A 68,812-nucleotide genomic window follows, 5' to 3' on the forward strand; every position below is an offset into this window, starting at 1 on the left:
ATACCACAGAGTTAACCCAAATGCTGTTTCATGATGAGTGTTTGATTTCATTCTAATTGGCAACGCTCTGCAGCTGAACATTATTGTTGTTGTCATGGAGATAGTATTGTAATATTGTTGTTTATTTGTCATCTCATGCTCCACTCACAAGATAACATAACTTGACTGCTGTAAAAAATCTATATATCACCTGTCATATTCTGTGAATAACTAGTAAGATACTAGGGTAACCACACTCAGGTGTTCTCCTGCCCCCTAGTTGTAGGCCTATGGGGAATATTTTCACATTGCAATTTGTTACTCATTTCCAACTATTCGGTGACACTTTGAATTATGTATTTTCTGTGAAGAAGAACAATATTTTCAGCATTACAAAACCACATCTATAACTATAACCACATTTAGAGTTATGCGCACGCACTTGCTCAACATTCTCATGTGTGGAGTCATATAGAAATGACACACAGCTATCTTTGGCTTTGAAATGACAGAGATTTAAGGAACCAACCAACACACACTGCCTGATGTTTAGTGCAGGCAGAGCTTTCTATTTTATGACCGATTCATATTCAACATCAGTTGAGCTTGAATTCACAGGTTCTAACAGGACAAGGGGAAATATGTGTGAAAACCCATTAGAAAACAGTTTTATTGAAAATATAATTGAAAACATACACAAGGACAAACACATCTTAGGAGGAATTTCCAATTGTCAAACAACACCTGACAAGTTCATTTGAGGACAACTTCGATGCTAGTTGTAGCCTATACACTCTTAGAAAAAATATTGCTATCTGGAACCTAAAAGGGTTCTTCGGCTGTCCACATAGGAGAACCCTTTGAATAACCCTTTTTGGTTCCAGGTAGAACCCTTTTGGTTTCAGGTAGAACCCTTTTGGGTTCCATGTAGAACCCTTTCTACATACAGTGGGGAGAACAAGTATTTGATACACTGCCGATTTTGCAGGTTTGCCTACTTACAAAGCATGTAGAGGTCGGTAATTTTTATCATAGGTACACATCAACTGTGAGAGACGGAATCTAAAACAAAAATCCAGAAAATCACATTATATGATTTTTAAGTAATTAATTTGCATTTTATTGCATGACATAAGTATTTGATACATCAGAAAAGCAGAATTTAATGTTTGGTACAGAAACTTTTGTTTGCAATTACAGAGATCATACATTTCCTGTAGGTCTTGACCAGGTTTGCACACACTGCAGCAGGGATTTTGGCCCACTCCTCCATACCTTCTCCAGATCCTTCAGGTTTCGGGGCTGTCGCTGGGCAATACAGACTTTCAGCTCCCTCCAAAGATTTTCTATTGGGTTCAGGTCTGGAGACTGGCTAGGCCACTCCAGGACCTTGAGATGCTTCTTACGGAGCCACTCCTTAGTTGCCCTGGCTGTGTGTTTCGGGTCGTTGTCATGCTGGAAGACCCAGCCACGACCCATCTTCAATGCTCTTACTGAGGGAAGGAGGTTGTTGGCCAAGATCTCGCGAAACATGGCCCCATCCATCCTCCCCTCAATACGGCGCAGTCGTCCTGTCCCCTTTGCAGAAAAGCATCCCCAAAGAATGATGTTTCCACCTCCATGCTTCACGGTTGGGATGGTGTTCTTGGGGTTGTACTCATCCTTCTTTTTCCTCCAAACACGGCGAGTGGAGTTTAGACCAAAAAGCTCTATTTTTGTCTCATCAGACCACATGACCTTCTTCCATTCCTCCTCTGGATCATCCAGATGGTCATTGGCAAACTTCAGACGGGCCTGGACATGCGCTGGCTTGAGCAGGGGGACCTTGCGTGAGCTGCAGGATTTCAATCCATGACGGCGTAGTGTGTTACTAATGGTTTTCTTTGAGACTGTGGTCCCAGCTCTCTTCAGGTCATTGACCAGGTCCTGCCGTGTAGTTCTGGCCTGATCCCTCACCTTCCTCATGACCATTGATGCCCCATGAGGTGAGATCTTGCATGGAGCCCCAGACCGAGGGTGATTGACCGTCAACTTGAACTTCTTCCATTTTCTAATAATTGCGCCAACAGTTGTTGCCTTCTCACCAAGCTGCTTGCCTATTGTCCTGTAGCCCATCCCAGCCTTGTGCAGGTCTACAATTTTATCCCTGATGTCCTTACACAGCTCTCTGGTCTTGGCCATTGTGGAGAGGTTGGAGTCTGTTTGATTGAGTGTGTGGACAGGTGTCTTTTATACAGGTAACGAGTTCAAACAGGTGCAGTTAATACAGGTAATGAGTGGAGAACAGGAGGGCTTCTTAAAGAAAAACTAACAGGTCTGTGAGAGCCGGAATTCTTACTGGTTGGTAGGTGATCAAATACTTATGTCATGCAATAAAATGCAAAATAATTACTTAAAAATCATACAATGTGATTTTCTGGATTTTTGTTTTAGATTCCGTCTCTCACAGTTGAAGTGTACCTATGATAAAAATTACAGACCTCTACATGCTTTGTAAGTAGGAAAACCTGCAAAATCGGCAGTGTATCAAATACTTGTTCTCCCCACTGTAGGGTGCTACATGGAACCAAAAAGGGTTCAATCTGGAACCAAAAAGGGTTCTACCTGGAACACAAAAGTGTTCTCCTATGGGTACAGCTGAAGAAACCCTTTTTTCTAAGAGTGTACAATGTGTCAATAAGTTACTTGCATTATAACTGGGAAGCATACAGTTTTCATTATAATGTTGTAAATGACTGATGCATTTATGGTTAGAACCTAACAAATGAGTCTCGCTATTACTCATGCATCAGTAAGGTAGTTGCAGCCAGATATGATTATATGCAGGCATGACTTGTCTATGTTATTATCTGTGACTCCCAGTGACTCTGTCTATGTTATTACTTTAGTTGCCCTTGAGGGGGACAACAAGATCGTAGGAGGGTATGAGTGCAGGAAGAACTCTGTTCCCTACCAGGTGTCTCTGAACACAGGGTACAACTTCTGTGGAGGGATCCTCCTCTCTAGTGAATGGGTGCTCTCTGCTGCCCACTGCTACAAATCATAAGCACAGACTGCAGAGTTACTATGTGCTAGAGAATTTCAAAAATAGTTTAAATGTTGTTGTTTTTTACACTTTATTTTATTTCATGAACATTCTGGTGGTGTAGGCCTTAAAATCCCCATTTAATCTAGAAACGTACTCTTCTTTCCTTAGCTGTTAGTTGGACTTAAAGAGAAACAAGTAAAGAAGGCAGTGTATTGATCACAGGAGGTTGGTGGCACCTTAATTGGGGAGAACGGGCTCGTGGTAATGGCTGGAGCAGAATCAGTGGAATGGTATCAAATACATCAAACACATGGTTTCCAGGTGTTTGATGCCATTCCATTTGCTCTGTTCCGGCCATTATTATGAACTGTTTCCCCCTCAGCAGCCTCCACTGGTATTGATGGACATGACATAGTATGCTTTGCTCTTTGTAATATCATGTTTAATGGTTGAGTCCATTCGGATTTAAGACCACAACTGTTGTAGAACTGTTTGGATGAAATGGGTAAACCTTAACATACAGCAAATCTAACAAGTTTCCCAGTGTAGGACCCTCCTTCCCCTCTAACAACCACAGTATCATCTCCATTCTGGTTATAACCCTGCTGGTCGCCATTGGAGGTCCGTCTGGGGGAGCACAACATCAAGGAGCCTGAGGACATGGAGCAACACATCATGTCTGCCCAGTTCATCCGCCACCCAGACTACAACTCTGGTACCCAGGACAGTGACATCGCGCTGATCAAGCTAAACCAGCCTGACACCCTCAACAGCTATGTGAGCCCTGTGGCCCTCCCCACTAAGTGTAGCACTGCTGGAACCATGTGCCAGGTCTCTGGCTGGGGGAGCCTCCACGCCAGCAACGAAGGCTGTGAGTGGAATGTGTGTTTTATTAGTGTTTTATTAGTCGTATGTACTGGATACACATGGTATACGCCATCCAACAAAATGCTTACTTTCAGGTTCCTTCTCGACAATGCAACAACAATAAGAAATAAGAAAAGATATGAATACAAACATTTGTGTGTACATTTGTGCGTGCGTGTGTGTGCTTGTGTTTGTGTGTATGTGTGTGTGGGTGTTTGTGTGGTTGTGTAAAACAGCTGCGTATTTTATCCCAGGTGAACTACTTGCCCAGTGTGTTCAGTACCTGATTAGATATGATGCTGTCTTGGCTATAAATGGTTAACAGCTGAGGACAACAGTTATTTGAGAGTGATTGGTACTTTTACAGTCTTAAGAAATCTCAAGTTTTCCACTTCTGATTTGTTTTAATGGAAAGTCTTAATGACTTGTTACATGTCTATCTGGAAGACTCTGTCTAACTCTATCTTTCTTTGATGTTCTGTTCCAGCGAGGTACCCTGACACACTGCAGTGTGTGGAGGTCCCCTCCTGACTGATAACACCTGTCTGGAAGCCTATTTCTTCCAGATAACTGAGAACATGAACTGTGCTGGCTTCGTGGAGGGAGGCAGAATAGACCTGTACGATACTTCTTCATATTTCACTTTCTTGCTTTCACAGTTTGCACCATGATGCATTTTTTTTTGTCTCTCTTCTTCTTGCTCTGTCACATACTCTCTCTATCTTGTTTATCTTGTTCATGTCACTCTGGCTTGTTGCTCTCTCTTTCTTTATCTCTCTCACCATCTTACCCCCCCTCTCTCTGTCACTTTCTTTCTTTCTTTCTTTCTTTCTTTCTTTCTTTCTTTCTTTCTTTCTTTCTTTCTTTCTTTCTTTCTTTCTTTCTTTCTTTCTTTCTTTCTTTCTTTCTTTCTTTCTTTCTTTCTCTCTCTCTGTCTCTATCTCTGTCTCTGTCTCTGTCTCTGTCTCTGTCTCTGTCTCTCTCTCTCTCTCTCTCTCTCTCCACCCCACCAGGGTGACTCTGGTGGCCCTCTGGTGTGTGATGGGGAGCTGCAGGGGGTTGTTTCCAGGGGTCATGGCTGTGCTCTCAGGAAGAAGCCTGGCGTCTACACCAAAGTCTGCAACTACGTGTCATGGATCCAAAACACCATGGCATCCGGCTAAGTAGCAAAGGCTGGTCCTGATGTCATGGAACTAACAATTTGAACTGATGATATCAAATAAAGCATGTCTGTTTATTGAATGTGGTCTTTGTTGAGTGACATCATAGGGTTGACTTCTTATGAGAGGATTTGAACAAGTCAGATCAGAATTTGGGCTATTGTGAAGGCGCTAGATGGTATAAGAGGTAAAAACTGAACACTTGGCTCCCTCTGCTGGATATACAGTGATCTTCCATCTTAAGCGATAATAAATAAACATGAGAGGGTGGGTGACCCAAAGACCAAATTGAGTCTAGCAAAGCATACATATTCCATTTAGACTATGGAATATTCTCACAACACGGTAGAATACCCAGATTTTCCAAGTCTGCCCACCATCCAAAATACCACAAGTACCACACCCTTCACCATGACATCATAGTGACCAGGCCAAGGGCTCTGTTGGCCCTGTGGCCTGAGGCATTCTATTTGGGTCTGACCTGAGGCATGTAGATTTGTTCATAACAGTGCCAGTGGCTATGGGTGTGGGCCTTCAACGATCTCATCAACAGATTTCCATGTCCCTAGAGATGTAGTCAGGGTAAAATGGGAACAGGTTACAACTCAATAAAGTAGAATGGACAGCTAGGCAGTGGTGTAAAATACTTAAGTAAAAATACTTTGAAGTATTACTTAAGTCGTTTTTTTGGATATTTGTATTTTACTTTACTATTGATATTTTTCAACTATTCAACTTTCTATTTTACTCCACTACATTCCTAAAGAAAATAATGTACTTTTTATCCATACATTTTCCCTGACACCCAAAAGTACTTGTTACATTTTGAATGCTTTGCAGGACAGGAAAATTGTCAATTTCACTCACTTACAGTATCAAGAGAACATCCCTGGTCATCGCTACTGCCTCTGATCTGGCAGACTGACTAAACACAAATGCTTCATTTGTAAATTATGTTGGAGTGTTGGAGTGTGCCCCTGGCTATCCGTAAAAAAAATAAAAAGAAAAGAAAGAAAATCATGCCATCTGGTTTGCTTAATATAAGGAATTTGAAATGATTTATACTTTTACTTTTGATACTTAAGTATATTTTAGCAATTACATTTACTTTTGATACTTAAGTACATTTAAAACCAAATACTTGTAGACTTTTACACAAGTAGTATTTTACTGGGTGACTTTCACTTTTACTTGAGTCATTATTTTCTATTAAGGTACAGTATCTTAACTTTTACTCAAGTATGACAATTGGGTACTTTATCCACCACTGCAGCTAGGTCTTTCGAGGTCATCAATATTGAACCAACCAAAATACATATGGCAGTGGTTCCCAAATTATTTGCTCTCTGAGGCTGTTGGGAGTTTTCTTGTGACCCATGCAAAACCACAAATAAAACCAATATTTTTGGTGTCTGCAACCCATGCGGAGTTAGCGGTGATTGACCATTGGGTCCCGAGTTCCGACCCACTGTTTGGGAAACATTGAGTCAAGGCAATGTCAAATACTCTCAGGGTTTTACTGAAGTATGTTCAGCCTTTACCAAGGAATATGTATGACTGACGCAGTATTATAATGTGTCATGTTTCCCTGTCACTGAACCAAAACAAAGACCCTCAGGTTGATCCATGAGATAAGATTTGGTCATAAACACTGCTTGATGTGCCCTTCTCTATGCACCATTCATGTGTGGTGGTGGTTATACATTTGTTAGCCTTGTGGCTAGCATTGCCTAACAATATTCAGTACAAGAGAAAGGATGCAGGGTTATTATTGTGCCACCAGAGGGCATCATTCAACTTCTTGACAGATCATGGCAGTGACTGGTCAGGGACAAGGTAGGTGTGATCCAATAATTTTCAATGGAAATGTATGGTGGTGATGAGGGTAATGATATTTCCCACACTTTTGGTTTATCTTGTATTAGGGGTTTGTGCTATATGTGAATTGTGCTGTTATGTATTTATTGTCTAATCCAAATGCCACAAGTTCCCTATGGGAAAAATTAAGTAGGATATTCTATTTTATTATACTCTATTCTATTCGATTGTCAAGTGAATAATATCTAAATGACTGTATTCTAAAATGTGAAAAAAATGAATTACAGAACTGTAAATAAGTAGCCTACAATTGATCAAGATCAATGTTGTTTTGTCGACAATACAATCAGATAGTGTAAAACAAAAGAAGAGGAGGTTAATTTTCAGGATTATTGTGGTCATTATGGAGGTTTACCCTGATCAATTTACAAAAGGCAGATAGATAGTTGACACAGTGCGACATCTGTGAGTCAAAATTGTAATGATTAGAAATTTACTAAATTGTGCATTCCTGAATTAAATCCAACATACGGATTTTAATATAAAATTGACGCACATAACTACTCTTACTGAAGTAAAACTAATCCCTGTGGATTTATATTTGACGAATTCACAATGGACCTCCTTTCTACTTTGACGCAGCACGTGCTGACTCACAAACCCAGTATTAAGGGCGTAATACCTATGATGGTTTGCTATGGGCCACTGTATGTGCGCTCACATCTGGCAGCATTTGGAGTAAGCTTGTTTCTCAAGTTTATAAAGTAATCCAACTTCACGCAAAGAGTAGAGAGAGAGTAGGAGACGGAGAGGAAGGGGCATTTCAAGAGTGGAGTAACTTGGCACCAAAGTCAGGTAAGGCTATACATTTTTTATCCAAATATGTTTGTTTTTTATTGACCATTAGAAATAAAAGTTATTTTTGCGCTACATTGTTTACGTCATAAAGAAACAAGGCAACTTCTTGATGATATCTTTTGAAGATTGATGGGTCAAATAAAAACGTTTTTTATTTTTTATTTTTTATTCATGATAACGTTTGTGTGGTAGGATGTCTTTGGTATTTATAGTGATCTGCAGCTTACTTGACAGAATGATGCCCAACAATTTTTTTCAATCTTGTAATAAGTTACCGTAATGTTTAAAATCGAATACATTTTGTAGACGCAGTATTGTTGATATGATAATACTTGAAAGCATGATTAGCCTTTTTACAGCCTTTATTACATGAAGTGCTGAACCTTTCTGTTGTATTTTCAGTAGGCTGATTCAATTAATCAATTCACTTAATTCAATAAATGAAATATAATCTTTAATTTTGCCTATTTGTTCCTGTTCCAATGTATTTATCTTCAATGTTCATCTTCCTTGATTGACAACAGGTATCTAAAGGGGTGGAAAATGGAACTGAAACCATTGCTAAGGCGTATGGGCTCGATAGTCCGTGCCATCCTGACATTCCTCTTTGCCTTGGTGGTGCTGGGGGTGATGGTGTGGGCCTACGTCCAGGGCTTCCAGCTGGCCACCTCCCCGTACGGCATCATCTCCTTCGGCTTCTACGGCCTCCTGCTGGGGCTCCACGTCCTGGTCCAGAGCCTGTTCGCCTTCGTGGAGCACCGCCGCATGAGGGCCCGAAGCAAGGCCTGCACCTTCACCAAGACCATCGGCTTCACTATCTCAGCCTACCAGGAGGACCCAGAGTACCTGCGCGAGTGCCTCAACTCCATTCGGGCCCTCAAGTACCCTCCAGAGCTGCTGCGGGTCATCATGGTGGTGGATGGGAACTCGGAGGACGACCTCTACATGCTGGAGATGTTCAGGGAGGTGTTTGCAGACCAGGACCCTGGCTGTTACGTGTGGAGGAATAACTACCACACGTGGGACCCCACCCAGACCCAGGAGTGGGGCATCCCCGGGGTGATAGGCCCCGCCGGGGACGCTAGTTATGGGTTGGGAGAGGACCCCCAGAGGAGGGAGGTGGAGGATCTGATCAACAGCAGGAGGTGTGTGTGCATCATGCAGAAGTGGGGTGGAAAGAGGGAGGTGATGTACACAGCATTCAAGGCACTGGGACTGTCGGTGGACTACCTACAGGTGAGGAGTTGATTTATATCTCTTTGTATGGCTCTTGAGATTAGGGAAATACTGTATTTCATTAAGAAAACACACCTTGGATCAGAGCACACAGTATCTTCATTCTGTTTCTTGTCCTATAATGTTAATAATTGTTAATAACTAATGTTAATAATCATCTCTCTCTCTCTCTCTCTCTCTCTCTCTCTCTCTCTCTCTCTCTCTCTCTCTCTCTCTCTCTCTCTCTCTCTCGCTCTCTCGCTCTCTCTCTCTCTCTCTCTCTCTCTCTCTCTCTCTCTCTCTCTCTCTCTCTCCAGGTGTGTGACTCTGACACCAAGCTAGACCCCCTGGCTACGGTGGAGCTGTGTAAGGTTCTGGAGAGCAACCAGAAGTACGGGGCGGTGGGAGGAGACGTGATGATCCTCAACCTCAAGGAGTCCTACATCAGCTTCATGAGCAGCCTGCGCTATTGGATGGCGTTCAACATCGAGAGGTCCTGCCAGTCCTTCTTCAACTGTGTCTCCTGCATCAGCGGCCCCCTGGGTAAGGAAAATACACTTTCCTGTGACCGCGATAAACATGAGACATAACCTTGCTTCTCTTGTTTATGCTATTTGTTTAGTAACATAACAAGTGATACAATTGGAATATACTTGCATGTGAACTGCAGTACTATAACATAGGTTTGGTTTCATCCTCAGGTCTGTACAGGAATGACCTCCTCCAGCAGTTCTTAGAGTCCTGGTACAACCAGAAGTTCCTGGGGACTCACTGCACATTTGGGGATGACAGACATCTCACCAACCGCATGCTCAGCATGGGCTATGCCACCAAGTGAGTATATGTCTTCACACATACTCGTCATACTGCATGCCATCTAAAAACCTGTCCTAGAAGACACAAATAAACTCTACCACAACACTTTACTAGAGATGATAAGATGATAATAGACTCATCATCATCCATCCTCTGCTCTCAGATACACGGCCCGCTCCAAGTGCTACACAGAGACGCCAGGCCAGTTCCTCCGGTGGCTCAACCAGCAGACGCGCTGGACCAAGTCTTACTTCCGTGAGTGGCTCTACAACGCCATGTGGTGGCACAAGCACCACCTGTGGATGACCTACGAGTCCATCGTCTCTGGTGTCTTCCCCTTCTTCGTCACGGCCACCATCATCCAGCTGTTCTGGACAGGCACCCTGTGGGACATCCTCTGGGTCCTCTGCTGCATCCAGCTCATCGGCCTGATCAAGGCGGCCTATGCCTGCATCCTGCGCCACGACCTGGTCATGTTGTTCATGTCCCTCTACTCTGCCCTCTACATGACCAGCCTGCTGCCCGCCAAGTACTTTGCCATCATCACCATGAACAAGAGCAGCTGGGGCACGTCGGGCCGCCGCAAGATGGTTGGGAACTACATCCCCCTGCTGCCTCTGTCGGTGTGGGCGGCCATCTTGCTGGGAGGGTTCTGCTACACCATCTACAAGGAGAGCCAGAAGGGCTGGTTCACGCCGTCTAAGGTACTAGAGACCAGGTTTCTGATCTACGGCTGTGTGGCGTACGTCTGCTACTGGTTCCTCATGATCTTCCTCTACTGGGTGTGGTTCCGCAGGCTGTGTAGGAAACGCTCCCAAAGTTATGACGTGAGCGTATAGGGAAAAAATACAGGATATTATGTATTTATTTTGTATTGTGTACATTAAAGTTTCATTTATTTATTTCATCTTGTGGTACAGTAGCTGTTTGTGAACAGATAACCTTTATACAGCTGCTAAACCAACTGAACCATATAATATATACATTTATATAATGTACTGTATATGAGAACAATTACCTAGACTCTGGGAAGCTTCATCCAGAAAAGTGTCAAAGATGAGAATATATTGTTGATAACTACAGTTTGCCGTGCTACTGAAGATGGAGAAATTAGTTGTTAAGTGAGTGAATATTTGACATTCAGATGTCTTTACACATACTTTATAACAGAAACTGTATATGGAAGCAATATAGTACAGTATACTTCTCAGGAGTCCTCGCAGCAGTTTATGATATAAGACTTATAATTTATTCTAGATGGCCCTTGATTTGCTGTTGCTTATTTCTACTGAATGCCTTATGAACAAAGTGTTATATTTATTTAATATAACGATTTGTAATCTCTCTTGAGCACAACATGATTGAACTGTTATTAGATCACGCTGTATATGACTTGATACGTGCCTTACACCAAAAAATACCATATCAGACATATAGTAGCTTTTCTTTGTTTTTAAATATACCTCTCAATAATGCACTGGAAATTGGACTGGATTTTAATCACAAGTTGTTGTTTTTTACATTACCTTGGAAGCAAACTAGCAAAATGTTTAAGTGTAGAATACATGCAGTTGTACTTCTTGGGAAAACAAAATATGGGGTATAGGACGATGCAAAAGAAAAGCATAAGGTAACATGATGGTCAAAAGGTGTTGTTTTGTGCTTCTAGGTGAAAATATTTATTTCAGTGTAAATAATAGTGACAGACTCCGTAGTAAGACGATTAGACAATCATACATGTGATGTCCACTCCCAGGGTTTCTTTGTGAAGCCCTGTGAGATAGACGGGCAATGGTTCTGCTGTCATGTTGAGTATAAACATGAGAGATGCACTTGGCTCGGTTTGAACTGAACTGACTGAGCACACTTTTATAAACACCTGTATAGATTGTTGATGCACATTTTTCATTGTATGTGATGATTTCCTTTGTCATATTATTTAGCAAATGTGAATTAATGTATGTATGTATGTTTTGGGAATTTGATAAAAAATAGAAAATAAAAAAGAAGTATTTTCTGAGGAAAATGAAGTACAGTAGCTTACTGTTGATCTGTTGAGGAGGGATTGTTTTGGCCACCACACCCATCTCTCAATGATCCTATCAATCTAGGATGTTGAAATCAGTGAATCTCTGTATTCATTTTAGTGGTTGCTTCATCTGACTCCACTATCAATGCTAACTATACCCCTGATTTCCCTGACAGTTGATAGGTAAGGTAACCATTACGGTCAGGAGGGAAGAAAAATACAGTAATTCCAATAATTTTCATAACCAATAATCTATCATTTATTCCTTTGCTGTAACGCCTAATACTGGCCCCTAGCTTGCTATGGAACGTCCGCATTATGTACTCTCCACTAATGGTTCTGTTGACTGTAGGAGAGATGTGACATTTCCATTGAGCAACACATGATAATCTGAGAAATGAGAGGTTCTGTTGGAGACATTACATTTTACATTTTAGTCATTTAGCAGACACTCTTATCCAGAGCGACTTACAGTTAGTGAATACCTTTTTTAAATTATATATATCTTTTTTTTATACTTGCCCCCCGTGGGAATCGAACCCACAACCCTGGCGTTGCAAACGCCATGCTCTATCAACTGAGCTACATCCCTGCCGGCCATTCCCTCCCCTACCCTGGACGACGCTGGGCCAATTGTGCGCCGCCCATGAGTCTCCCAGTCGCAGCCGGCTGCGACAGAGCCTGGATTCGAACCAGGATCTCTAGTGGCACAGTTAGCACTGCGATGCAGTGCCTTAGACCACTGCGCCACTCAGGAGTTAGAGACATCTATCATCAGGAGTGTCATCGTTAGTCATCAAGAGGTATAATTACTGATGTAAAGTCAACATTTCTGACCTCTCAGGGCAGTTAGAGGGCCAGTTGCTTTGCATTGGTTTGATTTGACTGGTGGAGGGAGGAGAGTGTTTGTTGCTGTTTTTGTTTCATATAAACATTTTATGACAGGTCTGGGTGGGTGGAAGTTCTAAAAGAAGCTGAAAACTACAATATACAGTTAATTACCCCATATATGAATTGTGTAAGTGACACCCATTTGTTTTTAAACGCTGTTATGTAACACTAACAGACGTCGATTAAGGCAGTCCCCCGCACCTCTCTGATTCAGAGGGGTTGGGTTAAATGCGGAAAACAAATTTTGGTTGCACTTGTCAGTGCTAACTTTAAAGATTATAAGCAATTCTATAAGCAAATACCTTGTGACGTTATCAAAACATTAATAACGTTAATAAAGCAATAACATATATATTGCAATGATGAATGTTCTTGACTGATTAGAGGTCTTTCATTTATAGATGTGCAATGGACCGAAATGAACACTACACCAGCATTATCAACTGGTTAAATGAGCACTACAACAGCGTTATTAACTGGTTAAATGAAAACGACAACAGCATTATCAACTGTTTAAATGAACACGACAACAGCATTATCAACTGGTTAAATGAACACGGCAACAGCATTATCAACTGTTTAAATAAACACAACAGCATTATCAACTGGTTAAATGAACACTACAAAAGCATTATCAACTGGTTAAATGAACACTACAAAAGCATTATCAACTGGTTAAATGAAAACGACAACAGCATTATCAACTGGTTAAATGAAAACGACAACAGCATTATCAACTGGTTAAATGAAAACGACAACAGCATTATCAACTGGTTAAATGAAAATGACAACAGCATTATCAACTGGTTAAATGAAAACGACAACAGCATTATCAACTGGTTAAATGAAAACGACAACAGCATTATCAACTGTTTAAATGAACATGACAACAGCATTATCAACTGGTTAAATGAAAACGACAACAGCATTATAAACTGGTTAAATGAAAACGACAACAACATTATCAACTGGTTGAACCACTGGGCCAAATCTGTCATATAACATTTACTGAGATTGCCCTTGCTGTAGCGCAAAAGTGTGTAAATGAATAAATGCAATCCTTTAGAGAAAATAACATAAATTCTAAGGCAGGGGTTCCCAAACATTTTTGCGTTGGGGACACCTTTTTGATAGCAAATTCATCAGAGACCCCCTCATAATATCAGAACACAACTCCTACTAGATAGTCAGTCAGTCAGTGTTGCATGATACAGGGCTGCACCTGAGTGAGTCTCTGTAACAGCAAGTTCTGACAGTTTTTTTCTGTAGTAGTCAGAACACTACACCAACCATCTATAGTCCACAACAACAGGTCTTTAAACCCAATCAGATGTTTTTCAAGCCTGGTCCTTTTTGTTTTGTATTTATTTATTTACTTATTTATTTTTTAGGGCAAATCATACTCAAATGAACTTTTTGTTAACATTGATGTCGTTGACGTTATTGTTGTTATTGACGTTTTTATTCTGACACCCGTTATTTTTGTACTATACTTTTATTCTATTGAATGAAAGGTTGTTGTAGTTTTACAATGATGTCACGCCCTGACTCTGGGGACTCTTGTTTGTTGAGTCAGGGTGTGATTTTCTATGTTGTGATGTTCTATGTTGTATTTTCTAGGTTTAGATCTAGTACGTCTAGATCTATGTTGGCCGGTGTGGTTCCCAATCAGAGGCAGCTGTCGCTCGTTGTCTCTGATTGGGGACCATACTTAGGCAGCCTATTGGCACTAGTGGGTTGTGGGATCTTGTTCCGTGTTAGGTATGTTGTTTGTGTACCTTGGACTTCACGTTTCGTTTCTTGTTTTGTCGTTGTGTTTATAAGTCTAATAAACATGTATGCATATCACGCTGCGCCTTGGTCTGACCCGTCAATCAACGAACGTGACAAATGACTTCTGCAGTGCATGGCTTGACTAATCAAGTTTCGGGCCCTGGGAAATAACATTTTAAAGGCTAGCCTTTTGGCATCAGAGAGAACATTTTGCAGTTATAAAGCTAATTTCCTGCAATTCTACACATTTTGCCTTCGGGCAGAGAGAAAATGTTGCAGTTTTAAAGCTAATTTCTTGCAATTCTACATATTTTTTCATAAGGCAGTCACTGTGCCATTTGTAGTTTTAAAGGCACAAATAAATATATACATTTCCACACTATGAGGTTGGAATAATGCTGTGAAATTGTGAAAATGATGATAATGCCCTTTTACTGTAAGAGCTGTTTGAAAAAACCGCCTGGAATTTCAGCCTGTTTTGGTGGGATGGAGTTTTGACCTGTCTGGTGACATCACCAGGCAGTAAATGAGTTAATAGACCAATAAGAAACAGAGTTCCAAACCACTCTGCCATTAACAGCTAGTTTTCAGTTTTCCACTCAGACCACTCCTAGATAGTCCTAGCTAAATTCTTGCTTGAGAAATTGCTCTTTGCTAAGAAGCTATTTTTGTTTGTTTTTGTCCATTTTAATTGAAAACAATCACAGTAAGGTCACAGTACCTGCAACAACAAGTTGTTACCCAGAAATTATATTGAGATATAAAAAACGGCTGCATTGGACCTTTAAAGCTTCAATTACAGTGCATTTACAGTGGGGAGAACAAGTATTAGATACACTGACGATTTTGCAGGTTTTCCTACTTACAAAGCATGTAGAGGTCTGTAATTATTATCATAGGTACACTTCAACTGTGGGAGACGGAATCTAAAACAAAAATCAAGAAAATCACATTGTATGATTTTTAAGTAATTAATTTGCATTTTATTGCATGACATAAGTATTTGATCACCTACCAACCAGTAAGAATTCCGGCTCTCACAGACCTGTTAGTTTTTCTTTAAGAAGCCCTCCTGTTCTCCACTCATTACCTGTATTAACTGCACCTGTTTGAACTCGTTACCTGTATAAAAGACACTTGTCCACACACTCAATCAAACAGACTCCAACCTCTCCACAATGGCCAAGATCAGAGAGCTGTGTAAGGACATCAGGGATAAAATTGTAGACCTGCACAAGGCTGGGATGGGCTACAGGACAATAGGCAAGCAGCTTGGTGAGAAGGCAACAACTGTTGGCGCAATTATTAGAAAATGGAAGAAGTTCAAGATGACGGTCAATCACCCTCGGTCTGGGGCTCCATGCAAGATCTCACCTCGTGGGGCATCAATGATCATGAGGAAGGTGAGGGATCAGCCCAGAACTACACGGCAGGACCTGGTCAATGACCTGAAGAGAGCTGGGACCACAGTCTCAAATAAAAGCCTTAGTAACACACTACGCCGTCATGGATTAAAATCCTGCAGCGCACGCAAGGTCCCCCTGCTCAAGCCAGCGCATGTCCAGGCCCGTCTGAAGTTTGCCAATGACCATCTGGATGATCCAGAGGAGGAATGGGAGAAGGTCATGTGGTCTGATGAGACAAAAATAGAGCTTTTTGGTCTAAACTCCACTCGCCGTGTTTGGAGGAAGAAGAAGGATGAGTACAACCCCAAGAACACCATCCCAACCGTGAAGCATGGAGGTGGAAACATCATTCTTTGGGGATGCTTTTCTGGAAAGGGGACAGGATGACTGCACCGTATTGAGGGGAGGATGGATGGGGCCATATATCGCGAGATCTTGGCCAACAACCTCCTTCCCTCAGTAAGAGCATTGAAGATGGGTCGTGGCTGGGTCTTCCAGCATGACAACGACCCGAAACACACAGCCAGGGCAACTAAGGAGTGGCTCCGTAAGAAGCATCTCAAGGTCCTGGAGTGGCCTAGCCAGTCTCCAGACCTGAACCCAATAGAAAATCTTTGGAGGGAGCTGAAAGTCCGTATTGCCCAGCGACAGCCCCGAAACCTGATGGATCTGGAGAAGGTCTGTATGGAGGAGTGGGCCAAAATCCCTGCTGCAGTGTGCGCAAACCTGGTCAAGACCTACAGGAAATGTATGATCTCTGTAATTGCAAACAAAGGTTTCTGTACCAAATATTAAGTTCTGCTTTTCTGATGTATCAAATACGTATGTCATGCAATTAAATGCAAATGAATTACTTAAAAATCATACAATGTGATTTTCTGGATAATTTTTTTTCACAGTTGAAGTGTACCTATGATAAAAATTACAGACCTCTACATGCTTTGTAAGTAGGAAAACCTGCAAAATCGGCAGTGTATCAAATACTTGATCTCCCCACTGTATGTTAAAAACAACATTTTGGGGAAATTCAAGAAGAAATTAGTAGATTTTTTAAATAATTGATTCTGTGGTATATCAATATCCCTGAGAGTCTCCCAATTAAGAACATAAATTGTATAATTTTACATTGTATTGTATTGCACCCTCAAAAAATGTCTCACAGATCCCTTGTCCAAAATTGTTTAATCTGGCAATACTCATACAAAATGTTATGATAAAAATAAAAATACAATTTGAGAACTGGCTGCGGACCCCCTGCAGTACCTCCGCGGACCCCACTTTGGGAAACCATCTTCTAAGAAACAAACTTAGTACTTTTGTTAAGATATGGCAACCTTTTATTGACTATATGGAAAACTTCCCTTACAACTGGTGATGAATCATGAACCCCTCCTCACCTCAACACTCAAAACATTCTGGTGCAAGGTATGGGAGCAATAACATGACATTAATTATATGCATAAATGATGACTTCGGACAGCTTCCCAGTCTTCAGTATCAGAACCCTATCAATCTAACCATAGAGGGGAAAGTACTCCTTGGTGACAGCCAGTGCCGGTCAACACTGCCAAGGGTGATGATTAAAATGAGTCAAAACATTATTGTGGTGAGTATGTGAGGGTCTGAATGGAACCAGTTTACGTCGTCACCATTATTCATCACACTCACTAGATTTGGGTTGTTATCATGTTATAGACTTCTGACTTCACTAACTTCTCGGCTTAGGAGGGGGACTATGTGATATATATACTATCTGATAAGGTGACATATATGACGTGACTATCCCCAAACGCCCTGACTGTCTGTGACAGCCCAGACGCAGAGATGTGGATGGAGGATGCTAATACGAGGGGCTGGGTTTATGTTGGGACCCAGGCTAGGGTTCCCAGGCTGTTATTTGGTCATCCAGGGTCTGAGGAGGTCTCTGTGTGACGAAGCAGGAGATCACTTCCCCTGGCAGCTGGTTCAAATCATCCCTTCCTCCCCCACCCTGTCTAGGCCTCCTGCCCTGCGTCAGGGAGGAGCGCTCTCAGCTGGCAGCCCAACCAGAGACATGCTGCTCCCATTAAAAGGGGAAGCACAGTAATGTGACTAAACTGAAAGCTGTGGTGTGTGTGTGTGTGTGTGTGTGTGTGTATTGCAAGTTCGAGGGTCGGATCTATCTCCTTCCCACCTCCACCTCCCCATCAAGGTTTCAAAGTCATTCCATAACAACAGTCACCCACTTTGATATCAATGGAGCTGATGTTCTCAACTCACTGTGGACAGGATGACAACGCACAGTGAAGTGCTTTGAGGCCTTGTGAGAAGTGCTATGTAAATGCAATCCATATAAACGTGATTCTCATTACTGTCATTACCACCACAATGATGTCATAATCGTACGAGATGCAGAGAAACCAATAGATGATGAGGTCTGAGATGAATCGTGTTGTGAGGCCGTAAAGACGAAGAGAGCAAGAAGGACAAAAGTGAAAAGAGGACAGAGAACAAGTGGACTTCCACTAGTTCTACTAGTCCTAACTACCCCTAACTACCACTAAAACACAACAACTGCTATGGAAACAATGAAACTTCCCACACCCAGTGAGAGTTACGATAAAACCTCCAGGTTTGCCTCTCAGAGTTGAGAAAAGGACCATAGACAATGGGGGAGGATGGAATATATTGTAAGATTGCACATTTTCTCAGAGGTTATTTTTGTCATACTGTATTTTAACGCCTCTAGCTAAGGGAGTTTCCTCAGGCTGGGGAGCCTGTGGACTGTCTGGGAGTTCCTCAGGGTCGATTGGGTAGGGCAGCAAACTTCACACTCACTTGGTGGGGTCACAATCCCTTACTGGAATCATTGCAAAAACACTTGTCTTGGTTCCAACTACACTGATTCTTTCTATGGGCTGAGATGCTTCTGGACAGAGGAAAATTGGCATGGGACGTCATAATGACATAACTTTCTGGTTGTAAATTGTTTTTCTGGTTGAAAAGACGTCAGACGTTATTACACCCAAAATACTGTACATCTTTTATCATGATGACATCGAGACTTCTGGGAAATATGTCATATTTTGATTGGTATCAGGTCAGATAACCAGGTAAAGAAGTGTTTTTGTGGTCGCTAAAAATATATTTAAAAACCTTATTTTACAACGACTTGATCATGGGGTCTCAAAAGAAGTCAACGTTAGCTTGGCTCTCTCTGTGTGTTCGTGCCGTGGGAGGAGGGGTTTTTTCGTTGGCAGAAAGCAATGGCTAGCTAGTATGCTAACTATTCTAGCTAACTAACTGGCTGAATAAGTTGATGACGGACTCGCTCAAGCTGTCGGGACTAACCCACAACGTTAGACACGGACACGTATGATCTGCCTGGCGTGTTGACACACTGGTGGTTTGTTGTGGCCGAGTATTGGTGCTAAACCGTGTTGTTGGAGGCTGGCATGCTAGTTGGCTGTGGCGTCATAGGACTAGGTGCCCTGGATGGTTTTCACGGAAGAATACTGTACCAAGTTAGCTAGCTGAATAAACTAAGTTAGTCTATTCCTAGAAAACATTGAACCGCTGTAGTTTACAACAATTCTAGTTTCTGAGGTGGAAGTTGGGAGAGTTATAGTTGGGTGTTTCAGTGAAACGTAAGTGAGGGAGGCCCCGCTTTCTCGCTTTCCCAGATGTTTAGTTCATTTCATTCCGATCTCCTTTGCATTATTGTAGCCATTTTCTGTAGCCTGTCAACTATGCCTCTGTCTATCCCTGTTCTCTCCTCTCCGCACAGGCTATACAAACGCCTCACACCGCGTGGCTGCTGCCTCTCTAACCTGGTGGTCCCTGCCCGCACGACCCACGTGGAGTTCCAGGTCTCCGGCAGCCTCTGGAACTGCCGATCTGCGGCCAACAAGGCAGAGTTCATCTCAGCCTATGCTACCCTCCAGTCCCTCGACTTCTTGGCGCTGACGGAAACATGGATTACCACTGAAAACACTGCTACTCCTACTGCTCTCTCCTCGTCTGACCATGTGTTCTCGCATACCCCGAGAGCATCTGGACAGTGGGGTGGTGGCACAGGAATCCTCATCTCTCCCAAGTGGACATTCTCTCTTTTCCCCTGACCCATATGTCTATCTCCTCATTTGAATTCCATGCTGTCACAGTCACTAGCCCATTCAAGCTTAACATCCTTGTCATTTATCGCCCTCCAGGTTCCCTTGGAGAGTTCATCAATGAGCTTGACAAGTTCCTTTCCTGAGGATGGCTCACCCCTCACAGTTCTGGGTGACTTTAACCTCCCTACGTCTACCTTTGACTCATTTCTCTCTGCCTCCTTCTTTCCACTCCTCTCCTCTTTTGACCTCACCCTCTCACCGTCCCCCCCTACTCACAAGGCAGGCAATACGCTTGACCTCATCTTTACTAGATGCTGTTCTTCTACTAATCTCACTGCAACTCCCCTCCATGTCTCCGACCACTACTTTGTATCCTTTTCTCTCTCGCTCTCCTCCAACACTACTCACTCTGCCCCTACTCAGGTGGTAATGCGCTGTCGCAACCTTCGCTCTCTCTCTCCCGCTACTCTCTCCTCTTCCATCCTATCATCTCTTCCCTCTGCTCAACCCTTCTCCCTCCAATCTCCTGAATCTGCCTCCTCAACCCTCCTCTCCTCCCTTTCTGCATCCTTTGACTCTCTATGTCCCCTATCCTCCCGGCCGGCTCGGTCCTCCCCTCCTGTTCCGTGGCTTGACGACTCATTGCGAGCTTACAGAACAGGGCTCCGGGCAGCCGAGCGGAAATGGAGGAAAACTAGACTCCCTGCGGACCTGGCATCTTTTCACTACCTCCTCTCTACATTTTCTTCATCTGTTTCTGCTGCTAAAGCCACTTTCTACCACTTTAAATTCCAAGCATCTGCCTCTAACCCTAGGAAGCTTTTTGCCACCTTCTCCTCCCTGCTGAATCCTCCTCCCCCTCCCCCCCTCCTCCCTCTCTGTGGATGACTTCGTCAACCATTTTGAAAAGAAGGTTGACGACATCCGATCCTCGTTTGTTAAGTCAAATGACACTGCTGGTCCTGCTCACACTGCCCTACCCTATGCTTTGACTTCTTTCTCCCCTCTCTCTCCAGATGAAATCTTGCGACTTGTGACGGCCGGCCGCCCAACAACCTGCCCACTTGACCCTATCCCCTCCTCTCTTCTCCAGACCATCTCCGGTGACCTTCTCCCTTACCTCACCTCGCTCATCAACTCATCCTTGACCGCTGGCTATGACCCTTCCGTCTTCAAGAGAGCGAGAGTTGCACCCCTTCTCAAAAAACCTACACTCGATCCCTCCGATGTCAACAACTACAGACCAGTATCCCTTCTTTCTTTTCTCTCCAAAATTCTTGAGCGTGCCGTCTTCAGCCAACTCTCTTGCTATCTCTCTCAGAATGACCTTCTTGATCCAAACCAGTCAGGTTTCAAGACTGGTCATTCAACTGAGACTGCTCTTCTCTGTGTCACGGAGGCTCTCCGCACTGCTAAAGCTAACTCTCTCTCCTCTGCTCTTGTCCTTCTAGACCTGTCTGCTACCTTTGATACTGTGAACCATCAGATCCTCCTCTCCACCCTCTCCGAGTTGGGCATCTCCGGCGCGGCTCACTCTTGGATTGCGTCCTACCTGACCGGTCGCTCCTACCAAGTGGCGTGGCGAGAATCTGTCTCCGCACCACGTGCTCTCACCACTGGTGTCCCCCAGGGCTCAGTTCTAGGCCCTCTCCTATTCTCGCTATACACCAAGTCACTTGGCTCTGTCATATCCTCACATGGCCTCTCCTATCATTGCTACGCAGACGACACACAACTAATCTTCTCCTTTCCCCTTCTGATAACCAGGTGGCGAATCGCATCTCTGCATGTCTGGCAGACATATCAGTGTGGATGACGGATCACCACCTCAAGCTGAACCTCGGCAAGAGGGAGCTGCTCTTCCTCCCGGGGAAGGACTGCCCGTTCCATGATCTCGCCATCACGGTTGACAACTCCGTTGTGTCCTCCTCCCAGAGTGCAAAGAGCCTTGGCGTTACCCTGGACAACACCCTGTCGTTCTCCGCTAACATCAAGGCGGTGACCCGATCCTGTAGGTTCATGCTCTACAACATTCGGAGAGTACGACCCTGCCTTACACAGGAAGCGGCACAGGTCCTAATCCAGGCACTTGTCATCTCCCGTCTGGATTACTGCAACTCGCTGTTGGCTGGGCTCCCTGCCTGTGCCATTAAACCCCTACAACTCATCCAGAATGCCGCAGCCCGTCTGGTGTTCAACCTTCCTAAGTTCTCTCATGTCACCCTGCTCCTCCGCACACTCCACTGGCTTCCAGTTGAAGCTTGCATCTGCTACAAGACCATGGTGCTTGCCTACGGAGCTGTGAGGGGAACGGCACCTCCGTACCTTCAGGCTCTGATCAGTCCCTACACCCAAACGAAGGCATTGCGTTCATCCACCTCTGGCCTGCTGGCCCCCCTACCTCTGCAGAAGCACAGTTCCCCCTCAGCCCAGTCAAAACTGTTCGCTGCTCTGGCACCCCAATGGTGGAACAAGCTCCCTCACGATGCCAGGACAGCGGAGTCACTCACCACCTTCCGGAGACACTTGAAACCCCACCTCTTTAAGGAATACCTGGGATAGGATAAAGTAATCCTTCTAACCCCCCTTACACCACCCCAAACAAAAGAAGAAGAAAAAACATATTGTAAAGTGGTTATCCCACTGGCTATAAGGTGAATGCACCAATTTGTAAGTCGCTCTGGATAAGAGCGTCTGCTAAATGACGTAAATGTAAATGTAATGTCACCCTGATGATATAATTGTATTACAACCATGCTTTTGCCAGTCAAGTTGAAGGAAAGGCCTTCGTTGTTGAGATGAAAAGGGTCAGTCTCCCTGATACCAAGACAGACGTTGGCGTGTAATGCATGCCATTTCCAAAGCATAATCCTTTCCAAACGATGACTGACACACAAAGGCAGCCAAACAGTCCATCAAATAAAGAGACCTTGGTTCTCATCAGGCTCATCTGTAAAAGAGACCTTGGTCTCAGCATGACTCCCTTATTAAGGTTAAATAAAATGCGAGGCTCCAGTCCATCATTATCTGTTAGGATAATGCCTATACTGTAGAGTACTGGGAACTTCAATGGAGACTTCAAACAAAGCCAAGTTACAGGTTTACCTGATGTGATTACATAATACTACATTTTCTCTTGTAAAATGACAGAAGAAGTCAGTGATGTGACCTCTGTTAGAGTGATGTATAGCCCCCTGAGGATGAAAGCTACAGGTGTGGTCGGGGACAGCTCTAACGTAGGGCTGATTTGTGACATATATTCCGTTTTGCGATTTTGGTCACTCTAAGGTAAGGTTAATGCTCAATGATAAAATGCTGCGATCATGTGGTGTACAGGATTGTGGTCCATTTTCAAGTCAATTCATGTCAACTCAATGAAAATAAAAGTATTTTTCTCAAATTCTTGAATTGAATGGATTTGATTGAATGAATCTACAGTATATGACTGATGCAAAATGCAATAGACCCCAACCCATGATTATGTATAAATTGTATATAGTGGACTTCACATTTTGACGTTCATCAACTTTGAGATTCTACCTTGGTTCTCCATTAACTCCATAACAAATAAAGTCTGATTACACTCTAGTGTGTCTGGTCGTGTTGGTGGTCAAAAAGCCACACACCACAACAGCATATCATGAAGTGGAAAATGTAATTCCAGGTTTGATCAAATCCAGAATTCACTTCCTGCTAGGAGGCCCCTTGATGCATCATCCATTGCCCAGACAACTGAACAACCCATAGGAAAGAAATACACCCTCAGTGCCTGTTAAATGGCTGGGTTAAGCGATGAGTCATGTCTGTATATATTTAGACACACACTGGGGGTTTATAACGCCAGTAACGCTCTGCCTCTCCTCAGATCATGTTCCCTCCATCATGGTATGGTCAGTGCCGCAATAGTCTCACAACCACCTAGCCAGAATACAGTAAACTAGTAATACAGTAATAATCATGAGCCGTATCAAGTTGACAATACTGTAGCATAACTTTGTCTGCCTCATCAGAACAAAACGTTTTATATTAAACACAATACTATAGATTACTTTGTATTTTCTAACTCGCTTAAACCATTCTTTACATCTACCCTTTTCAACCAATGAAGGGGTTAACTCATACAATAGTTTTAACCCATCTGTCTGTCACAGTTAATGATCAGTTAACAACCAGTGTATAATCATAGAAAGAAGTCAATTCATATTTTTTGTTAGGGTTAGGGTTGAGGCTAGGGTTAGGGTTGAGCTGGGATGTGGAAATGAAGCTAGGTTTACGGAAAGGGATGAGGCAAGGTTATGGGTTGAGGTTTGAAGATTTCTGATTAAAAAATGTCACTTTATGTATCACGTCTAATCTGTCACAACAGTAGGGGTCTTTGAACAAATAAAAATGTGTTGAATCTGTCCCATTGAGCATTCACTGCTCTCACCATGCCACAGTATGTGGTGATAATAGTAATCTAATAATTAATATTACATTTCCATTGGATGACTTATCGTGCATATCAAGTACTGTATCGACCTCCTATTTATTGTCATCATAACAAATAATGTCTTAACACATCAGAAAACTAAGGCAACCGATCTTAATGACTCCTGCCTTAATGCGCTGAAGTTACAGTTCTATATCGTGGAGCTCCGCCCCATAGGGGAGCTATGCTCCTAGTGGTTTACCCTCTGCCCTACGGCAGAAACAGCCTGAAGCAAAAATTATGCACACACCTGCAGCCAATGGGAGCACAGGTGCCCCTATATACAGGGACCCGTTCCCTCAATCTGCCTCCCATTATCTTCAGCGACTGGACTAGAATTGAAGAAGCCATAGAAGACTCAGGAAGATCTCGTCGTTGATTTCCAGCCATCAACGTCTTCCAGCATGAGCGCACCAGGGAAATTCCCACCCCCAAAAGCCCTTTTTAGGGCTCTATGTCGATGCACTGACATGGCAGCTACGGACCCCCACGACCTTTGTTTCGTGTGCTTGGGACCGCAGCATGCTAAGGACGGTCTCGACAACCCTCCTAACTGCGCCTCCTGCGCCCTCCTTCCTATGAAGGAGAGGAAGCAGCGTTGGGCGTTCTTTAGAGAGGACGTCCCTCTAGAGGATGTGTTGTCCACTCTCGCCTCTGCTTCAGAGGCGTCGACGGACAGTGCTGGCTCAGAGGACGACAAGGAAGGCGCAGAGATGGATATCCCAGTGGGACAATCCGGAGCTCTGGCGCCAGCTTTCAAGACCCCCTTTCCGTTGGAGAGCGCGAGGTCTGAAGGCTCCTTGTACGATGACGACATGGGCTCTGTGAGATCAGAAGCCCTGTCCTTCGCGGCAGCCTCTCTGCGTTCGGACTTTCCCGAACTCATTGAGAAGGCGGCTAATCGACTGGAGATAGCGCTGCCCCCAGCTCCCCTTCCTGTGGAAGTGGACCTGATGGAAGGCGGCCCCTACTCCAAGCCAAGGAGGGCGGCTGAGCCAATGGCTCCAGCCATGCCTTCCCTTGGCAAATATGTCGAGGGCTCGTGGGGTTCACCTCTGGCGGCGCGTTCGCCGGCCAGAGCGTATATCCCATTCACCAGAGTGGCCGGTAATGAGTGGGCGGCTAAGGGAATCCCTAGGCTCGAAGGCGCCATGGCGGCGTACTTAGTGCCAGGTTCGAGTCCCTGGGCAGCCTCCAAGAAGGCCACCCTGCCAGCACAAAAGGACAGGCTCACAGCACAGCTGGCTGAGAAGTCCTTCACGCTGGGAGCCCAGGGCGTGTCAGCGGCGAATAACATCGCCCTCCTCGCGGCCTCCCTATCCCGTCTCACAACGGGTAGGTCTGAGTTGACCAGCGAGGAAATCGAGGAGGCGTCCAGGATTTCCGGGGCCATCCTCCATCTGACGCAGGCTGTGGCAATTTGCGCAGGCAGGACCATGGCCACCTCGGTGGTCACAGAGCGTCACCTGTGGCTGTCCATGACGGCCATGAAGGAGACCGACAGAGCCTCACTGCTCAACGCTCCCGTCTCCAGCGAGGGCCTATTTGGGGTCGCTGTGAAAGACGCAACAGAGCGTATCGCTAAACTGGATGAGGAGAGGAAGCACCTGGCCAAACATCTGCCATTGGCAATGAAGGCCAGCAGAGCCCCAGCTACTCCGTCCACCTCCAACGCCCCCAGTAGAGCTACAGGGAGGCGACGGGCCAGGCGACAGGCGTCCACCACAGGCAGCAAGAGAGCGGGTTCGGCCCCTCCAGCAGCGACAGTGGCAGCGACGGTCCCGCCGGCGAGGGAGGTTGTCGTCAAGCCGGCCTGGCAGCACCAGAAGGTCTCCCAAAAAAGGCGGCACCAATGACGAGGCGAGGGGGAGAGGACGGAAGACGGCTCGGCGCAAGACGCAATTGAGCCTACTGTTCCCCCCCACCCCACTGTTCAGGGCGTGGAGGGTGTGTTTTCTCATTATGTGAATAAAGAGCTGGTTCTCACTGACATTGTCAAAGAAGGACATTTATTCCATAACGTACTACAGAACACTTCACGTTCTATGGTTTTCCCTCACCATCCTGAGTGTAGCTCAACCCACCAAGAGTGCGTAGTTGAGCGCATTCAGGAGAGGAAAAGGGAAAAGGTAGCAAGGCGCAGCCTTAGCTCACTTAATAAAGATCTTTTACTACAGACTCCTAGGAGCTCTGTAGTAAAGGTCTCACACAGCAGGCAGCTGTCTCTGTCCCAATGTGACATGAAGACGCAGCCGCTAGCCGGGAATGATGCCTTGCTGCAGGCTAATGCCTCAGCCAGCGCAGATCAGACCCGTGCGACGTTCACGGAGAGCGGGAATACCAGAGTTACAAGTATAACCAAGGTATGGACGCCTCCGGTCTATTCAGAACGTAACAATGCCCATGGCTCTGAGCGCAGCTCACCACACATTGAGTGTGCTGTTGAGCAGCCGCATGAGACCAGTGAGGAGGTATTGTGGCACCACCGTGTGGTACCAGTCAGTGATCACATCTTTCAGACTCTGTTGAGTACTGTAATGGATGGGTCTCATGGCAAGCAGCAGTCTCAGTCAGACAATGACATGATGACGCAATTGCTATCCGGGGAGAGCGTTCTGGCTCAGGCCAATGCCTCAGCCAGTGCAGTTCAGAACCGTGCTGCGTTCACGGAGGGCCGGATTACTGGAGTTACGGTCGTAACTAACGTATCAAGGCCCCCGATTCACCCAGAACGAGCTGATGTTTCCTCTCCCTTTCGAGGGGGGCCCGCCTTGGGCTATTCCACCAACTCAGTGCTGGGGAATAGCGGCGGCGAGGGCCATAGAGGAATACAGGTCCTTCCTACTGGATGCACCACAGCTTCGTGCGCGCCCGCTTTCTCTGCATCGCTGGCAGTGGCAACGAAGCTGTACCCTCTCACGCTGGCTAGATCAGACGTTGCAGAAGGGTTATGCCCTCCAATTCCATCGGACCCCACCCCCGTTCAGGGGAGTGGTGGAAACAGTGATGAAAACGCCAGACAAAGTAGCCGCTCTGATGTCAGAGATTACGGAACTTTTGGCGAAGGAGGCGGTCACAGTAGTTCCCCGAGAGCAAAGGAACAAAGGGCTGTATTCGCCCTATTTCCTAGTGCCCAAAAAGACGGGGGGAGTGAGGCCGATTTTGCACTAACGCATTCTCAACGAGAGCATAACCAAACGGCCCTTCCGAATGCTGACGACAAAACGTCTACTGGAATGTGTCCAGAAGGGAGACTTTTGTACAAGCATAGACCTAAAGGACGCGTACTTTCATGTGCCGATACAATCACGCCACAGAAAGTTTCTGCGGTTCGCCTTTCAAGGGGTGGCGTACGAGTTCACGAGGATGCCGTTTGGGTACGCCCTGGCACCTCGAACATTTTCCAAATGTGTGGAGGCGGCATTGGAGCCGCTGCGTCGTCAGGGGATAAGGATACTAGCCTACCTAGACGACCTGTTGGTTCTCGCCCCGTCAGCAGAGGGTGACAGACAGTGATTCATCTCACGCGTCTGGGGTTCGCTGTGAATTGGAAAAAGAGCGCACCCTGGCCCAGTCATCAGATTGTCTACCTGGGACTACAGCTAGACACTGTAATGATGAGGGCTCGAATTTCGGACCCTCGAAGGGCAGCATTGTTACTAGCCCTGAGGAGGTGTCGTCCGAATCACACAGTAACGGCGCTATCGATCATGTCACTTTTGGGTCTCATGTCGGCAGCCCACTCTGTGGTCCCGCTGGGGCTTCTGCACATGCGCAGAACACAGCGGTGGTTCGCCCAACTAAGACTAGACCCAGTGCGTCAACGTCATCGGTTGGTGGTGGTTCCTCTCTCGCTAAGAGCAGACCTGGACTATTGGAGGAACCCGAGCGTTCTCACGCACGGAGTCCCGATGGGCAAGGTGTCATCCCACATTCCAGTGTTTACAGATGCCTCTCTGACTGGATGGGGAGGGACATGTCAGTCTCAAGCGATAGGAGGTGCATGGCCTCAATCAGGTCGTCACATCAACCTCCTAGAGTTGGAAACGGTTCGACTGGTTTTGACCCACTTCGCGTCTACCCTTCGGGGTCGCGATGTGCTGGTCTGGTCAGACAACCGGACCACAGTGGCTCACATAAACCGCCAGGGAGGAGTCAGGTCTCCTGCTCTCCATCGGGCGGCAGTGGAATTGTGGCTGTGGGCTCACAAGCACCTTCGCTCGTTGAGAGCAGCGCACATTCCGGGCTACTTGAACGTAGGGGCAGACCTCATGTCAAGAGGGGGTCCTCGAGACGACGAGTGGTGTCTGCACCCGGACATTGTTCTACGAATTTGGGAACAATTCGGGAGAGCCGAGGTGGACCTGTTCGCGTCACGTGTGAACGCGCAGTGTCTCCTATGGTTTTCCCTGAGGGAACAGGACGAACCACCACTGGGAAGAGACGCATTCGCGCACTACCCGTGGCCGAAAGTTCTCCTGTATGCATTCCCTCCGCTGTCTTGCATTCTCCCACTGCTAGCCAGGGTGAGGTCAGAGGAGCTGTCAGTGATACTGATAGCGCCCGATCGCCCGGGGGCTCCGTGGTTTGCGGAGATGAGTCAGATGCTGATTGCGCCACCTTGGCCAATTCCACATCGACGAGACGCGTTGACCCAGGCGGGAGGCTCGATAGGGCAGTGGCCCATAATCGGCCAACCACTGAAGGCTTGGTTCCTGAATGGGACAGGTTGAGGCGCCGTGGGTTATCTGATGCAGTGATCAGAACCATACAGGGCGCAAGAGCCAGTTCCACTTCTAAGGTGTATACCAGCAGATGGAATGTTTTCTCACAATGGTGTGACACACAGGACGTGGACCCCATGAGCTGTCAGGTAGAGAGTGTGCTCTCATTCCTGCAGTCTATGTTTGATAAGCAGAAATCGCCCTCCACCATTCGAGTGTTTGCAGCGGCAATTTCAGCTGGTCATGAAGGGTTTAACGGGAAAAACGTGTTCAGTCACCCATTAGTGAAACGTTTCTTATTGGGAACGCGACGGCTTAGGCCGATGCCTAGAGCTACGCTGCCCAAGTGGGATTTGGCCTTGGTTCTCGAAGCGCTATGTAAGTCGCCGTTCGAGCCATTGAATCAAATACCCCTCAAGATGCTGTCTATCAAGACGGCGCTGTTGCTCGCCTTGACTACTGCTAAGCGGGTCAGTGATTTGTGTGCACTGTCGACGAGACCCGACTGCCTTGCCATCAATGGCGATCTGAGCAGAGCGGTGTTACGTCCTAACCCGGCATTTGTGCCGAAGGTTATTAACAGTGCATATAGATCACAGATCGTGGAATTGTGGGCTTTTCATCCCCCTCCCCATGGGGAGAGGAGTGAGGAAAAGCTTCATTGTCTGTGCCCAGTACGCGCTTTGGCATGCTACATTGAGCGCACAGCAGCGGTTAGGTCATCGCCTCAGCTGTTTGTGTGTCACGGTGCGGCTGCATTAGGTAGACCACTTTCAAAACAGCGATTGTCTCATTGGCTTTGTGAAGGGATTGAGACGGCGTACGAGGCGGCGGGGCAACAACCGCCTCAGGGTATTAGAGCGCACTCCACTCGTGGAGTAGCAGCTTCTACTGCCCTCTTCAGAGGAACAGAGGTAGAGGATATTTGTAGAGCAGCGTCATGGTCGACACCGTCTCCTTTTATCCGTTTCTATCTGTTGGATATGTCTTCTAACTCTTTGGCTCGGTCTGTACTCAGCGTGGCTGAAGGGAGATCTTGAGAAAAACAGAGAAAGAAAGCAGGATTGTGACCATGCTCATAAGTCCGCTTTTTATTAGAAGAAACATATTATGGATGGACATGTTTTCTAACTCTTTAGCTCGGTCGGCATTCAGCAGAGCTGAAAGGCGATTTTGAGCTAGGAAAGAATGGACAAAGCAGGACCTTGGACAGGTTCCAATCAGGTCCGCTTTGGTTAGGAAAACTTGTTATGTCTAGGACAAGCTTTTTACTCTCAAGCTCGATTGTACTCAGCACAGCTGAAGGAGAATCTTGAGTTGGAGGAGAGAGAAGCAGGATGATAGACAGGTCTCTATCAGGTCCGCTTTGGATGAAAAGCATATCTTGTGGCATGTCTCCTGACTGACAGTGTCAGTATGGTAGAGACATGTATTGAGTGGACAGAATGTGAGGTCATCTATCTGATGGTTCAGTTTAGTATGACTGGTATATTTTGTTCCTGCCTACTAATCTCTGGGTTCCATTGAGTAAGTAAGGCGGTCTGTTGGACACATAATGTAGAGTGACATTTTATGTCATTCCATTAGTGGACGATAGTGTTGTTACAGAATATTGAGGCACGGCTATCTGCTAGTACAGATTAGCATGGCTTCTATTCTGATGGTCTGCCCACTAGCCATTGGCATTGCCATTGAGCTAGATGGGGCGGGTCTATAACCGATGACGCGGTATATTGTGACGCCCGGATGGGTTTTTTAGTCGCAGTACTGCGGGAATTGGTTGCAGCCATTGCTGGGCTTGACCTTTTTTCATTTTTTAATGGGAAGTGTTAGGCTCGGCAGGGAGTACATTTTGGAGCGTTTCGCTCCGCCTTAAACCACTAGGAGCATAGCTCCCCTATGGGGCGGAGCTCCACGATATAGAACGACTAGTTACCGGAGTGTAACTCCAGTTCTATGAGTGGAGCGGAGCCCCATAGGACTTAAGGCCCTGCCGACCCTCTCTAGTCTCGCTGAAGATAATATCTCGGGAGGCAGATTGAGGGAACGGGTCCCTGTATATAGGGGCACCTGTGCTCCCATTGGCTGCAGGTGTGTGCATAATTTTTGCTTCAGGCTGTTTCTGCCGTAGGGCAGAGGGTAAACCACTAGGAGCATAGCTCCCCTATGGGGCTCCGCTCCACTCATAGAACTGGAGTTACACTCCGGTAACTAGTCGATATTAACATGTGCTTATCGCCCTCTAGTGGTGAAACCAGTTAAATACCGAATTCTCTGACAAAGCCCAGATATTCTTCACCGTCACAGAGAAGGGAATGGATGAGCGTCATCAGACTGTTTTTATTGCAGTAGATATATATCCCGCACTGGACACCTTGAATCTGGATCGTCTTCAGCTTGCTCCACATCACTCTTCTCCTTCTTTATCGACCACCAGTGCAGAATCCTGTAACAACCAGGTGCACATATGTAAGCCTATCTTGACTAGGATATCTAGACTTGGATGTCCCCTTCATAGTATCTGTAATATACACGTGACATAATGCATAAATAAAAAAGTTATGGCATGAGTGCTGAGTCGGGTATGATGGCTATCATATGAGCCTGGATATGTGTCATTTTGGAGGGAGAATCTAATATTTTTTGTCCTATAGGGGCTTTAAGTGGCCATATCTTTTCAGGCCCCAATAAATTAGATATAGTGTCACTGTTGCTGAGCAAACATGTACCTCATTGCTGTTCTGGAAACAAGATATGATAGGATTTGAAGCTGCCTGTCCATATTTGACAGGGATAGCCCTTTCTCTGATTAAGTCACATTCAGATTCAAATAATCTTTATTGGCAGCATGGCAAAAAAGCAATCCAATGCTGTCAAAGGAACATGGCTTTAATAAAGCATGGTATGGTGAATATGCCATGGCTAAGGGGTATTAAGGCACTACCTGCATTAATAACTGTGTATACTATAGCCTATAGAATATAAATGATTGTCTCCATCTGTGAGGGAGGAGGGATACTAACACAGTCAAAGGTATATCTACAGCTCTGTGTATGTGAGCTGGGACACTGACACAGAGGGTACAGTTGAAGTCGGACATTTACATACACCTTAGCCAAATACATTTAAACTCAGTTTTTCACAATTCCTTACATTTAATCCTAGTAAAAATGTCCCTGTCTTAGGTCAGTTAGGATCACCACTTTATTTTAAGAATGTGAAATGTCAGAATAATAGTACAGAGAATGATTTATTTCAGCTTTTATTTCTTTCATCACATTCCCAATGGGTCAGAAGTTTACAATTAGTATTTGGTAGCATTGCCTTTAAATTGTTTAACTTGGGTCAAACGTGTCGGGTAGCCTTCCACAAGCTTCCCACAATAAGTTGGGTGAATTTTGGCCCATTCCTCCTGACAGAGCTGGTGTAACGAGGTCAGGTTTGTAGGCCTCCTTGCTCGCACACACTTTTTCAGTTCTGCCCACCAATTTTCTGTAGAATTGAGGTCAGGGCTTTGTGATGGCCACTCCAATACCTTGACTTTGTTGTCCTTAAGCCATTTTGCCACAACTTTGGAAGTATGCTTGGGGTCATTGTCCATTTGGAAGACCCATTTGCGACCAAGCTTTAACTTCCTGACTGATGTCTTGAGATGTTGCTTCAATATATCCACATAATTTTCCTTCCTCATGATGCCATCTATTTTGTGAAGTGCACCAGTCCCTCCTGCAGCAAAGCACCCCCACAGCATGATGCTGCCACCCCCGTGCTTCACGGTTGGGATGGTATTCTTCGGCTTGCAAGCCTAACCCCTTTTTCCTCCAAACATAACGATGGTCATTATGGCGAAACAGTTCTATTTTTGTTTCATCAGACCAGAGGACATTTCTCCAAAAAGTACGATCTTTGTCCCCATGTGCAGTTGCAAACCGTAGTCTGGCTTTTTTATGGTGGTTTTGGAGCAGTGGCTTCTTCCTTGCTGAGTGGCCTTTCAGGTTATGTCAATATAGGACTTGTTTTACTGTGGATATAGATACTTTTGTACCTGTTTCCTCCAGCATCTTCACAAGGTCCTTTGCTGTTGTTCTGGGATTGATTTGCACTTTTTGCACCAAAGTACGTTAATCTCTAGGAGACAGAACGCGTCTCCTTCCTGAGCGGAATGACGGCTGCGTGGTCCCATAGTGTTTATACTTGCGTACTATTGTTTGTACAGATGAACGTGGGACCTTCAGGCGTTTGGATTTCTTTTGATTTTCCCATGATGTCAACCAAAGAGGCACTGAGTTTGAAGGTAGGCCTTGAAATATTTCCACAGGTACACCTCCAATTGACTCAAATGATGTCAATTAGCCTATCAGAAGCTTCTAAAGCAATGACATAATTTCCTGGAATTTTCCAAGCTGTTTAAAGGCACAGTCACTTAGTGTATGTAAACTTCTGACCCACTGGAATTGTGATACAGTAAATTATAAGTGAAATAATCTGTCTGTAAACAATTGTTGGGAGATGAAGATGAGAGAGAGAGAGAGAGAGAGAGAGAGAGAGAGAGAGAGAGAGAGAGAGAGAGACAGATGGACAGAGAGAGAGATGGACAGAGAGAGAGAAGAGTGGTGGACAGGGTTGAGGAAGCGAGGGGGGGATGGAGAGATGGAGGGAGAGATAGAGATGGTGGAGAGAGAGGTCAGAGACTCAGAGCACAGAGAACAGAGAAAAGGAGAGGCGATACATCGACTATAAAGATACATACAAAGATGTGTGGTGAAGCTCTCTGGCACAAAATGGCCACCGTGCTACACATTGATGGTGAATGGGGAGTCACCACCATACAACACACATAAAGGAATATGGGACTTGAATGAACGTCTCTCTACAACACTAGCATTACCTATGAGGTGGTAGTAGAGTCTGACTAAGGAGCGCTGGTCAGAGTAGATCTCACACTGGTATGTACCCTGGTGTCGCAGACCAGCTGAGGGGATAGAGTAGAGCCTGTCTATCCCTACTGTCACCTCCTCAAACTGATCCACCTGCTGGGTCCTGATCTGCAAGTCAGGGGACAACATGACTGCACAATCCTCTGATCTGTTCTCACTACAAAGGAATCATGTCTACAGGTCCCCTGTAGCTCAGTTGGTAGAGCATGGCGCTTGCAACGCCAGGGTTGTGGGTTCGTTTCCCACGGGGGACCAGTATGAAAATGTATGCACTAACTGTAAGTCGCTCTGGATAAGAGCGTCTGCTAAATGACTGAAATGTAAATGTAATGTCTAAATGGGAGTTTCAGGAAAAGGGCTGGTTTCATAATATGACTTCAATAATTCAGCTCATCTTTTTGGGAGAGTTTCTCATCTAAAGACATATTCGGGTCCTGATTGTGAGGAATTGCAGTGGGTACTGTATAGTGATGGACATGCTAGGGCTAGGCCATTATATCTGGCTTTGGCACTCTAAGGATAGGAGCTACCTCCCATAACATCCACTGACCTCCTCTGCAAACCAGACCACTTCCATTTCATAAGGCAGGGGAAAGGGGACGTCACACCTCGTCTGTGTCCGGTTGTTCTCCATGACTGTGATGTTCTTTACTGTAGACACACACACACTTTCACCTTGTGGTGAAGCAGTTCTCAGGGGGCAGCAGACTGTGGCAGTCTGAGCCCTCATTTTAACATTTGACATTTTAGTAATTTAGCAGACGCTCTTATCCAGAGCGACTTACAGTTAGTGAGTGCATACATTTTTCCTAATGACAATATTTAAATATAGCCTCTAGGGGGGTGCACTGAAAGGGATGATATGCTGAACAGTAATTGTGCAGCACCGGGTGGATATGAATACCATGGTGTGTGGGCGGGGACTGTCACCTTACATAAAGAAGCCAAGGACTTAAAGGGTACCTAGGGAGGCTTTCTGTGCAAAAATATATTATGTGTGAAAAATAGAACTACAGCCTTGGTTCCGTTTTCAAATCCTCTCTGACTTTACTGCTAAGAACATTTCAAGGATGAACGGCACCAAGTAGATGTTTTCACAAGGGGACAATGCAGTTACGTAACGCATAGCCTACACAGACAGTCCTACACAAACAGTCCTACACAGACAGTCCCTTCACAGACAGTCCTATACAGACAGTCCTACACAAACAGACCTAGACAGACAGTCATACACAGACAGTTCTATACAGACAGTCCTACACAAACAGACCTAGACAGACAGTCATACACAGACAGTTCTCCTGAGTGGCGCAGTGGTCTAAGGCACTGCATCGCAGTGCTAACTGTGCCACTAGATCCTGGTTCGAATCCAGGCTCTGTCGCAGCCGGCCGCGACCGGGAGACTCATGGGCGGCGCACAATTGGCCCAGCGTCGTCCAGGGTAGGGGAGGGAATGGCCGGCAGGGATGTAGCTCAGTTGATAGAGCATGGCGTTTGCAACGCCAGGGTTGTGGGTTCGATTCCCACGGTGGGCCAGTATAAAAAAAAATATATATATATATATATATATATATGTATTCACTAACTGTAAGTCGCTCTGGATAAGAGCGTCTGCTAAATGACTAAAATGTAAATGTAAAAATGTTCTATACAGACAGTCCTACACAAACAGACCTAGACAGACAGTCATACACAGACAGTCCCTACACAGACAGTCCTACACAGACAGACCTGCACAGACAATCCTGCACAAACAGTCCTACACAGACAGACCTTCACAGACAGTCCTACACAGACAGTCCTACACAGACAGACCTACACAGACAGTCCTGCACAGACAATCCTACACAGACAGTCCTGCACAGACAGTGTCAAGGCGGGTGTAGAATGAAGTCTTTTAACCAGACATTGGGGAGACGAGGGTATTTGAGTTATGAAACAAATCGGTGTGAATGTTCAATAGATTTGATGTGGTGGTGTTTTGTTACTCACCTGGACAGACAAGTGGGAACTCACAGGAGTCATACTGACAGGTGATACAGTTGTAGACATGACCAGATGCCTGAAAACCTGAGGAACCCATGGGAGGAAATGCAACACATAGCCTATACGTTTCTAGAATAAGGTAGAACAGAAAGGAAATACAATAGGAATTCAATAGGAAATTAAATCTATTTAATACTTCATATAACATGTCTTAGTATAACTATTTAACTAACTATTATACTGACAGCATGTGCACAACTAGCTTGCTATCAAAGATGTATTAATATAATAGCTGGAATCTTTCTAACACGTTGACGCCGTAGCGGCCATTGCTGAGGAGTGCTACTAAGAGTTCATGAGGTTCAACAGGAAGGTCATGCCACGAGGAACAATGGAGGAGGAAACAGTCACTCACCACATGGAGGGAAACATCCAGAAGCTGGGGAAGAAATAGGGGGAAAACAAAAAAATGAGGCAGAGACAACGATTTAAGCAACAACAACAACAAAAACATTTTTACTGATGAACATTGACATGACATGTCTTGACTTGATTGACATGGTTTAGTATAGAACCAAATATATCGTTAGAATGATAAAAGTACTATACAGAGCTATACAGAGCCCAGACTATACAGAGCCCAGACTATACAGAGCCCATACTATACAGAGCCCAGACTATACAGAGCCCATACTATACAGAGCCCATACTATACAGAGCCCAGACTATACAGAGCCCATACTATACAGAGCCCATACTATACAGAGCCCATACTGTACAGAGCCCATACTATACAGAGCCCATACTATACAGAGCCCATACTGTACAGAGCCCATACTATACAGAGCCCATACTATACAGAGCCCATACTATAAAGAGCCTATATTATACAGAGCCCATACTATACAGAGCCCATACTATACAGAACCCATACTATGCAGATCCCATACTATAAAGAGCCTATACTATACAGAGCCCATACTATAAAGAGCCCATACTATACAGAGCCCATACTATACAGAGCCAATACTATACAGAGCCCATACTATACAGAACCAATACTATACAGAGCCCATACAATACAGAGCCCATACTATACAGAGCCCATACTATACAGAGCCCATACTATAAAGAGCTAATAATATACAGAGCCCATACTATACAGAGCCCATCACACATATGACAGGTTGGGAAAAGGGCAGAATGAAGGTATTACTCTGATGCTACACACCATAGCAAGTAACGGAGGCATGGATGTGAAAGAAAGGTTATGAAATATGGTGTGACGTAGTAGTGAGGAAAAGGAAATACAACGGAGAGGAGGGGATCGTCTCACCTCTAGGCAGTTTGAAGGCAGCCGCAATGAAATTGTCTGCAGCTGTCAGTAACCTCTCGTCATACACTGTGTCTGATGGATAGAGAGGAGGAGGAGAGAAGGAGAGAAAAATATATCTCAATTACTCCCATGGAAGTGTGCGTGTGTGTGGCCCCCGGCATTCTCCCAAATTCTTTCCCAAATGTCCAACTCTGCTACATTTTTGTTCATTTTTACCAGAGCTGAAATGATCTAATAGTCTGCTGCTACATCCATCTGCCCCCAGTGTAAAACAAGGGAATCAGAATGTATAATGATGCACTAGATGAGCTGCTGGGGCGTGGGGAAGTTTGACAGTGAGTTATACACAGTACATTTACATTTTAGTCATTTAGCAGACACTCTTATCCAGAGCGACATACAATTACAGATGTAGGATCTTAATTTGATCACCCTGTTGCAGGGGAACTTCCCTGCAAAGCAGGAAATGTAAAACATGTAGTGTATTTGAGGTTTTAATGCTTCTGAAGTTTACAATTTACACTGACATTTCAGACTTGTTTTTACCTTAAGAAAAATGTATCAACCCCTACACAAATGTCCATTAATTATGATCCACATAATAATTAACAGTTCCTGTTGCTGCAGGATTATTTTCCTGCTGCAGGGGTGAAAAGGGGATACCTAGTCAGTTGTACAACTGAAATGTGTCTTCCGCATTTAACCCAACCCCTCTGAATGTCATGATCGTTGAGAGACGGGTCGGACCAAGGTGCAGCATGAAAAGCGTACATGTTTATTAACTAAATAAACATTCACCAAAACAAGAAACAACGTAACGTGAAGTCCAAAGGGCTATACACATACCAGCAAGATCCCACAATACACAGTAGTCAATGGGCTACTTAAGTATGATCCCCAATCAGAGACAACGAGCGACAGCTGTCTCTGATTGGGAATCACACCCGGCCAAACCTAGAAACACAACCTAGCACTGCAACATAGAAATAGACTAACTAGATCATAAACATAGAATCTCACGCCCTGACCAAACCAACTAAAGACAACAGGCCTCTCAAGGCCAGGGCGTGACACTGAATCAGAGAGGTGCGGGGGGCTGCCTTAATCAACATCCATGGCGCCCAGGGAACAGTGGGTTAACTGCCTTGCTCACGAGCAGAACAACTGATTTTGACTTTGTCAGCTCGGGGATTCAATCCAGCAACCTTTTGGTTACAGGCCCAACGTTCCTACCCGCCAGGCCACCTGTACGTAGCAAACTGTGTCAAGTTAAGATCCTACATCTGTAGAGGATTTATCTTAAGGTAGCTATGTAAGACAACCACATCTCAAATCAAATCAAATCAAATCAAATTTTATTGGTCACATGCGCCGAATACAACAGGTGCAGACATTACAGTGAAATGCTTACTTACAGCCCTTAACCAACAGTGCATTTATTTTTAACAAAAAAAGTAAAAATAAAACAACAACAAAAAAAGTGTTGAGAAAAAAAGAGCAGAAGTAAAATAAAATAACAGTAGGGAGGCTATATATACAGGGGGGTACCGGTGCAGAGTCAATGTGCGGGGGCACCGGCTAGTTGAGATAGTTGAAGTAATATGTACATGTGGGTAGAGTTAAAGTGACTATGCATAAATAATTAATTAACAGAGTAGCAGCAGCGTAAAAAGGATGGGGTGGGGGGGCAGTGCAAATAGTCCGGGTAGCCATGATTAGCTGTTCAGGAGTCTTATGGCTTGGGGGTAGAAGCTGTTGAGAAGTCTTTTGGACCTAGACTTGGCACTCTGGTACCGCTTGCCGTGCGGTAGCAGGGAGAACAGTCTATGACTAGGGTGGCTGGAGTCTTTGACAATTTTGAGGGCCTTCCTCTGACACCGCCTGGTATAGAGGTCCTGGATGGCAGGAAGCTTGGCCCCAGTGATGTACTGGGCCGTACACACTACCCTCTGTAGTGCCTTGCGGTCGGAGGCCAAGCAGTTGCCATACCAGGCGGTGATGCAACCAGTCAGGATGCTCTCGATGGTGCAGCTGTAGAATATTTTGAGGATCTGAGGACCCATGACAAATCTTTTCAGTCTCCTGAGGGGGAATAGGCTTTGTCGTGCCCTCTTCACGACTGTCTTGGTGTGTTTGGACCATGATAGTTCGTTGGTGATGTGGACACCAAGGAACTTGAAGCTCTCAACCTGTTCCACTACAGCCCAGTCGATGAGAATGGGGGCGTGCTCAGTCCTCTTTTTTTTCCTGTAGTCCACAATCATCTCCTTTGTCTTGGTCACGTTGAGGGAGAGGTTGTTGTCCTGGCACCACACGGCCAGGTCTCTGACCTCCTCCCTATAGGCTGTCTCATCGTTGTCGGTGATCAGGCCTACCACTGTTGTGTCGTCGGCAAACTTAATGATGGTGTTGGAGTCGTGCCTGGCCATGCAGTCATGGGTGAACAGAGAGTACAGGAGGGGACTGAGCACGCACCCCTGAGGGGCCCCCGTGTTGAGGATCAGTGTGGCAGATGTGTTGTTACCTACCCTTACCACCTGGGGGCGGCCCGTCAGGAAGTCCAGGATCCAGTTGCAGAGGGAGGTGTTTAGTCCCAGGATCCTTAGCTTAGTGATGAGCTTAGAGGGCACTATGGTGTTGAATGCTGAGCAGTAGTCAATGAATAGCATTCTCACGTAGGTGTTCCTCTTGTCCAGGTGGGAAAGGGCAGTGTGGAGTGCAATAGAGATTGCATCATCTGTGGATCTGTTGGGGCGGTATGCAAATTGGAGTGGGTCTAGGGTTTCTGGGATAATGCTGTTGATGTGAGCCATGACCAGCCTTTCAAAGCACTTCATGGCTACAGACGTCAGTGCTATGGGTCGGTAGTCATTTAGGCAGGTTATCTTAGAGTCCTTGGGCACGGGGACTATGGTGGTCTGCTTGAAACATGTTGGTATTACAGACTCAGTCAGGGACATGTTGAAAATGTCAGTGAAGACACTTGCCAGTTGGTCAGCACATGCTCGGAGTACACGTCCTGGTAATCCATCTGGCCCTGCGGCCTTGTGAATGTTGACCTGCTTAAAAGTCTTACTCACATCGGCTACGGAGAGCGTGATCACATAGTCATCCGGAACAGCTGGTGCTCTCATGCATGCTTCAGTGTTGCTTGCCTCGAAGCGAGCATAGAAGTGGTTTAGCTCGTCTGGTAGGCTTATGTCACTGGGCAGCTCGCGGCTGTGCTTCCCTTTGTAGTCTGTAATAGTTTTCAAGCCCTGCCACATCCGACGAGCGTCAGAGCCAGTGTAGTACGATTCAATCTTAGCCCTGTATTGACTCTTTGCCTGTTTGATGGTTCGTCGGAGGGCATAGCGGGATTTCTTATAAGCGTCCGGGTTAGAGTCCCGTTCCTTGAAAGCGGCAGCTCTACCCTTTAGCTCAGTGCGGATGTTTCCTGTAATCCATGGCTTCTGGTTGGGGTATGTACGTACGGTCACTGTGGGGACGACATCATCGATGCACTTATTGATGAAGCCAGTGACTGATGTGGTGTACTCCTCAATGCTGTCTGAAGAATCCCGGAACATGTTCCAGTCTGTGCTAGCAAAACAGTCCTGTAGCTTAGCATCTGCGTCATCTGACCACTTTTTTATTAACCGAGTCACTGGCGCTTCCTGCTTTAGTTTTTGCTTATAAGCAGGAATCAGGAGGATAGAGTTATGGTCAGATTTGCCAAATGGAGGGCGAGGGAGAGCTTTGTACGCGTCTCTGTGTGTGGAGTAAAGGTGGTCTAGAGTTTTTTTTCCTCTGGTTGCACATTTAACATGCTGGTAGAAATGAGGTAGAACGGATTTAAGTTTCCCTGCATTAAAGTCCCCGGCCACTAGGAGCGCTGCATCTGGATGAGCGTTTTCCTGTTGATTTATGGCCTTGTACAACTCATTCAGTGCTATCTTAATGCCAGCATTGGTTTGTGGTGGTAAATAGACAGCTATGAAAAATATAGATGAAAACTCTCTTGGTAAATAGTGTGGTCTACAGCTTATCATAAGATACTCTACCTCAGGCGAGCAAAACCTCGAGATTTCCTTAGTATTTGATTTTGTGCACCAGCTGTTGTTTACAAATATACACAGACCGCCACCCCTTGTCTTACTGGAGTCAGCCGTTCTATCCTGCCGATGTAGCGTATAGCCCGCTAGCTGTATGTTATCATTGTCGTCGTTCAGCCACGACTCGGTGATACCTAGTCATACCTAGTAATGGGTGGTTGTGTGCATCAAATAAAATGTCCATTCCATTCTTGGAAGGCAAAGTATTATTTCGGATCAAACTTTGAACAATCATGACTGTGTTACAGTATGCATAAAACAAAATCCACTGTAATAATCTAACTCTCTCTCCAAAAACATTTATTTAATGTCGTCTCCCAACACCATGGGCATGATCTCAGCATTTAGGATCTCCTTCAGCTTCTGATCGTAGCCTTTCCCTGAGAAATACAAAGTTCCAAGTTCTTATCATCTTCTTATTTTATAACCCATCTAGGGAGCCAAATTACTGTGCCTAAGTAAAACAGGATCAGTTTTCTCACCAACTCGCCCTGCCTCAATCACTTTCTGGTTGTTATTGAATATACTCCCTAGTTTTCTAAAGCACAAGTCTACATTTCGAATGTTGTATTCGGTGAGGATGTGTCCCCAACACAGACGTATACTGTCTTCAACCTCCACAAAGCACTGATAGCAGCTAGAAGAGGGGTTGAACAACGTGCTGGCATACAGAACCCACAACCCCCACTTCCACATCTTCAGGATGATGTGCTGTCATGTGGAAAAAGTTAGTTGAGGTTCCAAAACTTACTCAGAATGTTATGGTGTTGAATATCAATGTATGATGTCATAAAGGATATCACTGAGATACAGATATTCGCATAGAATTCTAATTAAGATTCCATGGCTATTCCATTTGCATGACACACTGAATGAAATGCTGTGTCTTTGGTCCCATGGTGCTTTGTGCAGAGCAGATGTTCATCTACACTTGAGGTGTAAGTGTATTTAAACCACTCCACTTATATCTGACAATGACAGTGTACTACATGTTAAATGCGCTCCCACTTCATGGCTAGGTATAGGAGGAGCACCAAAGTTTTCCCTTTGCCTGTGATGGTTTCCCCACCTTTCTTCTCCATTCCATTGTCTCTGGTCCCCTCTCTCTGCTACCACAATGCACCAGTTTTACTGCAGAGCAGAGGGATGGAGTGAGAGAGGGAGGGGGGAGGGAGGGAGAGGGGAGGGAGGAAGGGAGGGAAAAACTAGGGGGGGGGGGGGGGGGGGGGTTTAAGAGAGAGTGTAAAATGCTCATGAAAGTGTAACGATACAGAGTGGAAGTTTGTCTGTGAGGGAGACAAAACAAAACTGAAAGGAGAAAGGCTCACTGGTGGTCTGGATATGGAGAGGGAGGGGGAACAGAAGGGGAAATGAAAGCTAAGAGGGATAAACCCTGAGCAGTGGAGGACACTGAAATCAATGAGATAATGAGTGATGGAAAAAAGTGCGAGAGAAAGAGAGAGAGATTTAAAAAAAAGTTAAAGACATGGAGAGAGAGAGAAGAGAGATGACGAGACAGCAGAGGAGAGAGAAAGAAGAACAGAGAGAGACTACCAATCAAGCCCACTGCCTCATCACATCCCATATCCCCTACCCCTACCCCTACCCCTCCCCCACAACCCCCACTCTCCCCATCTCTCTCTCTCTCTGTGTGTCTCCATGGTAACCAGACAGGGTGCCTAATACACCAAGTTAATATATCTCCAGTGGCATTGTGAGCTGGGTACTAATGCATTCATCTGTCTCCACACAGACAAGCTAATCAATATTGGCTAAGACTGCCAGAGTCAGACAACCAGTCAGGCAGCCTCCCTGGCTTCCCAGCTGGGGAGGGAGGGCCACAAATACATTTGTGTGCCTGTGTGTGTTTGTGTGTATGAGAGAGAGAGAGAGAGAGAGAGAGAGAAGGCAAGTGTGAGAGAAAGCGAGAGAGTGTGTGTGTGTGTGTGTGTGTGTGTGTGTGTGTGTGTGTGTAGCCAACAAGGGCACTTTAATAAATTGCCACTTCATGCAGTACAGCTAAATGTTCATTCAGTTCTGTTTATTTACCTTTAAGGATTTAAATCCTCTCCATTAATATCTAGTGTGTGACTGGGAGGTTAGCAGGATAATATTTCTAGATGACTGCATGTTTATACATTACCAAGATGATAGTCCGGGATATGTTAAATGTTTGCTAATGGCTTTGCAGCTGTAGTATCATGCAGTGGAAATAGTGTTTTTAGTGCTTCAGTGCCATAATATCTCAATTACTCTGCAGAAGCTGAGAGAGAGATAGAGACGGGAAATGTAAGCAGCCACATTAACATGAAGTCTTCAATTAGATGATAACATGTTTTACACTTCTGGAGTCTCTCACGTGCAGATCTGCCAGACATAGCTCATAGCATGCTCCTCTTCACACGTTCACACAGACTGTCACACAGTTTCCATTACTCTGTCTTTATTTAGGAATTAAGACACACAATTTATACAGTAAACAAAATACAGTAACAAAATACAGTAACAGTGTATAGATACTTTATTTCACTTGGATCATTAGCTGTCTTCGACGATGATAACTTTGACGGGGTCACCACCCTTGGCTGTCTTCTGATTGGCTCCCATGATGGGTTAGAACACAAAGCCAGCCAATAGGGTGGGCCCCCTGAGGTCACTCCTGCAGTAGGAGAGTACAGACAGAAATCCTCTTCCACAGGTATTTGTTGTTAAGAGGGAATCACACTTCAGACAAGTACATAAGTACTGCAACATTCAGTAGAGACCTGAGGAATGGATGGGGCTGTGTGTACCATTATCATATACAAAGACATGGGACATCCAACCACTGTGTCAAAGTGGGATTTTGCTTTATATTCAGATGTGTGGAAGCAACTCTAACTATGATCACTTTAAAAGGAAACACGAGTTTAGACTCTATACATTGCATTCTTTATACTGGAACAGTCTATGGGAAATAGCAAGGAGTTCATTGACGTATAAAAACAGTAAGTCATTTCCCACAGCGACTCTTCTCTTCTTTTGCTCTACAATGACGAACATGAATGCAGCCCTGTTCCCGAGGACCTCACCTGTGACCTACTATGACCTCACAGGTTAAGGGTCTCAGGGACAGAGGGGCATGCTGGGAAAAGTAGTTCTGCAGGCCTTTTTATGACAGAAAAAAGAACCGCATCATTGCACCGACGACACAAAGCTATGACCTCGTCTGACATTTGCAATTCTGCGGCAACCGGCCGGCTCCTGTGTGGGTTTGCTGCAGAAACACAGCAAATCTGATAAATATAAAACATGTAATATAATTAATATGCACTCCAAACATTCTGTATAACAACTTGTTAATGTCCATTCTAGAATGCCCTTCTAGCCAATCAGAAACGAGTATTCAACAATGCTGTGGTATAACATACAATATAATACATACCTTCTAGATATATACTGATTGACAGTGTGTATACATACCTAATATATTCTTTTAATATGTAATATACTCTCTTAATAACCTCACCTCTGAATCAGTTCTCTAATAGCTCTTTTGAGACGTTTGCCTCTACGGACCTCCTAGGCAGTCCACTAAGCCGTGTCAATCAGAATAAAATAGTCCCAGTCAGTATAATTCCTCTACACTTAAGATACCACTATGTAACACTTGACAATCTCCAGCATGATTGTGTGGGTCTGCTCTGCTATTTAACAACAGCAGGGGCAACCAGCTACTGGCCAAGAATGGCTAAATCTGCTTACTAGGACTTTTCTCTCTTCTCTCCTACTGGTGGAGCCACTGTCTCCCTGTCTTAACTGACAATTACAGGTAGATGTTGCCTTTGTTAGTCTGACAGTGGTTCAGATGAAGGACAGGAGCTGTGCTCTCACTCACCGGGTGAGATGGGGACACAGGACATGATGGTTGTGTAGGGTTAAAGGAGGATGTGGAAGGGTGAAGAGAGAAGCCTTCGGATCCATCTTAGCAAGAAGTCACTGGATGCAATTTTCCAAAATGTCCGACTCTACCTGCGGAGGGAGGGAATTAAATTACGTCATTCTCAGGGACAGTCAAACCCTATGAAATACGAACATGTTACTGTACATACACTTCTCTCAAACATGTTTATTTGTTTGAATAACTACTCAAGTACATTGTGTCCAAATATATCCTACTATAGTGCCAAGAGCAAAAGTTCTGTGAGAGAAAATCTGGCAAAGCAGTGCCACCTATTGGTAGACAGTCTGACTGACACACTGACTTACTCTCTTACACAGGTAAATTCTCTTTGTGACAATAATGTCAAATAAAGAGAAAAATACAATGAATGAGTTAAAGAAATAATCAAATTTAGGCCGTGTCTGTTTAGGTGTCAGAAATAAATAGATGTTGATGAATGTCAATAATTTGAAACCGGGTGAGTTCAGTCTTTATAGAAAGGAAAGCAGAGACATTTAGAGACATGTATCTCAATTTCACACACCAATGAATTATGTATTTATCTGCGGTTCAAGTTACAAGTCCATATTATTAATATACTTCAGTTGGATCTGTAAATATCGTTTTTACCGCAATACCACAATCTCAAACTAAATTCTGCTTTTGAACACACATATGGTGTGTACGCAGGTGCAGATATAAACCATATACTTATAAACTGCATCAAAATGTTTACCAATATAGATTTCCTCTCTCCATCAATTCCTTAAAAAATAAATTAAAGAACTTCCCAATCCCCCTTCTCCTTCTAAATGCATAGTAGAATATCATCAATATGTGAGAAAGATCATTTGAGACAGAGAAACGCAAAAAAGCAGAGATAGATTGACTAAATCAATCTGGGAATCTGAAGGAGAAACAAGATGAGCACATACAGTAGCAGCTACACCGACACAGACATGTGGACAATATGTCTCTCTCAACATGTGTCCTCTGATGGTTCAGTTGTTGATTAAACACACACACAGACACAGGCACACACGGACACACACATACATGCATATACACACAAATACAGTCACAGAGACACAAAAGGACGGTATCTTCCTCTATCCAAAGTTCCAGTGCATGTTGGCGTCAGAGGCACTAAACAAAACACAAAGGTTTCAAAAACACAAAGGTTTCAAAAACACAAAGAATCAAACTTAGCCTTTTTCAACACTCCATCTTCATTCACCATCATTTGAGGCAGCAAATAAAAAAGAAGGCGGCATGCCTGCCTTTCCCCTCCTTTTCTCTCTCTTTGTCCCCCTCTCCCCTCTCTCTTTCTCTGTCTTTGCTCTACGGCGGCTGGGTCTGATGGCTGACTGGCTACTGGGGCCAGACAGAAAGCCCAACGGCAGGTATGTTACAGACAATAGTATTGATTCTATTATCCTGCATGCTCTACTCTCTACCTACCTCCCCCAGCGCCACCAGCACAGTCACCTCAGCCTCTGTCTTCTCCCTCCGTCAATCTGTGTCACCGGAAACACAAACACACACACACACACATTCTCACACATACGCGCTAACACACACACATGAACATATATGTTTGCATGCATTGGCGAACACACAATCCCCCCCCCCCAAAACATACAAACTGTCTTACACACATGTACACACACACATAAATACACACACACATGCACACAAAGTCTGTCTTCTCGCTTTCCCCCTCCTTCTTGCCTTCATGGTCTCATTCTCCAGTCTCCTCTCTCTGCTCTGAGCATCCCTCCCACTTTTACATGCCTTGTCCCCATTCTCACTCTCTCTCTCTCTCTCTCTCTCTCTCTCGCTTTCTCTCTTACCCTCCATATCCCTCTCGCTTTCTATCTCACGTTTTTCGAATCTCAAGTCTCCACTTACATTTACATTTTCACATTTTAGTCATTTAGCAGACGCTCTTATCCAGAGCGACTTACAGTTAGTGAGTGCATACATTTTCTTACCCGCCCAGCCCCCTCTTTGCAGTCTGTGGGCTCTGTGCTGGTGTGTGTGTGTGTGTGTCTGGGAATGAGGAGAAATGTGTGTGTTAGACAGGGGAAGCTTAGAGGGTGTCAGAGAGGCTAGGAGGCAGAGGGAATGGAGGGGGAGGGTCAGAATTTCAAACAGGGTGAGAAGGGAAGGTACACCAAGCCAAAGGAGAGCACATGAACCTGCGATCCTGATATCACCGCTGCTTTCCAAGTTTTACACCAATCATCCAGCCATTAATCGTTCTACAGTACAATAAACAGCAGCTTGAATGACAGGAAAAACACCAAATAAACCGCCCAGATTGGAGGACCAAATCAATAACGGAGTAAAACATGCAAACTACTACAGTAAAAATGTACAGTCTAGTTCAATATGGAATAGCCATTATTCCCATAGAAACTAGCATTAACGGCTGGTAATATTCAAAGGCAGATGCCAGGCTCATGGCAGTCTGCTGGGATATCTGTGTTGCTCTCAGGTCCTCAGAGAGAACATCTTGTTACCTCATTTGTACATATGTGTTTATTGTATAACAGAATCACAGGGCCCCTGAGGGGAATGTGGACCTGAAACAGAATCAAATGTAGCCACTTGGTTGTCTGTACAGAGAGACGGGGCATAAAGGTAACGTTTGATGTGTAAGCATCATGATTGGTCATAAAGTGCTCTAACCTTGTTACACTGTAAAGACTATCACCGATGTGCACAAGTCTTTGAGGGCATAGGAGTGTCTAAATCATGTGTGTGTGTGTCTTTGTGTGTGTGCATGAGCACTTGCTTCCATTTGTGTGTGTGTGTGTGTGTGTGTGTGTGTGTGTGTGTGTGTGGTGTGTGTGTGTGTGTGTGTGTGTGTGCACATGTACAGTATGCATGCTGTGTGTGTATAGTCTTAGAGGGAGCAACTTTGAGTGCAACCAAGTACATTCTCCCTGGGCAAGATTTCTCTTTAGCCTATAAACTATGCTCTAACGATAATAGCTGTTTTGTAATCTTGATTTAGCAGCCAGCAGGTGGGGGTTGAGGAGTGGAGGCATATTGACCCGGAAAACAACAGCCATCAACAGACAACGGAGATCCTATCAGACATCAAAGAGTCCTACATGGGGAGATCATTCATTAGACTGATCCTCTGTATCATTCAACCAGGCTTTTAATACAGATCTTCACTGGAACCTCTCGTCCATTCTGATATAACATCAGAAAAATACCTTATTAAGCAGAGAACTCAATAACAGCTGAATGGAGTATTCCAGAAAACACACCAAAACCAGCACCATCGACACCAACGACACCATCATTACCAACGACACCATAATTACCAACGACACCATCATTACCAGACAAATCCGGCGCAACCTTTTTGAATATAAAAGGAGAACATTCATTTCCAAGCTCACAGCTGTTCGCCTGACAGAGTGAGTGCCAGCATACCTTCCTGTATCTGTTTCTGAGCCTACCACTCCAGGCTGGTAGCTATCTCGGAGACATTTGCACTTAAAAAGCAAGAGCCACTCGTGGTGCTGGGGCTTTGAGACAGAGAGACACAGATGCACACAGATATGCTGTCCTAGACAGGTGCATCTGCCGGCGGCTGTTCTCTGCACTGCATCACTCCACTGTCAGACAGCACAAAGAGTGTTCCAGAAGATGTGACGTCATTGGTCTGAGTCGGTCCATCCCCCCCTCTCAGGTCTGGGCTGTTCTAACTAGCATGTTGCACTGCATATGTTTGGATCAATGTCATACAGTTCACATAGATACCTGTACAGCTGGCTGTGAGTGTGTGTGTGTGTGTGTGTTTGTGTGTGTGTGTGTTTGTGTGTGTGTGTTTGTGTGTGTGTGTGTTTGTGTGTGTGTGTGTGTGTGTAGGCTAGCTGCATTATCTACCCAGACTGCCAATGAGCTCTGATCAGCCATGTGGATAACATCCAATCAGTGATATCCAGATCTCCTCTCTGTGCCACAATGATCGAGATACAAGAACAGAGACAAAGAAAGAAATCGCAACTCCCTATCGATCTAAAAAGACAGAGGATACAACAGTTACAGAGACAAGAACACAGAAGGAGAGAGAAGGAGAAAACGCAACCCTTCCCCATCCTCGCTCGACACGTCATGCATTTGACAAAGGTGCATCTGTCTGGGACGGCAGCAGGAGAAAGGCGTTGTGGATATGATAAAGAGCAGCGCCACGACGGCACCGAATCAGCAGAATTCTGATTGTCCCTTCCAGGAGAGGAGACGAGAGGAGGAGAGGAGCCACAACGCAATGCGGATGGCTGTTGTCTTAGCTACTAGCCCAGACACACTGGGGGGACGAGAGGAGGCATGGGGGAGGGAGGGTGAGGCGGAGGTTGGGTGAGTTAGTGTGAAGGGGAGGATGCAGCGGGAGGGGAGGAGGGGGGCTTCTGGGAGGGGGGCTCCTGGGAGGGTGGTGAGGGGTTGGCTGTTCGCAAGCAACTGATATATTTCTCTGACTGTGATTGCGAACCTCAGGAAAATGGAACACAAAGAGTACATGTTCTGGTGTGATATTAGAGAGAAGAACACAGCTGAGAAAGCCATAGACATGGATCATGTTACACAGAATGAATGTATGACACCCAGTTACATAGTGGCGCAGTGGTCTAAGGCACTGCATCGCAGTGCTAGCTGTGCCACTAGAGATCCTGGTTTGAATCCAGGCTCTGTCGTAGCCGTCCGCGACCGGGAGACCCATGGGGCGGCGCACAATTGGCCCAGCGTCGTCCAGGGTAGGGGAGGGAATGGCCAGCAGGGATGTAGCTCAGTTGGTAGAGCATGGCATTTGCAACGGCAGGGTTGTGGGTTCGATTCCAGTATGATTTTTTTTTTTTTTATGTATGCACTCACTAACTGTAAGTCGCTCTGGATAAGAGCGTCTGCTATATGACTAAAAAATGTTTAAAAAAAATAATAGCTAGAATGATTAGTTATTGGGATGTGATATGATATTGTTACCCTATATGAAAGTAAAGAACCCAGTTGAAGGAGGGAGAGGAGATACTAGAATAATGTTACCACTGTGGAGGATGGCAGGCATTAGTGAATTCTCTATTTCAGAGGGGCGGGCAAATTCTGGGTATCATTGATCAGAACCACAGAGCCAGAGGACACAGCGCACAGGCTGCAGAATAATGACAGTGTGGTAACGACTGAAAATGACCGCTTTAACTCGTTTTAGCCAGTAGACTCCAGTCAAATGGCTGCAGGAGAGAGGGAATGCAGTATAGAGGTGTGTTATCGTGTGGAGTATGATACAGTACGATATTGGATCTAAAGGTCTAGTTAAGGACTTTAAGAGGCACCTAAAGCGAGAGCTCTGTGACAGTATTTTGGCCTTCATGGAAAGGTAGCCTACAGTAAGGGGGCTGTGCAGTGTACAATACATAGTACCACTTACTGACCCAGAGTAGTGATATGTAATAACACAGGGCTGTAAGGCCTTAACTCCATGGTGCCTGGACAGTTCACTGATACTGTACTGTAGCTACTAGACACATGCTATTAAAATGGACTGATGTGAATGATACTAATGGAAGCTAAAGAGACCAGACAGAAGGCAGCTCTTGCATTCAATTGAATCCAACTCAACTCAACCTTCCGCAACAGAACAAACCACATGGATCACATAATGAAACATTTTTGAGCAAATGTTGTCTTGTGTGTGACCTAAACTAGCCTCTGTGTGTTGTGTCATGTACTCTCTGACGGTCCTATACTTACCACAGTGTTGGCTTGGTGGTGTGACTCCAGGGGTGCTTACTGTAGATTGTGGTGACACCGCGGGGAAAGCTAGAAGGTTGTACAGTTATCTCCGGCCTGTTTATTATGTGAAACCATACAACCAACTACCTCACACCGCAGCACACTCTGTAGTAGCACTCCCTCTGCCACGTCTTCACCAGCCGGCCAGGTGTCTGTCTGTCTGGTCTGTCTGGCTGGTCTGTCTGTCTGTCTGTCTGTCTATGTCTGTTTTGTCTGTCTGTCTATATGGTCTGTCTTGTCTGTCTGGTCTGTCTGTCTGTCTGTCTGACTGTCTATCTGGTCTGTCTGTCTGTCTGTCTGTCTGTCTGTCTGTCTGTCTGTCTGTCTGTCTGTCTGTCTGTCTGTCTGTCTGTCTGTCTGTCTGTCTGTCTGTCTGTCTGTCTGTCTGTCTGTCTGTCTATGGGTCTGTTTGTCTGAATGGTCAATATAGAATCTGGCTGTTTATAGACATGTCTTTGGTGATGATGATAGCATACAATACATACTAGGGGAGTTTAGACATATCATTTTACAGAAAACACACACACCGTTATTATAAATGCACAACTGCTACAAACTGTGCACAACTGCTACAACCAACCACCATGCAATCATTTCTGGGGCACTGTTGCCCTCTTGTGGCGACTGACCTTGCTTTGTCCCCTCTCTCTCTTAGCTCCACTCTAACAAGCATCACACTAGTCTCACAACACAGTGCTACCTAACCCACTTCACTACAAAGTGGCCTGAAATATATATTCTGAACCCATAATGGTTTTAAATGCATTATCTCTTACTGTCATTATACACTATGTGGTTGCATATCCTCTTCTGGTATTTCTTATTATATAAACACATTCATGAAATGTAATGAAATACCAGTCAAAAATAGCTGTCCTCCTTCTGTGTGCTGTTGTCATAATAGCTTTAGGCAAAATTATAGTTGATGTAGTTATTGAACATTTGATCAAATAAAGCATTTTTTTTTCTCCATGTGGTTACGTCTGCAAATCCAAAGTCACAAATGTATTTGAGACGATGCTTGTCATTGTTCCTCTGTGTTTATCAGGAGCCTCTACCCTGCAAGGTTTTAACCAAATTAGTTGACTCATTTAGCTAAATGGATTTCTGCTGCAAAGGTTGAAAGGGAAGCACAGTGACCTGCTCTAAAGTGAATGGACCTGCAATGACAAAGTCACACTGTGTGTTTGTGCCTTAACGGCCTGCTTTCTCACAGTTTGTGAACGGCACTGCCTGTGCAATTAATACTGACGCATATCGTTAGCATTGAGGATATAGGTTCTAATCCCTCCAGGTGCCCAGCTGAAGCCATGAAGTGAAGCTGTGAGATTGTAGCTATGTGACTCTCTCTCTGCCTTTGAAAAGCAGTCTGTCTGTGTTTGTGTGGCGTGTGGAGTTTGGGAAGGCTGCTGCGAGGGATGTCATCCTGCCAGCCGAAGGTTGTCAGATGACATTAGCAAGAAGGAAACTAATAAAGATCCGTGACCGTGTTTTGCCCCACCTATCTTTCTGCAGACCTTTCTTTGAACTATAGCTAGCTATCCGTGGATGAGGCTGGTGTGTGAACGGCGAGAGCGAGACACACTCAGACACATCCAGCCTCAGAACACTCCCTCAGCCAATCAGATGATGCCAGGGTTACCATGGCTATGCCAGCAGAACCATTAAAACGTTGCCAGGTGGAATGTTTCTCTTCCCCCTCCGTCCTCTTCCTCTTCACGCCCCTCCCCCCCTTTTGGACTGTGCTCAAATTCCTAATCCCCCCTTCTCCTTTCCACCATCACCCTCTCTCGTGCCTCTCTCCTGTCCCAAAGTGCTCGCCTCCCTGCCCCTCCCTCTCTCCACTCAGCTGACCTTTTTCTCCTCGCCCGCCCTCGTCACTCCTCCTTTCCCGCCTCTTATCCTTTTTGTCACCCTCTCTCTACATACCCCATCCTGTCTTTCATCCCCCTCCTTCCTCTTCCTCCGCTCGACTCCCCGCCTGCAATCTTTTTCACAGTCAAGTCACGCAGAAATGCAGCGTGGTTGTGCCGTTATCCGCTATCCTGCTCATTCTCTCTCTCTCTCTCGTCGTCTCTCTTTCTCTTTCCTCGGCAGGTCTGTCTGTGTGTCTGGGGGCCTGAGGCAATTCCACCAAGAGAGCTGGCCAACTTTAAGTGTCTGGGCTGTGGCGGGTGTGTGCCCCTAGAAGGTTGTCGTAGCCTACATAGTATTCTGCCAGCAATTGACTCCTAAACCCTCACAGACCTATACCACACTATTACGTGCAGTATTCTGTCAGTTTATATCTCTCCATTCAACCCTTCAATTCAAAACCCTCTGATCATCGTAGCTACCCTTCAGTACATCCAGAGGATGTGTGAATGGGAGAGACATTTTGTGGGGAATGCACCAACTAGCGCAGTCGGATGGAGAGACTATGTGAAAAACGGTTGATGAAGTGAAGACAGGCTATTGGGCAGTGTCTGGTCTGCTGGAAATCAGTCTCTAAAACATTATTCACAGATTGTACTATTTTCTTGACACTTAATGAATGACACATTACTGGATGAGGGTTGAAATTCAAACATCCGTGTTAGACTTTATACGGTAAATAATTAATTAATTAAAAGTCACTAATGCCACTCCTTGGGTCTCGAAGTGATTACTGCGTAAAATACCATCAGATGGGACTAATTTAGCTATGTCATTTAAAAGCGCCATTGGTAATGCCGTGCCGTGCAGACGGGTAGAATATGCATTTGATTTTCCAGCTGAGAGCAACATTGCTGTAACACACATTCATCTGCCCAACGTCAACCTTGTAAGTACGCCAACCAAAGTGGCAAAATGAGTGTTGCCATGGGAACCTCTTCCCTGGAAACCCCTGTCGGTTTGGCAATGTGCCAAACCAATGGTTGCTAGGGCACAGCTGTCAATCTCTGCCCGGGCCAGGCTGGTGTGCCAGGCGTGCCCCTAGCCCCACCCAGTCGGGGTGCATTACATTACGTGATGTGGAAATGGAATTTTAGACATTTACACAAAGTGTGCTTCAGATGATGGAGGTTAGTATGGTTTTAGTGTACGAGTGGACAGCCATGGGTAACAGCATTCATACACACTACATTGCACTGTACACTGCAGGGTAATAACCTTCTGTAGGCTTCTCTACTCAAATGTGGATTTTGAAAATAGCTCCTTTGATATAAATACACTACATTAAAAAATATATATATTAAAAGAGGGATATTTTTTAATTGCAGGCAGTGTATTGCAAGGTTGAGAAGAAAATAGTAATCCTGCTAGTCATGGCTATTTCTTGTACATGGACTATATACAGCTATGGTAAAAACCATAGAAACCAGGAGTCTCACAAGCACACTGTAGTCACCACAGCACAATGGGCATGAGTCATGCCAGAAACAGGGAGGTGAAGAGCCCTGGTTCTCCATAAAGCAGATGGGATAGTAGAGCTTTTCTATAGAGGCAGCAAGACAGCTGTCTGTCAGACAGTAAACAGAAGATAAAACAGATTGAGAAACAGGATATCTAAAACCATAGACTGATGGGTGTTAGAAGGGTCGATGCCTCCCACACCCAGGGTGCAGGGAGTGAGGGATGGAATGATGGATGAATGAATAGATGGAGGTAGAGAGGAGGATATGATATTACCTCATGGCTGTTCTGCTGAGGACCAGGAAGACAGGAGAGGACAGTCAGGTGAAGGGTCCGGTCCCCACACTGAAAACAAGGAAGGACAAGAGCTTAGAGAGAGACGTACTGTAGAGGTGCAGCTGCTGTGGAAAAACACAGTGTTGTTTTCCAGTCATATGATCGATGAGTGAGATATTTCTATATGAATGAGGTAGATATTTCCAGACAATAAGTCAACTTCTTTCCAGAGGGGATGATTCAATTTGATCCAAGTGTCAAGAAAGTAATTGCACAGCTACTTAACGTAATGCACACATTCAAATACCACTGCCAGTGTTTAGAAGTGATTATCATGACAGGACATTTTAATCACCGTAAATTCTAACTGCTCAGCTTCAGAAGAGAAATAGACACATGGTTCAGTACGACACACTACAGTATACATCAATATTTTGATTGAAATGGAAATATTAAATGGGAATTTACCACTGGGAAATAGTTTCCTCTAACTTCCTGAGCTCTGACAGTCTTTCTTTGTCTCGGCATCTTACACGGCATGTTAAACCAACGTGTCATATATGAGTACCAATTTTTAAACGCACACAGATTCGGGCCATGGTGGTGATGCACACCTTTAATAGTCACTGTCAATATTATGACACCAGTATATGTGCTCATAGCAGAGAAAGGCCCCATGCCCTATTTTCTATGGGTCAGATAAAGGTCATTGCTAATGAGGAAAATCAAAAGCAGGCTAACACAGCTGCAATTAAAATGATTAAATTACACAATCAATTATCACCATCTACAGTAAATAAACAGGCAAAATAATTAAATGAACAATCATCTATCTACGCTATACTGTATGATCTGTAGAAGGAGATCATTAATACAGCACTATAGATAGAGTGTAAATTAATTAGAATAAATGTCACATGCAGAACGTCACTCAAATCCACATTCAGCATCTAGAGTGCCTGTCTCATTCAGTTCAAGTGCTTTCATTAATGCATTTCTACAATTTAGTCAGGTTGATTTACTTAATAATTGGCTAATTCAGCACAATGCAAAATGGCAATGTTTTGTACAGGCTATACAGATTTAATTGATCATATGCATATTTGAAAGTACAACTAAGTGAATGACATGGGACGTTTTGGTCAAATATATTGGCATAAAAAAACAGACTTTTCATCGTATTTGAAGTATCAGAAATGTAGTGTGTTGAAATATAATCTGTCTCACACTTCCTCTCCCTCTTTGATGTTTCAGGAAAGCATTTTGACACACATCTGCACATATGTCCAATCCCTAATATCAAAATAAGCCTCACTTTACAGTCTAAACAAACACGTGTCCTTCCCCATTCTCAATAATTAGAGGACACAGATCTCGGTGTATAAGCTGAGCCTCCTGCTTCTGCTTGATAAATATAACTTCAAACGGCACAGCAGCCAAACGGTTTCAGCTGGCCGGGCCGGGAGGCTGCACAATGAGTATAATAACCCCCTCCAACCCCTGGGACACACAGCCTAGTTCACTTCTCTCCTCCCTGTGAGAGAGAGAGAGAGAGGTAGGGAGGGAGGGAGGGAGAGAAAGAGAGAGAGGGAGAGATGGAGGGAGGGAGAGAGAAAAAGAGAAAGAAAGAGAGAGCGAGCTTTCATGTCTGTGTGCACGTGTCTTTGTCTCAGTATCCCTCCCTCCCTCCCCCCCTCCACGGCTCTCCATCTCCATGTCTGTGTACACAGCGGATGTATAGAAGAACCTTTTGTACCTCATTTTTAGAGAGGAAATGCGCCCCTCGGCCCCCCTCCTTCGACTCCTCGCCCCTCGCCCCTTGCCTCTTTCCCCCTTCCTTTCGCCCATCGAATGTAATGCCTGATTGACCACAGCACCACTTCGGGAGGTCAAAGGGCAGACAAAACAGTCTGGTGTCATGGCAACCTGACTGCCACCAACTAGAATGGTTAGGGGATGAGGGGGAGGGGGGGGTCAAAGGAGCTGTCAGTCAAACCTTTTTCAATCCCGCCACAGGTTTACAAAGGTTGAGGCGAAACACACGCGCAACGCACTCACGCACGCACGCACGTACACACACACATAGGCATGCATGCAAAGAGGTTTAGAGTGCACCTGCATCCCCGAAACATTATAAAGCTTTATAAATCAGTGCCCATTTTACCAAACGTCTTATTTAATACAACTGATTTCTGAATTAGGTAGTAATGTATAACTGTAGACTTCGAAGTCTGTAAAATGGTAATTACATAGGTAGTTACTCTGGTATAAAGCTTAGAGTGTTTTACATAGAAAGGAGACGAGTGCTCACCACATTGCAGAAGTGAACCTTAACCCTCTTCATATGTAAAATGTATGCACGCATGACTGTAAATCGCTTTGGATTAAAGCGTCTGCTAAATTACATATATTATATTATCTCGTGGTCCTCTGTAGCTCAGCTGGTAGAGCACGGCGCTTGTAACGCCAAGGTAGTGGGTTCGATCCCCGGGACCACCCATACACAAATAAAATGTATGCACGCATGACTGTAAGTCGCTTTGGATAAAAGCGTCTGCTAAATGGCATATTATTATTATTATTTATCTTAAATTGTTAATATACAGTCTATTTCTGACTACCGGACTTCCCCTCAGCAATGTGTAGCTGTGCAAACAGCTTATATGAATATGCTGCTTTAGTTGGGCTAAAAATACATAATTTTAGATACAAATGCATAATTTTACATACATCAAATGCAATTAACACGATTTTACACACAAATTGACGTATCTAGTGTGTGCGTGTGTCTATGTGTGTGTGTGTGTCAGTGGCGGGGGAGGGGGGGGGGGGGTGTACGGGGGAGTGTAGGGGGGAGTTTAGAGCAATAAATTGGAGGCAAATGCATTCAGATCAATAGTTAGCTGAGAGTGGGGTTGAGAGAAGTGAGGGAGCGAGAGACAGGGATGGAGGGAGAGTGGAGGAGGGGAATAGAGGGAGGGATGGAGGGAGGGAGAGTGGAGGAGGGGAATAGAGGGTGGGATGGAGAGAGAGTGGAGGAGGGGAATAGAGGGAGGGATGGAGAGAGAGTGGAGGAGGGGAATAGAGGGAGGGATGGAGAGAGAGTGGAGGAGGGGAATAGAGGGAGGGATGGAGGTAGAGTGGAGGAGGGGAATAGAGGGAGGGATGGAGAGAGAGTGGAGGAGGGGAATAGAGGGAGGGATGGAGGTAGAGTGGAGGAGGGAATAGAGGGCCTGATTAATCATTCCTGTATTGTTATTGACTTTCTGTTAAAGGGGTGACTCAGACCCAGAATTATGTACCTCAGTGTGTGTATGTGTGTATAGTGTGTGTGTGTGTGCACGTGTGCACTGTGCACAGAGTCGGAGAGTACAAAACCATCAATTACAGCCTTGAAAAGCAAGGGCCTTACCACATACATAAGCAGCGTGCGTGTGTGTGTGTGGGGGGGGGGGGGGGGGGCTATTCTACCTTGTCTATACATTCCTGTTCTTTGGTGATTTATCCTGCTATAGTATATTAATCTTGAACAGGCCTAGACAATGAAATAAATATCCAGAAAGAAAAAATATATACATTCTAAATAGAGAGGTTAAGACATTACATGTTATATTTGGGGACGGAGGGGGGGACGGGGACAGGAAGTCCCCTGTGAAGGGTTAATGAACAGCACCTGACTAGCCACCAGACACAACAGAGAGAAGAGAGAAGAGGGGGAAGGAGGAAGTAGAGGAGGAGAGGAGAGGAGGGGAAGGGGAAGTGTTGCATTTCCCGGCCTGACATCTGACCCATTGTCTGGGAGGTTTGGGAGGGCACAGATAGACACACTGCAGCTCAGCACGGGTCAGCTCTCGGGGAGGGAGGGCCTGCCCCCTACACACACCCCTCCCAAAACTCATCCTCTATAAAATACATGTAATCCCCTTCCTCTGTGGGTAAACACACAGATAGACAACACACACAAATTACACACGCTCCCATACACACAAAAAGCTCAATCTGATTCTCCTCCACTATGTCTGGGACTATGATCTTACAGCAATTTGGCAGAAGTAAGAGTTGGGTTTTCTCAATCAGATGACCTCACATAAGGTATCGATGTTTGCTGAGCCAGATTTGCAATCAAATCTCTGGGAATAAATCTATTCCCATAGCTATTCCGAAAAAGTAAAATGCTGACCATTTTTGACTTACCTCCAAACACACTTTGCAAATTGAATTATCTGATTGCTTCTTTGAGCCAAGTAGCCATCCAAACCCTACATGGTTAAGCCCTCACGCAATTTTAAATAGTAAAACGTGTAATTGCAATTAATATTGACCTAATTGCTTGTCAATTATGCTATCATAACACAAACTTATGATTTGACCCAACAGCAACATTTCCCCCCAATTAATACCACTGTTAGAAAAAAAGCCCAGCCGGGGGAGGGCAGATGCACAGACAGAATGAAAAGTGCCATTCAACCTAACCTTGAACTTGAACAATGTGCCTGGTGTTTGTACTGGGGTCATTTCCTGACCTCTCCCTCTCTCTGAGGAACCTCTGAAGCATGAAGCGACCAACCACAGCCTGTCCTTTTATCTCCCAGCCCTGACCCCCACAGACACTCCTATATCCCCCCTGCCACCACAACCAACCGCCCAGACACACTCAGGAGGCTTTACTTCACTATTCACAATCAATTACTACTAGGTTGGTGTGCTTTGTCACAATATTGTACAGAGGGTATCACAACAGTCTTTTAAATTGGGGATTCTGCAGCCATGATGGTGGGAACTGGGAGCTAGAACTCAGAGACGGCCCAGCGGCCATGACAGTCCAGCCAGTCACTATAAGACATGTCTGAGCCGTAGAGATATACACAGCCACACACTGGCATAGTTATTAGGGTAGATCTAGATTAGGGCAGAGAGATATTCATGTAGTTCAGAGAGCTGTGTCTCTCTGAAAACACAGACATCATACACAGAGCACTTGCTGGGACACAGGGGGGGAAATTAGTCTGAGGGTTCTGACATCACCTTGGCTGTTCCTCACCTCCCCACCTCCCTGTCTCTCTAGTTGTTCTCTCCTCTTTACCATAACCTCCCTCCGCTTCTACCCCACTACATTCACATTTTAGTCATTTAGCAGACACTCTTATCCAGAGCGACTTACAGTAGTAAGTGCATACATTTTTATACTTCTTTCATATTGGTCCCCAGCGGGAATCGAAGCCACTATCCTGGCGTTGCAAGCGCCATGCTCTACCAACTGAGCAGCACTACCTCCCTGTGCTTCTGCCAGCATTCTTTCCCTTCCTCTGCGTCTTCGACTTCCCTCCTCCCTTCCTCTTCTCCTCCCTTCCTCCCCTCCTCCTTCCCTCCTCTTCTCCTCCCTTCCTCTGCCTCTTCGCCTCCCCTCCTTCTCTCATCGTCTGGCACCAGGGCCTATAGCACTAAAGGGTGTTGCTCTGTAAATACGGCCGGCTAGCGCCACCGATGGTACTGTAGAGCAGAGCCTAGCTGAGCATAAAACGGGTAGACTATGAAGGCTTGTGAGCCATGTCAGTATGGCAGCCAGACAACCAGCCAGCAGGCCTGACTCACAGTCACACCACACCAACGCTATACGCCTCGAGTTATCTGATAGACAGTACTGGCCGCTGACTGTGTATGCCATGTTTTCGGTTGTATATGTTTCTGTGTGTTATCTTAATAATGTTATGTGTTTGCTTCACAGCCAGCATCTCTGGGAGATCCCCCAGTCTGTCAGACAGTCTTGTGAAGGACTCGAGATAGTTCTGGAATTTTTGCCTCAGCAGGAAAGTATGCTGGCATGTGACGATCAGCAATATGGATATCAATGCTAGTGGGAGCTGAATCAGTGGTGTCTGACCATGATAGTCGAGTGGGACATGTGAGGTAAATGACATGTACGCTAGATTATAAGAACAGGTAGAATCTGGTGACATAGACAATGGCCATTCCTCAGGAACCCAGCTCAATAAATCATAGATGACTAGAAGCACTGAAAGCAGGAGTGAGAGATGTGCTGCTAGATTTATATAACACACGCATGCGCACCAGCACACACACACACACACACAGTCTCCCCATCTCGCTTCCCTTTCAACCCACCCCCAACACCTCGGGCCTTAGATGTCTGTGAGAGAGGGAGAAGGGGGAGAAGGATTAGGATCAGAACTAGAGAAGGGAGCAGAGAGAAAGAAAGAAAGTAAGAAAGAAAGAGGGACGGAGGGAGGGAGGGGGAGGAAACATGGTGAGACCGAGAAGGATCAGGAGAGAGAGAGAGAGAGAGAGAGAGAGAGAGAGAGAGAGAGAGAGAGAGAGAGAGAGAGAGAGAGAGAGAGAGAGAGAGAGAGAGAGAGAGAGAGAGAGAGAGAGAGAGAGAGGCGGGCGGGTGGGGGAGGAGAGAGACAGACATGGTGGAGAGGGAGAAGAGAGAGCAGAGAGTTTGCCGAGGTAAGAAGCAAAGCTGTGACCTACTAATGCAGAACTGAGGAATTATCACTGCTGACTCGAAACACATTCCTCCCGCCTGTAAGTTTAACCCCCACACCACCACCACTACCACCGCCTCAATCTACAGTACACACACAGGACAAAACCACTCTATAGAATCTCCACAAAAATGTCAAAACAGTACAGTACCACAAGAATGTAGCCATTCATACACCTATCACATTACTAGGGGTTGTCCACACGAAGAGAGAGACTCTGACTCCGAGAGAAGGTAATATTGTGTCCAAACAATGACAATGGTGTAATTTGAAGTGATATGTGTAATTCAGGGTAAAACACATTTAAGGTATTAGAACATCAATTATTGAACACAATGACATAACTACATCAGAAGAGGTATGAAGAGTTGAAGGTTAAAGAGGTTTTCTAGTTCCATCAAAATGTAATTAATACATTCTGGATACATAATACCTGTCTTTTCATACTTTTTCACCTCTCTGCTTTAAAGTAAGAATGGACTATTAGCTCAACTAAGAACGAATGATTAGTAGGCCGAATTGATTTGGGTACATCAAAAAACGTCAAAATATCAACTTCAATTTCATACTGGGATGGACATATATATCCTAATATACGTAAAGTATATCCCAGCTTATGTCTAAAAGACCTGTTATTAACTAACCCATTAACTAACCTAAACCAACCCAGACCAGATCGTACTGGAACCCCAACAGACCAGCTGGGTGTGACCCCCCACCCACACCTCTCACTACTGGGTCTTTCATATGTGCTGATTTCTGTGCGCAAATCGATGTCAAAGCTCCTATACATCACTGTACTCAAATTCAATTTGGGCTTAGGTGTTGGTACAATACACAGTATGGACACATCAAATCCAATTGAAAAAAAAAATGGATTCAATTTTATTGACAAAACCAGGTGTGCTGCCGAGTGCTCTAAAAAATATGAGTTAGTAACTCAATTTATCCACAGCGACAGACACACAGAGACAATGGAGGACTGAAGCACTGTATGAAAACAACACACAAATAATTCAGTATTTACGAAAAAGGCCCCTATTAGCCTACATGAATTAAAAACAGAACTCGCAGCTTGTCTGGTTCCTCCGTGTTTCCGCAGTCTGTGTCCTCGTCAAGCTGAGGCAGACAAATCCTCACACAGACCCTGAGAGTCGGAATGCATCCATGATGGTCACATGTTGCTTCTTTCTATCTATGCCCCAGTCAGTCAGTCAGTTAGTCAGTCCCTCCATAGTGGACCCAGTAGCCTGGTGTACCTTCTGTAGCAGGCTAGTAGCCCACCCCCTCTCAGAGTCAGACAAGTACTAGCTGTATAATTGATAGTGCTGGCTGAGTTATGCTTCATAAAGGGAAGCACATTAGTGGCCTCCTCCACCGCAGCACTGACTCTGAGATGGCTGGGAGAGCCTGAGGAACTGACGTTAAGCTACAGCCGGTTCAAATATTTAACGGCTGGTAACTGTGATCTGTGGCATTCCATCATCACCGGCCAGATATCTAGCAGCACTGACTGACCACTCTATCGTTTATTTCTATTGTCATATCTGAGGTGTGAGCGTGGATCCACGATGTCGTCATAGTGTGATAATGTGCGATTTTGGACTAGCAAACAACACATTTTAATTTCCAAAAAGTGCTCTCTACTACAGTGTACAATGCCTTTCCATCAACGTGAAAATACAAAACGGCAAATACAGTAAACACTTGTTTTTACACAAACCTTAAACTATAAAGGCTTAGTTTGCTTGTTGAGATGATGGTCTAAACCATATAGGACTAGCAGCTTCAGCGGGCCTGGGGGAAGGACAAGAGAGCACTGTTACGCCGTGCCTTAAGTCCACCTGATAAGACAATAGAGCAGAGATCTCAGTCAGGCCTTTCAGATAGCCAGTCAGCCAGGCCTTCTTTTCAGCCCTTCCACCCACTGTTAACCAAGCCTGCAGGCCCGTAGTGGCGGGGTGTCTGGGCTTGAGCTCCATACTTAAGTCCCCAGCTTAACCTCCATTCAGACACAAAGCCCCTTCGCCATGGCTATCAGGACCACGTCCATCCCTGCCGTCACCCTCCGACAACTCCCAAACGAGGTACCCCCCTCTCCGTCCCAATTTGACACCCTCGCATGGCGACGTCCGGGGGTGTCTTTGTGCGCCCGCGCATAGGCCGAGGTACGGGGGCCCGAGAGCACATAGCAGGTCTCCATGGAGATGGACAGGGTGGCTAAGAGCTGGGATGGAATGAGAATATAACACACACATCCATGTACACACAGCACACAGCACACAGCACACACTCAGGCCTCCGAGAAGTGTAGGAACGGAGGGATACACCGACTTGTGTAAATCAAACAATGGAAGCGAGGGTGGAAGCCAATAGTGTGGGGACGGACAGAGAAGGCCCACAGAGATTGCTGTAAATTAGAGTGCCGTATTAGTGGATAAATAGTGAAACACATTCAGAAGAGATGTGTTTACATACAGACGAACAGACAGACGTATTGAGGACACAAACAGACAAACAGAGAGGAAGTAGGGGAGAACAGAAGGAGGAGTGAGTTAGAGAGAGAGCGGCGATGGGGATACCCCAATAATAGTACTACATTCACTTCACAATGTCGCCTTTTTACCAGTGAAATATTATGAAAACTCATCAAAATGACTCCAAACTGTGCAGAAAATATGCATGCAATAATTGAACAAAGCTTACGACAATAAAACACTTACATACCCATACACACGAAGATTAAACAAACCAAAAAACGGAGGAAAATTAGGCCCCCCCTCCCCCTTCTTCCCTTCCTTTCGGCCTCACTACTGGGCCCCAATTTCAGGTTTTACATTTCCAACATAGTTTCTGTTTGAAACTATGTACACTTTCAATCGGAAAATCAAAGCAAACGTATCAAAACGTACATTCAAACAAAAGCAATCATTGCATTTCATTTCGGCGAGAGAAACGTGGAAGGACAGAGGAAAACCTTCCGATGGGAGTGGGAGGAAGGAAAGGGTTCTAAAGTACACAAATGGGCAGAGACACTTTTTTTAAACCGGGAGGAAAGACATGCAACACTGAAAACCCTAGAAGATATGGAAAGAGAAACCCATGACAGATAGATAGGGAAACATAAAGGAAACAAATCATTTCAGAAACACTTAAAAAGAAAGTATGTGAATCACAAAAGGATGAGAAAAATACCAGCAGAGGTCGGATGAGTCTGTAAATTTTTTCCCTCCTTTTCCTGTGTTTTCTCCCGATTCCACCTCGATCATCCCTCGATCCTTGTTGCTCTTTTCTTTCTCCCTCTCCTCTCGTCTTGCACCCCAGTCTTCTCTCTAGTCCTCTCCCCTCTCTATCTCCTTTTTTCTGCCTCCTCATCTCCTCATCTCCCCTTCACACAGACACCTTTCTTTCTTTCCCCTCTTCCTAGATCATTCTTGGAAGAGAGCAGAGGGTTAAAGAAAGAAAAGGTCTGTTGGAAAATCAGACAGTGGGAAAACAAAGCAGAAAAGGCAGCAGAGTGGCGGCAGGCTGTTGGCAAGAGGTACGCTGCTCCTGGCTCTGTGAATGGGATAGCACACGCTGGATCAGCACAGAACCGGTTTTGTCCGTACACTAGCTAATGCACAAACACACCGAAGCCAGGGAAAAAAGTATTGGTGGTGTAGTGGAGAGAGCTTGGAGAGAGAGAGAAAAGGAGGGCGAGAGAGAGAGGGAGGGTGAGAGGGCGTCAGTCATCTAGTGTGTGTGAGCAAGCGGGGCAGGAATGGAGGAGAGAGCGAGAGAGGGAGGGACGGAGCGAGAGAAAGAGAGAAAAGGGGTGGTTCTGAAAGGAATATCTTGGGGGGAGGGTAAGAGGAGTGTATAAGTGGAGAGAGGGGAGGGGGTGGACATTTTTTCTCTATTTTTTCCCGTTCACATTTTTTTCTCTCAAATTTCACCCATTTTTTAAAATGACCCTCATGCTCTCTCCCCCGTCCTCAGCTGCTTTGTCAGTAGTTCAGCCTCTCACCTTCCTGTATCTCCTTCCCTTCCTCTATCCCTTTGTCCGACTCAGGAACGTTTCTCTGGCCGTGCACTTGAACTCTGAAAGCTTTCCTCAGTCGACTTCCCCTTTGCTGGCCCCCCAGCACACTCTAACACACAGCCAGCAGACACAGTCAGCAGGCGGGGGTGAGCAAGTGAGAGGCGCACACAGAGGAGAGAGCAAGAGAGAGAGAGAGAGAGAAGGAGAAAGAGAGAGAGCGACTGAGGGGTAAAAATGGGCTGAGAGAACTACAGATAGGGGGAGGGGAAAGGTTTGCCAACATTAGTTCAAGGTTACGGCTGAGACCAGGTCAACTACTCAGGAAATGTCACTATCTTGGATCATCACATTGTTAGGGTGACAACATTGAAGAACCGCTGATTTATTTTAAGAAAACTATCTTTCTGAAGTCAGACTTCAAAAATAAAGTACAATTTAGGAAAAACTACAACTCAAGGCCCAAGGTTAAGTTTACAAGCAGTGCATTTTCTTAATATTCATATACATTTTTCTGTATTTCATTTAAGTGATTTTGCTCAGAAGGCCCTACTGAACAAAACTCTGGTCTGTGACTATCTTGTGTGTGTGTGTGTGTGTGTGTGTGTGTGTGTGTGTGTGCGCGAGGGTACATGAGTTTAATGTTGACATGAGAATCTTTCTGACGGGAAAAAAAACAATATGCTCTGTCTACTTGTGGGTTTCAAACTACTAAATGGAATCATACACTGTACAGAAAAGCTATCCATAACTTGTGAAACAGCACTAGATCACCATGGTAACAACTGAAAATGTAGAGATATTTCATGTAAAAGTCTTAGGGCTTTTTATTTAAAGGGTTTATCTCAAGGGCACTAGGTATGTACTTTTAGACTCACGTGGCTTTGTTGCATACTTCATTCTGATTGGCGGAAGGGCGTTCTACAGATCAACTACATTCTAATAAAAACAGCAATTGCATAGACCAGCATATATCTCTTAGTATTTCCAATGTTCAATCATACATGTTGCCTTTTACCACCTTTCCTTCCCATACTGGCCATTGAGGGATAAGACTAGGTCAGACAGGAACAAGGAACAAGGTTGGAGGATGAAATAGGATAACAATGAGATGGATAGGAACAGTGGGAGGAGCTATAATATAAACTAGGTGTGAACATAATGAAACATAATACAGAGTCTGATCTTTGAGAACAACATCTGGAACACACGAGTGCCACCTTAACATCACCTAAGAACCTATTCAATCTGGGTGATGTGATTTGACTGCACAGCACCAAAATGAGCAGGCAGCCTCCTTTTTCAATATAGCACGGAGGTAGGCAGGCCTCTAATGCGTTGCAAATACAAACTGTTATCGATCCATACTGACGGAGAGTGGGGGAGTCGTAGAGAGGCTGGGGGAGAGAGGGAGGGAGGGAGGGGGAGAAGGGAAGTAAGGAGCGAGGGATGGAAAACCAAGTGGATGTTAAAGGTCAAAGGAGAGGTGTGCCGCAATCTCTCTCACCTTTGTTAAAGCACCGATATATACACACCGAACATAACCACATTACTACAGACCCAGAAGAGGGGTGAGGTGGGTGAGGGTGGGGGAGGAGAGAGACCCAATTCCATTAGAAACACTTCACTCCTAATGCAGACAAACTATTCTCCTGCCCAAGGACAATCATTACCTGAGGGGAAGAGAGGTGGGCGTGTGTGTTAGGGGAAGGGATGCTTATACTGGCGTTGATCTTGGAAGGCCAGGGCTATCGATTGCGTTAAAGCTCTCTGCGAATTTGAGAAATCAATATGTTTTTAAAGGCGAAGCAGGTTGCATGTGGCATGTGCGTGTGGGCTTCATTGATACCAGGCGGATTCACAGAGTGGCTGATGCCCAAACTATGGCAGATAAACAATCTGAATTTGAGGTCAGGTCTCCAAATTCCCAGCAGTTGTTTACAAGTACCAGATCAAGGATCTGTGATCTGGTGAGAAATACACAGGGAGATGCTATCCATGTTTTGCATTCCTTCATTGTAATGAAACAAAGACATGGGTGATCACCACAGAAATACCAAATACAGAAGAGAACCACAAGAAATTGATATGATAACCCAAAGAGGCCTATAATATGACGATGGCAATCCAAACCATGCCTGAGGAAGACCTTGTCTGGTCAAATCATATTGTACCATGCAGTGGTGTAGGTAGAAATCTGTTGATGTTTTTGCTAATGGTAAGTAGCCTACACAGTGTAGCCTAGCCTACACAGTGATAGCTACTGTTTACTGCACATTGTAACAGTGCAAAGTATCAGTGCAAAGACACGTGCCAGAACCCGCCAATTCTTTTGAAATTAATACGCTTATTTCTTTGTTTTGTTTATTTGTATTGTTTTTCCTAGTAAATGATCAAACATAATTCAGATTCATTACATAGGCCTAAATGCAATTGATTTTATGTACAGCACTAGATTTTATGTAAGATGTCTTTGAGTGTCCTGAAAGGCATCTGCCAAATAAAATGTATTATTATTATTATTATTGTCAATATATATCCCTTTCATTTTCCCACCCCCTCCCTACTGCTTGCTATGCATTCTAGCACTCACTAGCCTCTCAAAGCACTTCTGTCATCATTAAGTGTTTTGAGAGGCTAGTTAAGGATCATATCACCTCCACCTTACCCGACACCCTAGACCCACTGCAATTTGCATACCGGCCCAATAGATCCATGGATTACGCAATCGCACTGCACACTGCTCTATCCCATCTGGACAAGAGGAATACCTATGTAAGAATGCTATTCATTGACTACAGCTCAGACTTCAACACCATAGTACCCTTCAAGATCCTAATTAAGCTTGGGGCTCTGGGTCTGAACCCAGCCCTGTGCAACTGGGTCCTGGACTTCCTGACGGGCCGCCCCCAGGTGGTAAAGGTAGGCAACAACACCTCCACTACGTTGATCCTTGACACAGGGTGGCCACGCACATCTCCAACTCAATCATCAAGTTTGCAGATGACACAGTGGTAGCCTAAATACCAACAACGATGAGACAGCCTACAGGGAGGAGGTGAGGGCCCTGGCGGAGTGGTGCCAGGAAAATAACCTCTCCCTCAACAACAACAAAATGAAGGAGCTGACTGTGGATTTCAGGAGACAGCAGAGGGAGCACTCCCCCATCCACATCGACGGGCCGCAGTGGAAAAGGTGAAAAGCTTCAAATTCCTCAGCGTATACATCACTTACAATCTGAAATGGTCCACCCACACAGACAGTGTGGTGAAGAAGGCGCAACAGTGCCTCTTCAACCTCAGGAGACTGAAGAAATGTGGCTTGCCCCATAAGACCCTCACAAACTTTTACAGATGCACCATTGAGAGTCTCCTGTAGGGCTGTATCAGCACCGTCAGCAAGCGCAGGGCTCTCCAGAGGGT

General features: G+C 45.1%; 2 protein-coding genes and 1 pseudogene across 3 annotated transcripts; 2 read left to right on the forward strand and 1 right to left on the reverse strand.

Annotated features, from left to right (window-relative positions):
• The first annotated feature begins 2,606 nt into the window (after positions 1–2,606).
• On the forward strand, positions 2,607–5,037 carry LOC311108008 (trypsin-3-like; annotated as a pseudogene). Its single transcript has 5 exons — positions 2,607–2,610; positions 2,868–3,018; positions 3,619–3,878; positions 4,362–4,493; positions 4,884–5,037. The product of its transcript is annotated as a trypsin-3-like (transcript).
• Positions 5,038–8,253: 3,216 nt separating this feature from the next.
• LOC311114331 (hyaluronan synthase 1-like) lies at positions 8,254–10,580 on the forward strand (the record flags this gene model as incomplete). The annotated part of the gene is made up of 4 exons (XM_084157178.1): positions 8,254–8,946; positions 9,243–9,468; positions 9,627–9,759; positions 9,905–10,580. The coding sequence occupies 4 exons, from the start codon at positions 8,254–8,256 to the stop codon at positions 10,578–10,580; spliced, it is 1,728 nt and encodes a 575-aa protein (XP_084013304.1).
• Positions 10,581–31,469: 20,889 nt separating this feature from the next.
• On the reverse strand, positions 31,470–60,528 carry LOC311108019 (sperm acrosome membrane-associated protein 6-like; the record flags this gene model as incomplete). The annotated part of the gene is made up of 8 exons (XM_084150655.1): positions 31,470–31,575; positions 32,173–32,197; positions 34,018–34,174; positions 34,617–34,717; positions 36,059–36,136; positions 36,468–36,491; positions 37,389–37,460; positions 60,456–60,528. The coding sequence occupies 8 exons, from the start codon at positions 60,526–60,528 to the stop codon at positions 31,470–31,472; spliced, it is 636 nt and encodes a 211-aa protein (XP_084006781.1).
• Positions 60,529–68,812: the final 8,284 nt, after the last annotated feature.

The sequence above is a fragment of the Coregonus lavaretus genome (genome assembly GCF_964263955.1).
Source record: "Coregonus lavaretus genome assembly, chromosome: 3".
Lineage (NCBI taxonomy): Eukaryota > Metazoa > Chordata > Actinopteri > Salmoniformes > Salmonidae > Coregonus > Coregonus lavaretus.